The sequence below is a fragment of the Amyelois transitella genome, chromosome 4 (genome assembly GCF_032362555.1).
Source record: "Amyelois transitella isolate CPQ chromosome 4, ilAmyTran1.1, whole genome shotgun sequence".
Taxonomy (NCBI): Eukaryota; Metazoa; Arthropoda; class Insecta; order Lepidoptera; family Pyralidae; genus Amyelois; species Amyelois transitella.
The window spans coordinates 97,770-169,858 of NC_083507.1; the positions used below are offsets into that span (position 1 = coordinate 97,770).

Below are 72,089 nucleotides of genomic sequence, written 5' to 3' on the forward strand. Positions count from 1 at the left end.
GATAAGATTGAAGACCAAAAACATGGGACGAGATAAGAACGAATCGCAATAAAAGGGTTCTTAAATAAACAAGTCGTGACTGTTGCGAGCTTTCATGGACGGTAGGAAACTATAGGTAGCAGTGTAATTCCTTTTTGTCAGAGCCTGAAATGATTTTCTTTTCAGTATATAAAAAAACGCAAACAATTCAATTCGACTGATACAGTGTAAGTATGTTTATAACCACTAAAACGAATTTTCTGTGAAAGCACGACTTCAAACATTATCTAAAATACTGGATTGATAACGTGATATATACAACCAAGTGTACAAAACATAAGCATGTATACATCGATGCGATAGACTGCTTGTAAAACTTTCCTCCTAAATGTTTCAACAGCTCGACTCGCTTCAGCGCTTGAAACTTATAAATCTTTTCCGCTACATTCGCCTCTAATGTTGCAGCGAGCATAAAAAGAGCGCTTAATGCTGTCTGTAGACGCGGCAGGAAACGGTTGAGTAAACTTTTTGTATCCAATTTGCCCGCTGTGAAGGGACACGGGGCGAGCGGGCCGGCCCGCGCGTATACAATGCGCGGTTTATCATGTTCGTGGGCATGTCTTTAGCAACCGGAATTCTATATTAAGCAGAATAAATCAACGATAGTTTCGGTCGCGCCAAAATATTACTCCCGCACTCCACTCCATGGGGAAATTTTTCAGGACAATTTAACCATTCTTTAACTGCAGCTACGTGCATAAATTTTAAGTGTGGAGACGATTCTTTACAGATTCATTCATTCATTCAGCTTTGTTAACATTGCCTTAGATTTCGAAGCAATCGCTTGCCCATACAATTTTAATGAATACAATATATTCATCAAGTCTTTAATATAGAGATCAACCAAGACTATAACAATTACTTTTACTATTTTTATATAAAAATAGTAAAAGTATAACAAAGCAGATTTATTTATTTACTATAAAATCGTATTAAAACTGCTAATAAATCACTGGAATTCACAATTTTGGGTGTAATTGCTCACGGAACCTGAAACTTCACGGATATCGGAGCCGTCATTGGTCAATTCAAAATAAACGTCCAAATTGTTTATCTAAGCACCGAAAACAATGATATTTATAACAAATTTGTCAATTACCCATCAGGCTGCCGTGCCATCCAACTCCAACTATAAAATCCGTCTGTTTAGAATAGATTAAGGTTCTGGTTTTACGCCGCGCTGCAAAACGTTTCCTCTCTGAGTGGAGTTCAGAACATTTCTCACCGCGCTAGTGGTTTATTGCCACTTTGACACTGAGACGCTCGCCTTCGTGCGGTAATTACTGTGGGAGCGGCGGCGGAAGTGAACCGCGCCGCGAAGTGTCAGAAGGTATTGTCTCACGATCTTGCGCCTCACAAATTATACCACTAGGAAAACTGAAAACTGGTTTAAGAAACACCACAAGTTGTTCGTCTATAATGGTGTCACGTATCTCATAAATGGCTGATACTCGTGAACCGGGACATACTTCTTGTTTCATTTCAACTTGGAAATTGCTTATAGAAATGTATAATTGCCGCACGTACGCTCCGGCAGGATTCGCGGTAGCAGCCATTGTTGATGTTTAAGCAAAGTGATTATAAAACTTTAAATACTCAAATGTCTTTTACCTGAATTCATTGTAAGCATTAAAGGCAGCCATTAAACAGTGGCGATAACTCGTCAAATTGTGAAAGTTGGACGTCTGCTGCGACGGTGTCTATCTGTCGGAGTCACCCTTAAATATTTTGTGAAAGTTATTTAATTACTTTGCTAATGCCCTTCGTTAAATTAATTCTCTTAGACATAAAAGATTTTGCACTTATTGTTTCAGGACAATGCCAATACAAGCATATTTTGCGCAAGTCAATCATACATTTTCGGAACTTGGCGATTCAAAAGTATTTTTTCATTATTCCAGTACTTTATATGTGTAGAGAAAAGTAAATATCTCAATTAGAAAAATATATATATTCAGTCATATTATCCCACATCCACATGATTGAAATCTCAGCCGTCAGGGTCGCTGTCGGGAGCATGTCTACGTTGTTTCACGATATTTATATGAGAGCATCAGGTGCTGAAATAGAGTTTACCGATATGTTTTATGAATCAGGAGGAAGTGAGACGCCGCGATTATTTTTATCTAAAGAAATGCATCGCACAAAAACACGATTAGTCGCAGAGTGGGCGGTAAATGGTCGTGACCGCGGAGTGGCGCTCTTCAAACGCGGCAAAAACGCGCGGTCGTTGAAATCTTTTCAGCCGCGCACTCGGAATCACTTGACCACAAGGCGCAGCAAAAAAGAACTACTCGTACAAAGATGCCACAGTATTTTTTACAACTCCACATTATGATCTCAATTTTCTTGAAAGCCAAACTAGCAACGCCCAGCGTATCTGTGGCAGTGACGAATGTCAGCGACTCTACTGTGAGCGTCCCTGATGGGTGCCGGGGAACTTTCGGGAATACAGACTAACTCAGAGCTGTCATCAATCACATTATAACATACCTACCTATACAATTGTACTCAAATACATTTAAATGTGAGTAATGTAATTATTTTAGGAAAATAAATTACATAGTAATCTAATGTGATCGATTGAGTAAAGCTTGTAACATCACTAATGAGAATATAATAGTAAGGAACACGTATTACACACGTAATACAAATCTATGTCACTACAAAATAATTATTAGGAGACTTCCGAGTAACGTTATCATGTGTGACTACTGTGTATATTGATAGCGAAACTAACCGGTGGTCTCGACCGAGTCACCGGCTGTAACAACTATAAAATCACCAATCGCCTTTATCCCGGAGACTTAAGCGAGGACTACATATTAACACTTGCTTCGTCCCGGCAACAGCATCGGTTGCTCTTGTTACAGTACGAGTACTCACGGCCTGACCTCTCGCCGCAAGCACTATGAATATCTAACGCACAAGAAGGAGATTAGGGCTTCAAGTGCGCTCTGTGCGCGACCTTGACCACGACGACTGTCATTTATTCTGGATTACAGTAATCTCCGAAATGATTCATCAAGCGACGTGGAGTTATCGTGCTCGTGCGTTGCGTAAAAAGCCAAAAAAGGGCAGAGGTCGGCGCCGGCGGCGGGAGGGCCGTCACCTGCGAGCCTCTGTTGGATCATACATACATACATACATACATAAAACCACGCCTCTTTCCCGGAGGGGTAGGCAGAGCTACCTCTTTCCACTTGCCACGATCTCTGCATACTTCCTTTGCTTCATCCACATTCATAACTCTCTTCATGCAAGCTCGGCGGTTTCGGGTACGTTGGACTTATGTTTATCAAAAATAGTGTTATTTCAAAGCAGGCGACAGTTGGAGCGGTGCCGGGGACACGGCCGTCAAATTACGTGTTTTATTTTCACCAAAATATAATTTTATCTCTTTTGGCACGCACTTTTGTACAACAAACGTTAAAAGGTGGGTATGTCGCGATGTGTTCGAACTTTTTCAAGGATTAGTGAACAGTAAAAAATATTTACGCCCGGAGCGTTCCATCGGGATCTCAAACTCGATCAACGTCTGCAAATTTACTAATTTTAGGTCCACCAAACAACTAATCGAGACAGTTTAATTCTCTAGATACACCTAATAGCTTCAACCAAATAGGGTTGTTTCATCAGAACCTGATTTATGACTTCAGGATCACTGACGTCATTAATTGAATGTCGGGGTGCTGCTGGATAATATTGATGGTTCTCTACGAGAGACTGCGGTGTCACTCGTATGATATATTAATTCTGCACCTATCCTATTCGAATAAAAATGAATAGTGGCCTGTTTTAATTTGATAAAAGTAAATATTATGTAAGTTGATATTTGTACCCCAGCTATAAAATTAGAGATGCAAAAAAATTATCACTGATTACGTGTCGACTTTTTCAGTTTTTAAGAAACTGAAAGTAGGTATATGTACGAATTAATTAAAATGTTTTTAAAAGTTTCTCAAGAGTTTCAAAGAAATTCCGTAGTTTCAAACTTACCTCAACGACTGAGGACGTCAGCTCGTCCGGCCATCGGGCCCCAGCTCCTGTGTTATAGTTCCTGTACAACAGTTCCACTGTCACTTCAGCACTTCACTGCAAGTCCCCGGCCTCCAGCACAGGCCACACGGCGTCGGGAGCTCGCGAGCGGGCGGCGCGGGCGGGAGCGCGCGCGGACGGCCGGCACGGAATGCCGCGCGGCGAGCGGTCGGCGGTACATTGCGGCCACATATGATAAGTCAGAGCTCTTTTTCAAGAAAATTAATTAAAAGGTTTTCAAACTGATCACTGAGTGTTCGATCTTCACATTTTTCTTTTTGGTTGTATTAATGAAACTCAGGTGGCTACAGTGGGTTCTAATGCTCTATATATTTTTTTATAAACCTTTATACTTATTATTCAACTGAATGCTTGAACCTCAATTCGATTATAATTAACTGGGTTTATTTGAATCTCAATTTTATCTTAAAGCCAAATAGCTGAACGTGGCCTATCAGTCTTTGCAAGACTGTTGGCTCTGTGTACTCCGCAAGGGATATAGCCGTGATTATATGTATATATGTATGTATGAACTTGTTCAAACGGGTATAGTATGTATTTCAGATTTCACTTTCAATTTTAACCCATTTTGACAATCTACTATCTTGTTGGCATATCAAATCACCCTCATGGAGTTACTATTATATTCGCGAACAAAATTGGGAAATAGTAACTTCAGGTACATCAACAACCGAACAAATTACAATCCTAATCCAGGTCTCAATGATGTTCCGACGATTGCTTTGGTACCAGTACAAAAAGTGAGATATTAAATATTCATTCACAATTTGTTTCCAAAACTTTATTTCATACGTTCACGAAACTCACTAGTTGTAAAATTTGGCTCATGTTTTATTTTTCTCAGAATAATAATCACTTTTATTTCCAAGTATCTTGCGTCCTACACAATGTGTTTCGCAATGAAATTAGTCATGTTGGTAAACAAGCTGTTTCTGAACAGGTGTCGGCTCGTACAGAGATCTCGCGCTGTAAGTTTTACAGCAAACGAAATACGAGCACCGCGTAGACTTCACCACCGCGTGTGCTCCGCGCGCGGCTGTTCGTGTACTGTTTGCAACGTCCACGGTTACGTTATATCCCAATGTCAACTAATAATTATAAATACAAAAGTAAGTTTATGTGGTTGTTCATTTGTTCGTTACCTCTTTACGGGTTTTCTACTGAACCAATCGTCTTGAAATTTTGCTAGTAAGGCGAAGCAAGATGATCGTTTCTCAACACTCTTTATATTTCCATTTGATTCAAGAGACAGAACAGTCATAGAAACCATTCTCAACACGCGCTGCCTTTAATTCAATGCGCTGCCCGTTCCAGATTGGTATTGTAAAGGTCGCCCATGACGGCACCACTTTCCGAGTCAATGAGGTGTCCTGCCAGTCCGTTTAATTTGTGTTTCCTGCGCGGGCGCCGCGGCGGAGAAGGCCACCAATACAAGAAAGAGCAGCGGTTCCTGTTGTGATCTTTATAATTGTGTGAAACTGAACCGGCAATATAAATAACATATGTGGGCGGCGCGCGCGCATATCACTCGCGGAGCCACGCACGCGACACAATTAACTAAATAAATGAAAAGGGTCAAGCGTGAGTCTAACTTACCGATGTGAAATTTCAAAATTTGCTGTAAGCCAATATATACCTAATAGACTGTACTCCAATAAACAAACAATCCTAACAAATGGCCTCAAAACTATGCTAAAACATAAAGAACGTCGCCCGTTGCCGCGCTCAGCCGTTTGCTTATTATATTTTTAAAAATGTTAACTTTGCGCCTTAAATAATTTACATCTAGTTTCTAAGACAGTCTCGTCTCGGGGCGCACTACATGCACATTGCACAATCGCTCGCTTCCAGCGCATGAGTGCGGAGACGGGCCTGATTGCCTGACATCCAAATATGTATGTATGCAATCACTGCAATCCATATGTATGCATTGTATTGTTCGAATAAGATTAAGGATGCAGTTAATCTGCGTCACTAAAATAATGACAGCAGAGATAAGTAAATGGCAAATGAGCTCCCTTCTTCCTCCTGACTTTAGTCCCTGTAGGTTTCATATAATATTAATAATAGTATGCTAAATAAATTTAAGATGAAAACAACTTACGTCTAAGACAAAAAAATCAAATTGTGGACACAGGTACATAAAATTCACTTCCGGTCGCAGATTTTTAGACATTTCGTCCCAAGTAATTTAATAAACTAATTTACGAATAAGGTTATTGAAAGACTCCGCGCTTCAAAATGTAAATTTACGCAACATATTGTAAAATTAATAATGTTCTACTTCGACAGCGAGTAACAGATTCACCAAGTGACCATAATGAGTCGATCGGCAGTTGATTTGCTGGCGCGCGTGGTGCGGGCGGTCACGCGGCGACGTCACAGGACTTCCTTCGCTCGTGAGACTGTCCCGGCTGGGAACTACACCAAACCGCAACCCAATCAGTATATGTAGTAGTGGTCACAGCAGTATGGAATAAAGTAATTCGCTACGGTAGTGCTGGAATTAGTTGTTTTACATACATATAAACATACATTCATACCCCTTGCAGGATAGATGGAGCCAAGTCTGGTTAAGTGATAGAATTGAGCTTGAGAGGTTGCTTTTCATGTCAAATTTACGCATGACAGACTCAATTTTTTTTTTAGTATAATAAGTCTATTTGCATAAATATACAAAAAGACACTGACTGCCTGACATATTGACGCAAGACCAAACCATTGAGTTTAGAGATCTGAAATTTTATATGAACATTCCTGAGGAAAATTAAAGAGTTCACAATTTTCGCGGGCAATGGTGCAGGGGTACTCTAATACAATGATAGCTAGCTTGTGCAACAGTTTTTCTCATGAGGGAATTCCCAAAACGGTCAAACTTTTCTACCAGCACCATGCAAGTTTCGATGACCTACATACATCGACGTACTCGTACCTATATACAAAAAGTAGATCCCCGACTCTTTGAATGGACCTCCCATAAAATAAAGACGTCATATTTGATGACAGTAACGTCCCCTTGTCCCTTCACACATTAGCTGACGTGTTCATGTGTCTTCATTAGGCCGGGTGAATGGTGGATGACGAGCCTCACTTTCATTCACCAGATGGGTTATGATTAAGGGTTTGGTACGTAAAAGATCTAAAATTTGATGTACCATACAATTATTATTTTTTTTAGTTTACGCAAAAACATAGATCGTGACGAATAGTTCAAATTCAAAATATTTTTATTATCATTAGGTACTTGATACAAGCGACCGAATAACAAATGTCAGTGTATCGACCTTGAACGAAGAGAGATTGCAATAAACACATTTGCAAAAGTTGAAACTATGCGTATAAAACCCTAACTTTTATCTGTATCAGTTTCGCCACGTGACTATAATAAGCGCCTAAGCAAGTAACAAATAGCAATTGTGCGCTCATTTGAGTGCTAAATCTCGGTTCGTGAGCGGAATGCGTAATGCGATGACCAAAACAATATATAATGTTGTTCGATTGTAATCTGAATGCTTATCTGTCGCGGTGGCGATGGCGGGCGCCATTAGCAAGTGGGTTAACGACGAAGTACAATCAAATAATTAAGCCATTATACCCGGGGCACGTCTCGGGAGCGAGCCCCGCGGCGACTCATAGAAACAAACTGCCATAATTTCCTCGGTATTTCATTAGGTTTATATCGCAGTAAATTGTCGCGAGTCGAGATAATCCGCCGCAGCCGACTGCAGAGATCGCGACGCGACGCGACCGCGCGTCGTGTGTCGCGGCCGCCTGTCGCGTCGTGATAAATCGCTGACGCGACTAACTGCGCTTGCATGGATTACTTATGATATCACTTACACAATAAATTTATCTTTATTTACTTTCCATTTAATAAAAGATTTCATAATTTGACTCTTATTCAATAAGTTACAATTAAGAATATTTCCAAATTATTCTTACATTCCAAGATAGGAATGATAAAGGATGTCGTAAAAGATGATTAAAGTAATAGCTAATATACTTGGGATTCTCCTTGTAGGCGTCTCAGGGGTTAGCTAGAAGGGCTAGCACCCTGTCACTATTTGAATCTCAATTTCATCATTAAGCCCTACATGGCTCTGTCTTCCCCGCAAGTGATTATAAGCATAAAGTACCCTCGACAAATTACGATGATCTCTGACGTCCCTCTATGTTTCGTCAGCAGCTGGAGATGGACGCACATGCGCTATAAAAATACAATTGAGCAGAATTTAAATCATTCCGTTTTATTGGAGAGCAAGGTCGTCTGCAGAGAGCGTGTTGGATTCAATTGTATCCAAATAGTTTGTGCGATTTTTGCGGAACGAAAACAAGTGGAGGTTTAGCCTTGCGGTGCATTAGATGTGGAGTCTGATAGGCTGCGGGCGGGGATCCCAGAGGTGGTGTTCGGGACAGACCACTTGGCGACAGACGAGATGAATTATTCCTACGATGGGGTGCAACTAAATCAAGAACTGAGGTTTAGAGAATTTTGTCAAGAAATCTCGTATACTTTTCCATTGATTGAAAAGTTAACCAATCCTTAGTTTTTATTGCGGCATGACTTATCCAACAAACAAGCGATTCGTTCTTTTTGAAAACTTTTGGACTTGCATTTTCTGGCAGTTTAAGGAAACTCCAATAAAAAAATTGGAATTATTTACTTAATTCTCAAAGGTTGTAGTTTTCGGAAAGAAGCACACCTTACTAAACATTGCCAAATCAATTCCCAGTGCAGTTACAATTTTGATTGAGTAACATTCGCTCACCGCCGTTTTGTCTGTTTCGGCTTCAATAAGGTAGTTTGGAGAGCGGTTGTGACAATGCAGGCGGCGTGAGGCGGCCATCATTATGGCGCGGTAATTATGGCGCGATTTGTACCAAGTGCCGCGACCCTATTGTTTCATTGACACTTTGAAAAGTAATTAAATGTTTATCGTTTAAGTGAACTGCAAAGGCTAATTAATGAATAATTAACATTCATTATAATTAAGTATTTAGTGATTGGCTTAGGTTTAAAATAAAGTAACGTTGTAATCCACAACTCCCAATAGCTTAATCTGTGTAGTTCGTCGCGTCAAACTTATCCTACTGGCTTGAGTCCCTAGAGAGTCATCTCTAGAGAGGAGTCTGGGTTGTCCTATCACAACACTATGATCCTGGATGTGGTAAGTCAGGTTTTTACACGAACCGTTTCATCACGTCTCGCCTCTGCAAATTTTACAGGGCTATCTTACCCATTCCTATTGAATCATAGTTATACAATAAGTGCTCTGAATGTTGAGATTTAAATCAGGATTGGTTGACCTGGTTCAGGTTCATGCCAGTTTTTAGTAAGGTGTTTTACCATTTGATCAACAATATTCTTCCTATTGACCTTTACGATATTTTTATATTAAATAAGGTAATAGTAACGCTTCCGAATCGGAAGACACCTGTTCCGGGCGGAGGGCATCAAAAGTTCGTCCCTCCTTTGTCGTGTGTTTGTTTATTACAGAAATAGTTCAGCCGTGAAAAGGTACACCGAAGTTATTTATACATGTTCAACTAGCTTTTGCTCTCGATCCCGTGTCACCCACACACACATACACACACACACACACATATTATTTTTTTCAAATTGGAGATAAAAGTTGCCTTTGAATTTCTCCTCTCCCTCAGTTCTAAAAAGTTTACGATAAGTTTATTCATTTAGCCCTCATATTACAAAATGTTTCATATACTAAATTAGAAATTACGTTCCAATTTAGATAAATTATACGATGTTAATCACCATAGATTATCACTGATCACAGATTCCCGATCGATTGTTAAACGAATTTAGTAAATTATTGTAGCTGGCTGGAACCTCGCCCACGAATCCATCCGCACGAAACCGCTCGCTACAAAATGAACACTAGAAACCAAATACAATTCCATTTTATGGTTCAATTCTGAACTATTCATAGAATAAAGAGACTTTATTATGTAAGTACCTACGTTTGTATGTTTGTTTTCACATCAATATCAGTGGCCTTTCTGACCGATTGCTGAAAATTTTTAGAGGCTTCACGTATCATTTTTCCTCTCTTAGTTCACCGTCCGGTTGCAAACTGCGACTGCCCGAAAGTCGCATAATTTCAGCATTATAAAATCGACCTAACTATTGATTGACCTTTAACATTCATATAAAAACATCGCATTATAATGAATTAATAACCACGAGAAAACGACATCAATAGCGTTGATAGAGATTAAGACATTATCCTCGTTGTAATTGAGACGTCTGATATCCACTTTTGTGGCCATTGTAATTAGACAGCGCTGAAAGAAGAGATCCATCAAATATATCCGAGAGATTACAGCGCTCCGGCGGCGGGAGGCGTGATGAGCGATGCGTAGGAGCGCTTTGTGAGCGCTGATACAATCATTGGCAAATAGTGACCGGCCAGGGCTGCCACGCGTGCTTTACTTGCATTGTGACACATTGACAATGATAGCATTTACTATTGACAACCTTTCTTTGGACTTGGATGTTTTTCAAATAATTAAGCGATATAAATTTATTAAAAAACACGATTGGAGATTAGGATCTCCGATTAGGGTAGGCCCTACACGTCTAAATTCAAAGTTCAAAAGCCAGTGAACGATAATTTAACGGTTGATCTAAAGTTTCACCAGATTGTCCCCGTTCATCAGATGGTCATAAAAATCTACAACAGTTTCATTTATTTTAAAATCAGTTTAGTAATCTTGAGCTTCGACGGCCGGCGGCACGACGACGGTCTTCGGATTCATGACGCTGTGTGGCCAACTTAGCAGTTACAGAATTTTACCGCTTTGTTTCTTTTAGTTTTGAGGGAAAAAATTAAAGACGTCAAAAAAGGTCCGTTGCGGGAGCAGAATTTATCAAGTGTATAAAAAATATTTACCGCTTTTTTATTTGGCTCTCTCATCAGAGACAGTCGGCAACGCTCGCCGGCGCGGCGCTCGTCGACCAAACAGCTGGCGGTCACAATGGCGCGCGCTCGCCGGCTCGCTGGGGCTTTTTACTTTCGCATCAAATGGAACATGTCTTATTATATTTCAGCTACAGAGGTGGCCAATCTTTCAATGAAAATCAACTAATTTAGTTAATTAACAATGGTACACGTTATAATGGTACACATTGATAAGCGATGAAAATTCCGAGTAGACTTTGTATATCCAATAGCTAGGAATGCAACAGATCAAGATAACTGACACATCTATCAACACAGACAGTTGAAACTGCTCAACTCTGAATAAATTTAGCACGCACTGGTTACGGCGACGTGGAAGTTAGCCACCTGTTGAGGTTTAAATTTTCGGAAATCTCGGCTTGAGAAAAATCTAGCTTTCAGTATGAAAATTTCACAGTCAATACTAATGCCATATTGTACTAAACAGTAATTTTTTATGTGGTCATTTATATTATGAGCAGTTGTGAAGCTGATCTCATAATGAAGATGCGATATGAAAACATTATAGTGTAACAACACAACCATCAATTTCGACGTCAAATTCACCAGATAATATACCGTACTTACAACTTGCATAGTCATATTATTTTGAATTTTATGGATAAACCTCAATTCCATAAGGGCAAAAGAATTGCTGTTCTTGACAAGTTGACACGTTGTCGCCGGGCTGGCACTCTGAGCCGCTGCGCATTGTTTCTGAATGAAAGATGACTTTTATATATTGTGTGAATGAACTGAGGGAATCTTTATGAGAATGAACTTTCATTGTAGGTATACTGTTTTACCGGCTTCATCTGCGCAAATAAGATTATTTTATTTTGTATTAAATAGTTGGATGACCAACAGCAAATTTTGCAATCATTATACATTTAAGAGCCAATAACAGGTCTTCACTAATAAAAGAAGTATATAAAATAAAAATTTCGAGAGCTAAAGTGCACACATACTATTGTGTCATTGAGAAATCTTAGCAGAAAACATATACAAAGTTCTTGAAATTTTAATTGCTCATTAAAATTCTAAAATAGCCGTGGCGTGGTAGCCGAGACGGCGGCGGTGGCTTTCCCCGCTGTGCAGACAGCAATAGCAGGCACGTTGTGCGAGGAAGCTGGTTCTTCAGTTGGCTCACATAGAGAACAGGCCAGGTTGCTTAAATATTTTAATAATACATACATAAAATCACGCCTCTTTCCCGGAGGGGTAGGCAGAGACTACCTCTTTCCACTTGCCACGATCTCTGCATACTTCCTTCGCTTCATCCACATTCATAACTCTCTTCATACAAGTTCGGTGGTTTATATATATTTTAATAATTTAAATAAAATTTCTGATTAAGATCCGCAAGACTCATTCATAATACTATGGTTAACATAGGCACAAAACCACAAAACCGTCCGATCTCCCGAAATCAACCCCTTAGATAGGGAGCCTGAGGTAAGTGTCGGGTGGACATTACGGCGCCCGCACACAGCCGGCCGATATTTTACGACGGCAATATGGCGAGGTGAGGCCCAGAGTTCAACAGGAGATGATAACTACGCGATAGACTCTACGTAAAAGACAACTAACGGTCAAACGGTACTCGATTCAAGACATTTTAGACTGTCAATATCAGTATTAGCCAGTAATTAATTTCGATTCATGTACTTATTTATGTAAAAGACATCATTCATATATTCATCAAATTCGTTAAAATCTTATTTGAAAAAGAGTAGGTAAATAAAAACTTCTTTAAAATAATACTTGGATAAAATGAAAGTTTCGAAAAACTAAATAATTAATTTATATAGTACTTTGAAAGTTGGAATGAAATTCTAGATTTTAGTCCTAATAAGGGTTTTTTGCTGTTCAGCAGTGTTAGTTTTCGAACTAAAGCAATAAGTACAATGCACTCTCTATCTTAATAAATGTCCCGAGAAACAGCGCGACCTTCGCACATTTTATATTTCACCGCAGATTTTATCTATGTCTCGATACCTTTATGACGAGTTTTAAGACATTTTGGTAGTTTTTATTATTTAACTAGCTTCTAGTCGGCGAGTGATCCCACTCGACTATTTTATAAGTTTGTGCAAATATTCAGTGTTTACTCATAATTACAATTATAGACAAATAGGTAATTAATGTACAAATTACTAACATCACCTTTGTAATTCAAGATAATTAAAGACACAGATAAATCTGATCTGGCGACCTGTACAATAGCTGTCGTGTGGGAGGACGCCCAACGATACCACAAAGAGTTTCACAGGCGAGTGGCAATAAAACCAGATGCGGGCCCTTCAGCACTCGCGCACAGTACACCCACCTAGAGGCAAAGCTTTGATTTCTACAATATACTTACATACTTTTACTTAAAATAATTTTTTTATTTTAAATAAGGCTTAAGGTAGTAAGGTGCGTGCGTTGTTGACCTTAAAAGATATAAAGAGTAGCCATTAATGTAAGTAAGCTATTGCTAGATTAGATTTCGTGTCAAAGGTGGGAAAATTAATGAGGTACAGTTTGTAAATAATACAAAAACGCAACCTTATTCTACAAAGTCGGTTAATATTCCCGTAAAATGGCCGCGCTCCAGAATACGGACTCTGTTAGTGTGTGTGTGACGGTAGTCGGCGTGTTTACAACTTGGCGGTAGAGGACCATTCTGCCTGCTGATGGAGCAGTTCCCGCTGATTATCAGTTTCAGACCACGGATCATTGTAACATGACTCGAACGTACTCGACGTACGCGTTCAAAACCTTCATCTACACTAATATTATAAAGAGGAAAACTTTGTTTGTTTGGTTGTAATGAATAGGCTCAAAAACTACTAGCCGATTTTAAAAATTCTTTCACCATTCGAAAGCTACTTTATCCACGAGTAACATAGACTATATTTTATTTTGGAAAAAAATAGGGTTCCGTAATATATTTGGATTTTACGGACACAAACTGAAAAAAATCAACCAAAAAGTTACTTATTTTGCGAACGCTGCCTAAACTGCAAAAGATAGAACCATAAAATGTTTTAATTAATTGTAGATCTTATAAATATCTACAAAAAAGTCCGCGACACACTATACCTATCTATGTCGAGTGAGGCACAACAACCACATTTTTATTTATAAATCTTGAATTTTTTGGGTCTACATTTAAACGCGTTTTTTTACTCATACTATTAATCCTTATCAAAATAAATAATTTCATCAATAAGTACCGTTTTTAGTAGATAATATTTGGTCTTTAAATGATTAAAATTGGACGTTTGGTTTTGAAGTTGTGGTGAAAGTAAAATATTACGATTTCTGCTGCACGTTGCGAAGTGGGCGTCAGTTACATATACATATATAATAATGAATGAAGAGCACCCAAAATCGCTGAGCTCGCATGAAGAGATTTATGAATGTGGATGAAGCGAAGGAAGTGTGCAGAGATCGTGGCAAATGGAAAGAGGTAGTCTCTGCAACATCAAATATTGTTTATAGAGAAGCTCTATAATAATTTTGTTATGTATCCTAAAACAACAGGTTGCACTGCGGGACAGTTTTATCTGGTTATTTAGTATCGGCTGTGCATCCGTGCGAAGCCGGGGCGGGTCGCTAGTTCTCTATAAATAGGATAAAGCAATGCCTGTCGCATTTTTAAAATCATTTGATGGGGTACAGAACGAAGAAACGCCAGATCTATGGATGTTGTTGATAACTTGTGATGTAGTGAGTAGTATTTAAGCAAAGCCTCAATTTCTAATAATGGAAAGAGTTTGTGATGTGTATTTGTCGCAAGCGTATTTCGGTACAAAAACAAATAACAGAATTATGATATTATTAATGGAAACATGACAGTTTGAAACAAGGAAATAACTAATAATACTCTAACTCTAGTTTCGTTATCCGGAGCTTCAAGAGGCTGTCCTTGAAGTACGTAAGCTAATGCATTATAACTATATTTTGCAAAGATTGCAGTCACTATTGAATCCATTACTGAGATTGTGGAAGTCTTTGTCTCCGTATTCTCCTGCTCTGCGCCGACTACTCGAAGTACCAGCATTTCCACATAAATGGTCGACCTCACGCCGTAAGTCACTCGACTTTCAGATGAAATTCTTTTATTTGACACCGAACGCAACATAAAGATAAGTGTTGTCGGCTGTGGGAGCGGCCTGCGACAATACTATTACAGTTCAAGGAAATATGAACCGTATACAAAAAGCACACGAATATTTAATTGACACATAAACCATTCCCGCCTGCTGAATGTAAAAGGGCCGCTGTGAAAATATTGACGATGAGAAAAATGTTTCAACAACAAACAAAACAAAATCATCGAGAACCACTCGCACACAGCGTAAAATTCAATTAAAATCAATCGCGCACACGCCACTTCACACACACACGCACGCGCGCGCGCACACACACAGACATTAGATACATTATTGCTAAACTTGAACTTAGATTTGTTGTAAACTGTGCGCTCGCACGGCTCAGTCGAAGAGAAATATATTGATACAGTTTGTAACAGAAGGCTTGTTTAATTTGTCAAAGTTTTTTCATTAATCTCAAAGTTAGATGTAAAAAGTTGAGTTTGCAAACATGTTCTTTGGCAGATATCTAATACTCGCTTTTGTACCTTTATGTCTCATGTCTGTTAACTGTCTCACCCAGATCCGCAGGGCTGGCAATTACTGGTGCGTATATGAATGAGTATAGTCCGTCGTGTAAACTTTAAAAGTCTTATCTGGAATAGAGGAATGAGATGAGTTAAGATAAACTTCTTCATAATAGACGATAGACTGCTAATATAATCACTTGAAATTGGAGCAAGATGCAATAACGCGTGTGTTTCCATCGTGAGCATAAACATCCACCGCAGAAGATAAACACGTGTAAACAAACTGGCAGATCGCAGCATTGTAAAATTAACTCGACCATTGGAATCTCCGCAAAAACGATAAACGGCTCGAGCAAAAAGGCTAATTGTGTTTATTTCTGGAGAGAACAAAAAGTGGACTTCTCTACGTGACGGTGATGATTCTAGTTGTAGCGACGGCGGTCGTTGACCTCTGGTGTTCTTTGAACGTCATTTTGTACTAAGAGTTTGCCCTACCTTAGTTCTATTCTATAGTATCCACTATCCAAGTATAAAAAAGTTTCTTCATTCTGCATTGTCAGTATGTATGTATATAATCTATAAAATTACATATGTGTTGAAGTAATATTATACAAAGAAGCTTCGCTTCTTGTCTCGCTCGGTCTCTGGTGCCCTGACCACAATTTGTATCAAATTACAATAATAAATAAAACTGCAGCCTTTAACTTACAAATGAGGCTTCTGTAAAATAATCTGCGCCAATTAGTGACGTTATTAATTGTTTCGAAAACAATCCCGGGGAGCAGGGAAGCCCGGCAACCGACTTTCCGAACCTTTTGTTTCGTTGAATATTTTACTTGTTTCATCAGCAGTTAACAGATTTTATCCAATTATTCGTTTTGCGTAAGACTTACATTTACGTAACAATTATAGACAGAATATAGAAACCGGGAAATAATGGCGACTGATCAGGTCAAGAGTACCCTAAACCGATGAGCTTGCTTGAAGAGAGTTATTAATATAGATGAAGATAGAATAAAGAAGAATGCAAGATCTCTTCCTCCCCTCCCGGAAAGAAGCGTGATTTTATGTTTGTATCTAACAGATTTATTAATCAAAATTATTTCATTACATAAATAGTTATATTCTAAAGAGTTTCATTAGAGGAAATCTCGGTGGTTAAACGGTTAAGGTGCCCGAATAAACAAGCGTGATGCTCAGGGTGGGCAGGTTCAAATCCTACTGCGAACAATAACTCTTTTCTGAGTTATATTGTTACCATCCCTGCATACCTCTTTCGCTTCATCCCTATTCATCATTCTCTTCATGCAATGTTTACGCGGTTATTGGTTTAGGTACGAGTAAAAAGGTATATACCCAGTAAATAAAAGGACTGCTTTCCCTTCACGCCGCGTTGGTGTCGCCATGTTGTTGTTTTGGAAAGCCGGCCGACGACCACAATAGAATAAATATGACAGCAAAACACGTGGCTGTTTGTCTGTTTGTGCAACGGCGACAGCGGCCGCCATGTTGTTTGTGTGTCAATCCTGTTGTTGGTTTACGTGCTATGATAAGGCCCACGTACTGATTGTGACTATTTTACTGAGGATACCGTTTGAGGTATTTTGATAGCCGTATAAGTTACACTACGGAATTAAATCACGTCCCATTCACGTCCTTCATAATAACATCAGCCAACTTTTCTTCACAAATCAAAATAGACTAGTTGGCACGATGCGGCGGATTGCCTTCGCACACAATAAATAAAGTTACAGATAACGAACTAAATCGGCATTCCGATAGAATCAATGCGTAAATATACATAATTCAGGCGGTGGGACAGCAACCTGTTACAATATCGGAGTCCCATCTTTACTCCATCCTGCTAAACACGTTAAGAGGATGAGGTCTGCCGTTGAAGTTTTGACTACTGGCTCTGTCTACCTCAAAAGGAATATGTCAGAAAATGTGAGGCGGGAACAGCACAGCGAGTCTAAGGCTGCCTCCTAACTTGGCGGTGCGGCATCGGTATACGGTAATTTATATTTTACCGCGACTTTACTAATGTCGCTCAGATCTCCTCACTAGGCGGTATACTGTCGGTATGCTTTCGGTATAAAACAGTAGGATCTTGGCAGAATCGTTTGTGCCGTCGCGAGAAAATGTCGTCATCAGATGAAAAAGATGCTTTAGTGTGTTACGCGTATTTGCGACTGCTGCTGCGAAAAAAGAAAGAAGTATTGGGTACAACCCTACAGTGTGCTACGCCGTAGCGCCGCAGTGTCGTAGCTTATAGTAGCTCGTAGCGTTCGATGCACTACGATTACAGCTACGGAATACACTGCTAGTCAAATAATTTAACATACTTGGAACAATAAAATAATATACATACAAGAGAACAATTTTATAATGATTGTATTTTATGAAATTTAAACTATACGTAAGTTTTTATTATAAAGATGACTATTTGTTATTTTTGCCTTCAACCTATTTGTATCTTTAATTTTAACTTTATTTCAATATGAATGAATATGCAAATTCATTCATTATCAAAAAAAAATACCAATTCAAAGATATCTACTATCCACTATCCTGTATTTTTCCCTTGCTTCAAAAGAATTTTATATTTTTCAATCTTTCTTTTTACTAAAACAAAGCTTATGAATATTGGCAAAAGACCAACAACGCTAAAACCGATGACCTTCGGGATTGAAGCCGCGACCTCGTGCCCTCGGGAGGATATCTTAGAATTCATAGCGATCCTCATTGCGAAGGGTATTTACAGTCTCCACAAAGGAAACGTCCCTCCTTAGGACAACTACCATTGTACCTCGACTGATCCGACACAGTCAGTTTAGAGAATCAGTTTCAGAATTTTTTACAATTATCTTATGTGTTAGTTCAGGAACATGACTCCTGTGAGTATTTAGAAAAATCGGTGACCACTCTTATTTTACCCCACCCTCGTTCATGAGCATTTATTTAGTGTAAGCTATGCTGAATTTCTAGGAAGGTAAATGAGGTAGGTAGTAGTCATTGAAGGGTTAGGCTAGAATCCTGTCACTTTAAGAATCTCAATTCTATCATAAATATTATTAACCCCGTAAAGGGTTAACCATTGTGTATTCTTATTCTACAATTTCATTCAACAATCGACAAAATGTCACGACGTAAAAGTTCGTACATAAATTTATCAGTTACAAGAGAAATGTACCCGCGACCGAACTTTCAAAGGAAAATCGAATATTTGATCTGAAATCGAGATAGCAGGAGTACGCGCCGTCCCCGAGTGAACTTTACTCATTCAAATGTTATGACGCCTGCAGTCCCCCATTCCATTCTCCCTGATACCTGCCAATGTTCACTGAAGAACAGCATTTACTAATTAAACATACCTGGGCATTTCTCTCAAGAGTTAATCCCGGGAAATCTGGGCGATCCGCTCGCAAACAATACCGCAGCGCTCCGGACACAGGAACCTCGATTCAATATAAATATTTGTAGTTCTAGCAACTCGCTGTGCAACTTCAAGAAACGAGTACATTTAAGTCTTTTAGAACTTCAAGTAAACTTAATTTTTCTCTTCAACTTTGCTATCATTAGTTAAGGCAATTAACCGTGGTCTCAACTGATTGTCTATATAATTTTACTAGTACTCCGGAAACTCGTTAGGATTCCACTCGAAACCGAAGCTTTGTTTGCAGGAAGTACGTAATTTTCCGCCGATAATGAGGACGGCCATCAAAGCTGCTGAACTGGGGATATAATTAATGTTTCAACTTATGACAGCGGCTCGAAGCAGAATTTCAAGTTGTGACATAAAGCAGGGCTCGTTCGGATCGCTGGCGGACGAATGTCGGCCGTAATGAGACTAGCGCCACTTTTATCCGTTAATTAATTGGCTCTGAAATTAATATACAGAGAATTGAGCGTTTTCGCGTGGTCAAAATTTATTATACATATAAGAGAAAGATAAATTTAAATTTAATAATCGGGTTCAGCAGTGATTTAATGTGCCCATTGCTGGCGCTGTGACCCCGAGTCGGGCCCGCGCAGTGGGTTACAAGGTAACGTTTCTTTTGGTCCAGTGCGAAGGTTTCTGAACCTCAACAAGTACGAACCAAGCACTCTTACCATTATGATATATACATACATACATACATACATAAAATCACGCCTCTTTCCCGGAGGGGTAGGCAGAGACTACCTCTTTCCACTTGCCACGATCTCTGCATACTTCTTTCGCTTCGTCCACATTCATAACTCTCTTCATACAAGCTCGGCGGTTTCGGGTACTTTTGACCTGACCCTTTACCAGGACGTCCTTAATTTGATCAAGATACGTTCGTCTAGGTCTTCCCACTCCGACCTTTCCCTCCACACTCTCCTTGTATATCTGCTTAGTCAACCTGCTTTCATTCATCCTCTCCACATGACCGAACCATCTTAACATACCCTTTTCTATTCCTGTAACTACATCTTCTTTCACATCACAACATTCCCTTATCACGCTGTTCCTTATCCGGTCACTCAATTTCACACCCATCATACTCCTTAACGCTCTCATTTCCACTGCATTTATTCTGCTTTCATGTTTCTTTTGCCATACCCAACTTTTACTCCCATACATTAATGTCGGGACCAACACGCCCCTGTGCACAGCCAGTCGAGCCTTTTTGGATAGTTTCTGACTGCTCATAAAGGCATGCAAAGCTCCATTCACCATGTTCCCCGCGTTCACTCTCCTTTCAATATCACTATCATACTTGCCATCTGATGTAAACTTTGATCCTAGATATACAAACTCTTTCACTTGCTCCACTTTTTCTCCTCCAATCAAAATATTACATGCTGTCATTTCTTTCTCCATTTCAAAAACCAGTGTTTTAGTTTTACTTACGTTCACTTTCATTCCTTTCTCTTTTAAAGCTTCATGCATACAGTTTACCATCTCCTGTAACTCCTCCGCTGATGACGCCAGTATAACCTGATCGTCGGCATAGAGCAGACATTTGACGAGTAACTCATTCATCCTTAATCCACTTTTAGACTCTTTCAAATCTGTCAAACAGCTATCCATAAATAGGTTGAACAGCCACGGTGACGCAACACATCCTTGCCTAACGCCTTTCTCAATCTTAAACCACTCAGTGTGCGCTCCGTTTATCCTGACACAAGCACTCGAATCCTCATATAAGGATTTCAGTGCTCGTATTAAGAGACTGCTCACCCCATGCATAGAAAGTACTGACCACAATTCATTCCTCTCAACTCTGTCATAGGCCTTTTCCAGATCTACGAATGTGCAATAGACTTTTTGACTCTTGGCCAAAAACTTTTCGGCTATGCACCGCAAGGAAAAGACCTGATCAGTACATCCCATTTCCTTTCGAAATCCCGCTTAAGCATCCCATATTTTGTCATCAGTTTCATTCCTGACTCTATTAATCAATACCTTAGCATACAATTTGCCGACGACGCTAAGCAGGCTTATACCACGATAATTTTTGCAGTCCAGCTGTGACCCTTTTCCTTTGTAAAGTGGCACGATAACAGCCTTACACCAATCTTTTGGTACTCGGCCGCTTCTCCAACACAAATTGAAAAGGCAGTACAACTGACTAGCTACTACGCCTTTTCCTGCTTTAAGCATCTCGACCGACACTCTATCACACCCAGCAGCCTTTCCCGCTTTCATACTCTTAAGTGCTTCCACAATTTCGAACATTTCAATTTCGCCTTCCATCTCATTCTCTTTTCCTTCGCTATAGCAGAAATCTTTCTTATTTCCTTCCTTTTTTTCAAATAAACTTTCAAAATAGTCCTTCCATATCTTTAGTACACATTCTTCTCCTTTCACAACGCTACCATCCTGGCATCTGATCCTAGTCAGCTCTCTGGCTATAGTATTTCCTCGGGCTGACCTTACGGATTTCCAGAATACTTTCAGATTTGACTGAAAGTCTTCTGATAGCCTTTTATCAAAATCCTCTTTATACTCTTCTTTCTTTCTAATCACAGCTTTCTTAACCAAATCTTTCATTTTCTTATATTCCTTACGTGCTTCATTCACATCTTCATCTATAACCTCTTGCATTCTTAAGTTAGCTTTTGCTGCTAACAAATCCAGCCATGCTTTCTTCTTTAATCGCACAAGTTCTTGCACATCTTTACTCATCCACGCATTTTTGTGATTTTTTCCTTTCCTTCTTCTACTTACACCACACACTTCAACAGCTACTTTCACAATTCTTTCTTTAAATTCCTTCCATCCATCTTCAATATCGCTCATTTCATCTAAATCTTCAAATTCATAAATATATACATACATACATAAAATCACGCCTTTTTCCCGGAGGGGTGACTACATCTTTCCACTTGCCACGAACCTTACTTCTTTCGCTTCATCCACATTCACAACGGTCTTCATGCAAGCTCGGCTTCGGTTTCTGGTACTTTTGACCTGACCTTTTGCCAGGTCCTTAATTTTATCAAGGTTCGTTCATTTAGGTCTTTTATTACCTCTGACCATTATGATACTTAGTTTTATTACGTAAATAGGCATATTTTATTTCAGGAACCAATTTCTAGAAGTAATTTAATTGTAGAACAGTATTTAGGGTGATACTTTATTTATATAATCACTTTCTTTTTTTCTTAATTTAATAAATTAGTTCGTAGTCAATGACAATAATTAAAATTTATATTATTTAAACAGACCAAAATAGGCCAATTTAGTTTCTATTACCGAGACAACAAGGTTCCCGTGGGATGTTGCACACCCGTTAGTTGACACAGGATAAGCCGGCGTGACATCGGCCGCGCACAACGGGAAGAACCGGGATCGTGTTTATCGAGGAACGCAATACGTCGTTATTTATTTACACCGGGCCCTCGGGACGCCACACACAAATCTTACACGAGATTTTTCATCCGGAACATATAAAAATATGTATTGCTGAATTTTGTGAAAGGTGTTTCAGTATTGTGCTGAACGTGACCCATCAGTCTATTCAAAGCTTGGCTCTGTCCACCCCGTAAGGTATAAAGACGGAATGAAATGTTTGCATATTTCAAAATCAATCTGTGAAAATACATCATCAAATTAAAATATTCCGATACATTTTCAGAAATAAGAATTTCAAATTCTAAAAAGCGTTCTTTTTTTCTTCTGTAATAGTTACGGGACTAAACGGAACGCTTTTGCGCGTGTTTAAATTTTCGCGCGCATTTTGAACTCTCAAAGTGCAAGTGACAGCAAGATATAACTCTGTGAGCGGCGGCTCCAAAACTTCATGACGACTTACGGACGACGCTCCATGAAAATTAATTCTGAATTAAAGCGGACTAACATTGTAGTGCCAGTGAACGCGCTAGTGTTGGTGTCCTGTAGCTTCGCAGGGAACACTCAGGGACGAGATCTGCAGCCGGCCGCAGTACCGGGACAGTGATACTGCACAAGCTTACTCCCGTACAGTGATTCAGAATTCCCGTACCCTTTCCTTATCCCGGTGGGCCAGACATTGAATCTCTTTTAAACTAGGGAACGGGTCTAACAGGCAGGATTTAAACTGCGAATCCCTTTTTTATTGGCGACTGACTCGAACCGCAAAGTTCAAAAGTTAGTTATCTGTTAAATATAGACTTCTACTATATAATAAAGGAAGAAATAAAGATATTTATTATTATTAATGGAGTGTGTAGGTGGTGAGACAGACATCTAGACTATATTCTCAAACAGTACTTAGTGTCGCTAGAAATCTTAAACTTTCATGAACTCAATCACGACTTGGCAAAAAGCTTATAAATACAAGAAGAAGTCATGCATAATCTCGTGAACACTGTCGGGATTTATTATTCAATAACATTTATTTCTTACTCGTTCTTGACTCTTGTTGACGTAAAACAACTTAAAATAAATATTACATGAAGAGAGTAATGAATGTGGATGAAACGAAGAAAGTTTCCAGAGATCGTGGCAAGTGGAAAGAGGTAGTCTCTGCCTATCCCTCCGGGAAAGAGGCGCGATTTTATGTATGTATGTTTATGATTTTAGTTGATAGGTTTATAATCATACTCAAGTTATGTTGATGTAACTTTGCATATTTGTTTGATGTTAATAAGATTAGAATACTCGTTAATCAAAACTCTTATTATAATTGCTTTTGATTCGTCGACTTTGGCTGCAAAGCATCACAAAGTACACACCGGAATATAAATTGCTTTAAAGACTCCCTCGATATTAATTACCTCACCACTTTACCCAAATTAAAGAACGACATCGCAGACCGCGGCGTCCGCAGTTTTATTATCTCCGACAATATTTAGAGATGAAGGGGGCGGGGTGAGGCGGCTTGTGACGGCGCCGCGCGGCGAGTGGCTCGCGAGATAAACTGTCGGCCGCGGCCCGGACGCTTCTCGTTTCATTTTTAAAATGGAATTTTCAAAAATCTGGAATAACGCTCTAAGCTAGGCATCAGCAAGCATTAAATATTTGTTTTGTGTCCTTTATCTTTTCACATGTCTCTCTTGATCTTTCGTCATAATGTTCCTCCGATTATATTTTTCCGTTTATGTCCGTCCCGATAGAGCGTTTTTAATGAAATTAAGTAGGTTTTTTTGCAATGAGTATAATCCTGGGGTGTATCCATTATGATAAATAATATACTAGGTACTGTGGCACCTAGTTTATTATTTCAAACAAAAATAACATACTTATCAAAATCCATTAATGATTTGTCATAAGCAATATACACAATGAACCCAGCGTACCTTCTCCTTATAAGTGGGTTAAAAACCAAATGAACACTCTTCTGAAAAATGTAATTAAGTGAATCTTTTATTCCTTGTACAATAAGATAATCCCCGCTTTATCCTATGCTTTCTTTGTATATCTATTATTTACTCCGCGTCACTCAGGGCTGGAGGAAAATCTTTGTTTCGGGGACGCGAGGGCAAACAATACTCGTATGTCGGCGCGGGGCGGAGGTCGCGCGGGTGAAGTAGCGATCCTTATTCTTATTGCATACATAAAATCACGCCGCCTTCTTAGAGGGGTAGACAGGGACTATATCCTTCCACTTACTACTTTTACTTTCACGCGTGCAATAGCTATTGAAAATTAAAATGCAGAAATCTGCACGTTATGTTTGTAGTGATTTCACTCATAAATTTGTTCTGTTCAGAAATATAGCTAAAACATCAGACCTAAATAAGGTATTATTTACAAGGAATCTACATAAACGAGTTCCACTTTTACATACTGTCGAATTTCATGTTCAAAACAATGAAATGTGCAATTAAATGCGAGCCTCGTTTGAAACTCTTCAACTGGAGCAGCGCCCGCGGGCGTTAAACATGAATGTATGTAGCGCTGCATGTCCGGGGAACCCCGCAGTTAGGGGGGGAGTGATTGTTAAACAATTTACCAGAAAACAACAGTTGTTTGGGATGTTTGTTTATGACTTAGTTTGGAAAAAAGGAGAAAATAATTTTTTGTAATGCAACTATGGTTCATTGGAAAATGGTCCCGGTTTGATGCCCGTTCGAGTCACGATTCAAAAAATTTTTTCATATTAGCATAATTTACCTTTATATGTAATTATTAAATTAAATTGCTGACGTTGATTTGTATATAATGGTGCTTAATCAAAACTTAGTTGAAAAAAAAAGTAATCGAATACTTAGTAAAGAATTTTATGTAAAATAAATGACAATATTATAAACTGTATTAACACTAAAGAGAAAATCCTGGCATCAGTGTAGACACTAAATATCCTTAAAAGCCTTTATCACTCGTACTAGCTATACGAGTAGCAGTTAAACATTATGCAAGTAAGATCAAAACATTAAACTTGTATAAATTGGATTGGAAGGAACATTTAAATATATTAGTAACTCATGTATCTAGTTTATTCGAGTGGAATTATATGGTAACGAGCAACTCGGGGCTAGCGGCGATTGTACATCGATTTAAAGGTTTCTGTCTGTTCTGAAGCTGTATTTGCTTACGCGAACTACATATTTCTTTTTGTAATATTATGGTATCTCATTCCTAGTTTATCTAAGCTAAAGATTTGTAAAACATAAACTGAAACAATTTTTCAATATTAACTTTCCCCCAGAATTATTGCTTTACATTACGTCTTCTTCTATTACGGAATAGACAGAGCAAATAGCCGCAAAGATCGAAAGGAACTTTTAACAGAATGGCTTAATTACGTTATAAGTCGAGTCGGTACACACAAAAAATAATAAAAAAATCTTATTGTTATATATGTAGTATAGACTACGTCACCACTGAAAAGAATAGTCATCAACAAATACGGCTAATTCCCATACAATACATTTAATCGAGGATATTGTTCCGATAGAGGCGGCCTATCAGCTTATCTTAATTGACGCCTCTCCAACGTCATCCGCCAATTTTCTGCGCCCACGCTCATCTATTGTCATTGTTAGACCTATTCCACCTTCGCATAAGCAAATATCAGTTTCTACATAAACATCTTGTCTCGTCTTTACGCTTCTCTCTTGCGGGTAAGATAGAGTAATTATTTATAACTCAGACCGAAAGGTCATATTTAGCTAGTTAAACGATGGAAATGGGATTCAGAATAGTGTCATATTATAAATGCAAAGTTCTATCTGTAACATATGATTACAGATTTAAATGAATGGAATGCAAACAAACTAGGCCAGAAGTGAACATTTCGCGGGCAAAACCGCGGTTAAAAGCTAAAGAGGTGACGTAACAGTGAATTGTGATTGCAGCATCCTCCATCACACCCTCTCGCGCCGGGCGGCGACAAAGGGCACTCCGGGCTAGTGCAGCCAGTGTTTCATCGAATAAATGCCGTGCACTGGCTTGCTTTTTTTAGTCTCTCCTCTCTGAGTAATGCAATTACTGGAAAATCTGCAACCTTTAATTGGATTGACTCGATATTTTCAGGTCATCGCTTGAAAAGTCATGGAGTAAATATTTAAATATCCCTACTTCCCTACTCATATTATAAACTTGGTCTGTCTGTTTCTTAGTATGCTTTCACGCCTAAACCACTGAACTGATTTTGATAAAAATTGGTAGGTATAAAGATAGAGTTGACCCCGAAGAAGAACATAGGCTACTGTTTTACAAGCTTTTATTGGGAAAAGGGGTAAAAAGAAAGATTGTCGGTGAATTTTTACAGCGACGGCGAACGAAGTCGCTGGCAACAGCTAGTATTTAAATAACATATATACAAAATACACAGATTATGAGACCAAACTAAGTTCGATACTTTTTCTATAATTGTAGACTGGAGACGTTCGATATTTTATTCAAAGTACTGAAGCTTTTGAAATAACAGGTTTCAGATTAATATTAAAAAGTCTGACATCGTGACTAGTTGATAGATGTAATTGTTACCGTAGTTTCTTTAATTAAACGTGTTATCTTTGCAAAACATTTGTAAGGAATCCTGAAGTTTCCCCGCCATTCGTCTCCAGCTTATCCGGGCGTTCGCGCTGCGATCCCGAGCGAGCCCGGCCGGGCGGCGGGAGCAGTCGCGGGAACACGTCCACTTGTCGCTTGTTTTGATCACTGTCACTGCTGGCTGGGCTTGTAGCGATGAGCTTCTGCATGAAGTTAACAAATGATTGAGCAAACATGAGGTTGAATGATATTTTACTCGTCCGAGTTATACAAAAGTTAAACATGGCATTTGTGTTTACCAAAAGTTCTGGCTTCCTCATCGAAATAAGGACAAAAGACATGAAATTATGACTGTTTGATCTTATAAAAATAAATACATTAAGTGATAGTGCTGATGAATTAAATATTATAACCAAGGCGGTTCCCTATGTTTATCTTGTGCCTTTTTTGTAACGATCTAAGTATATATCTAATAACATACTTTACCCAAAGCATTATTAAGTTGGCATTTTCCCGGATAGACAGGCAATGAGTTCATTCCTTTCAGAAGATATTTAGAGCTCAAAATTAGATTTTCCCTGTACTTCCTCGTTTCTCAGAAAATTATTTATCGTGTTAACGTACTTAGGGGAATTAGTATGGACAGCGCGGCTCGAGTCCGAAATTGAAATCTGTAATTCAGAGAATCCAGCGATCGCCGCCCCCGACACGCTGACGTCCGCCCCCAATCAACACTTAATGGCTCATTAACAATTCTGGAAGTTTATCACATTTTTGTAAGTACTTCAAAAGTTATTCCAAGGAAGTCTGTAACATTTTATTTGGTTGTATAATTTTCAATGGCAAAGTAAATTTTGTCGAGCCTTTGTTAGTTTTCCTTTTACTTAACTGGTTTCCTACTTTTTCAAGCAAAGACATTACAAAGTGGCATTTTCAATCTCGAAACCTTATATACATGTAATGTATTTTTCTTTGTCAAATCTTTAAATGGGGTTAAATGTATCTTTGAATTCTTTTTCAAGATATCTGGGATAAGGAGAAGGATAAAATAAACATTGAAGTGCATTAGGACATTCCGCCACGTCGGCGGCTGAGAGGCCATTCGTTCGTGTCACAGCGACCGGCGGTGACGCAGACCAAGCGGGACACACTCGAGCGTGACCTCTGGTGACGTCATGACGCCGGCTTCATAGACTAACACTAGAATCCAAGCTAAAACAGAGTATAGTGGACCAAATATCGCCTTCGTCTCGTTAATGGCTTTTCTATGTGGCCTTTTTAGTTTTCACTGTACGGATTAGAGAGCCTCCGTGGTCAAGCCGTAAAACAATATTTATGCAGTACGCTTTCCGCAGTATCCAACCTGAGGGTAGCGGCCGAGAGTAACACGACGTCAACGGGTTCAATCAATGCGGAAAGTGTGTTTTTTAAAAAATTGTTCACGTTTTCTATTTATATATATACAGCTGCAGTTTGGGTCTCAGCGAGCGCGGTTGACAAGATTAGCCGCCAGGTGGAGTGAGTACGGCCGGGTCCACGATAATTGGGGGCTTGCTACTGAGCCGATACAGTCTTACGTCACTAATGTACCGCTCATTCCATTACAAATGGGCTAAAGCTTTATTTTTACACAAAATTCACAGACAGAAACAATAAAAGTGAGTTCGACTTTTGGGAAATAGGTACATTTGTCACGTACCTATGTGAAACATAAAACTAGCAAGCCTGACGAGTATGAATGTTCAGCAGCAGTCAGAGAGCATGTGTGTCGGTCAAGTATCCCCACTTAGCGGTCAGTGTGGCGGAGACAGCAGACAGCAGTTAGCTCATCACTTCACGAACTTCATACGTGGCTTATAACACTGCTATACATTACTTCCTTTCTTTCTTATTTAGTATATGAGTCGTATAGAATCAAAAACAGCAATCTGTCATTTTAACGAAAATTAAGTTATATATAGGGCAACACTGTTCCATTAGAATATTCTTTCCTTATTTAATAACATTGTATCAAAAACAGCAATTTACAACCAAAAATTGAACTTCAAAAACTATGTTAGTATCAAATACAGCAATATACTGACGATAAGTTTCAAAAACAGTAATCTGTGAGTGACAACCAATCACAAGCGTTACTTCGGTTGTGCGTCAAAATGGCGCCCGCGTTGTTTTTGTTGTGAGTTTTATGCATGTATTTTCTTGTTTTATTATAAAAATAACGCTGGAAAGTTAGTTTTAGCATTAAAAAACTGGCCATGGAGGTGCACCCCACGCGTGTTAATAATAAGTTTGCACGAAAGAAGAAAAAAGATCCCACAAAATGGAAAACAAATATTGCAAAATGTCTGAGGTATGTACTAACATTGTTTTAACGTAGGCCTGTTACAAACCAGTTTAAGGTTTACACATAATGAATGTTGAGTTTAATTATTATGAAATTATTAAAATAAATTTTAATTGAAATGAATTATTTCAAATCAGTTTTGGATTTCTTTATTTTATACACTATTTTTTAATTTAGTTTAAATAAACACATGTTAAAACGCTTTGTTTTTTTAGATATTCGCCAAAAGGCATGCCAACTCGAGTATGCGAACATAATACGAGAGCATTGAAATGTGCAACATTGACAATGAATGATCTATCAAAAATACATCGGGATTTTTATAAGAACTCGACAAAGCATGACCAAAATATAATTCTTTTCAAACTGTGTTCACTAAAAGAAACCCAAAAAAGACCTAACTTTAAAGGCAAAAAGAAATTTAAAACTAACTATTCCGTATTCATTAACAAGAAGAGAGTGCCAATCTGGCAAAAATTTTTTTTGAGTATTTTTGGCATTAAAAAGTATAGAGTGGAGTACTTGATGAAAAAGTTTTATGAAACGGGAGAATTTCCTCGTGAAGCTCGTGGAGGTGATCGGAAGACTGAAAAGTATGCAGAGAAAAAAGAATCTGTTCATCGTTTTATTCAAAATCTTAAATGTATAGAGTCTCGTTACTGCCGAAAAAGCAAGGAAGCTGAAAGAAAATACTTGCCATGTGAATTGAATATTAAAAAACTTTATGTAATGTATAATACTGACCAGCGTAATGCACAACTTGGGGTAAAATTATCATACTTTCGGCATATTTTCAACACTGAATATAATTTAGGCTTCGGCACACCACAAACGGATGTTTGTTCAAAATGTCTAGAACTAAAAGAAAAGATCAAAATGGAAAAAGACGAAAATAAAAAAATATATTTTATGACAGAGAAGAGGGTTCATTTTTTGAGAGCGAAATCATTTTTTGAAAACTTGAGAGACACTACACCTGGCTTGAAAATAATATCTTTTGATTTCCAAAAAAATTTACCGTTACCAAAGGTGCCTGACCAATCTTGTTATTATAGCCGACAATTATATTTCTACAATTTAGCCGTAGTTGAAGGCCATTCAAATTTGCCTCTAAATAAAGAGCGTGTATTCTCTTACTATTGTACAGAAGACGAATTTAGCAAAAATGCGAATTTGGTGGCATCTGCAGTTTATGACCGGCTTTGTAAAACTGATAAAACGGGCATATCAAGAATTCGTTTGGTTGCAGACGGATGCGGCGGGCAAAACAAAAATTGTATTTTAATTAGTATGTGCGGCAAATGGCTATTACAAAATGGAAACATTAAGAGTTTAGAAGTCATTTTTCCTGTCACCGGTCATTCCTTTATGCCTGCTGATCGCTTTTTTGGAGTCATAGAAAAAAAGCTGCGTAAAATGGAGGTAGTACTTCATCCCAAAGAAATCATAGATATTGTGTCTGAAAACGCAACATTAGTAAAATTTGGTGAAGATTGCACGGTTTTTGACTGGAAGACATCTATCAAAGATATCGTAAAACCCACCACAACTTGGAATATTCAATTCAACCAGTGTAAAAGATTTATTCTGCGTCGTTCAAAAAAACCTGGTAACGTGCTTGTGAGGGGCGAAATATATTATAAAAGTGATCTAGCTACCGCTCAAAATATTTGCAGACCACGAAAACTTATAAACATGATAAATCCGATTATACTGCCCAGCTTAGTTGCTGTTAATAAAAGCAAATTAAGTGATGTGAATAAATTACTGAGCAAACATTTTGGTACTGAATGGCAAGGCTTAACTGAATTAAGTTTTTATAAAGAAATATTATTAAAACAGGAGGCCTTACAAGAAACGCCTTCTGAAGATATATATTGTGGTGAAGAAGTTCAGGAATCTGAGGAACTTAGAATTTAATTTTGTGAAAACAATAAAAATGTTTGTGAAATAAATAAAAGTTAATAATCTTTGTGAACTTTAATTTGAGTGACAACCCTAAATTACGTGTTGCGTTATTATAATCAAAGACAGCAATCTTTGACATAGCTATTAACAAAAGCAGCAATCTGGTGTTTGTTTAGAATCAAATCCAGCAATATTTAAATTTAAGTATCAAAAGCAGCAATCTGAAAAAAATATTAAAATTTTATTAATTTCTTCTAAATGCAATCTACCCAATGTAATATTTAATTAAAATGCAAACCTTTAATTTACCAAATTAAATCATAAATGATAAATTTATCAAATATATTAAAGAATGACACGTTTTTTTTTATTTACCACTAATTAGTGAAATGTCAGATTGCTGTTTTTGTTTCTATACGACTCATATAACCTAACTAACATCCGTGCATAATGAAGTTCATATGTACATTACGAGCTAGGCATAGTCAATAGTCATTGCTGCCGAATGGCTAAGTGATGACATTTAGTTTCGGAGATGGTGACAGACGGCTAACCCCTCGCTGAAGAGACTGACTGAGACGTTTGTAAGCTTGATTGACTTTTACAAGCAGCGCGAGGAGAGAAACAGCTAGCACAAACTATGCGTTTTTTGACCTGCATGAAAGGAACAAGGATCTTTAAGATTTTTTACATCCAGCCTATCCCTTGATCGCCTTTTACGACATCCATGGGAAAGAAATGGAGTGGTCCTATTCATTATTCTATTGGTGCCGGGAACCACACGGCAGAATAGATTTTTTATTTAAACAACATCAACATCAGCATTACTAACAAGGCTCCTATCTGCTAATGTATTTAATCCTTTATGGATTAACGGTTGTCTTGACTGGCAAGTTCAGGTTAAAAGCCTATAAGAACATAATCGGGTTAGTCGTATCGAAGGCAACATAAGCCTCGCCTACGTCCTCTCTGCCCAAATCTGGTCAGTAGGAGTTGTTTTTCCTGAGGTAGAAACAGAAATATTATAGTAATAAGATATTATTTTGTCTTTTTTTATTAAAAAGGCAACAAAACAGACGCTAAGTTATGATTACATGGTTTTATAATTAATTAATAATATTCTAACTTAGCATTCTAAGGATGTATGCATAAAGTATGAAAATAGATTGATAAGATGATTTGATCACGAGGAGACTTCGATCAAGCGTAGAAAGACTGAATCAAGCATGTTGAATGTGGATGAAACGAAATCATTTGATGTGTGGATTTTCATCTGCATCTATATAAAAATAATAAATAAATAAATAACAAATAAAATTCTTTATTTATTTAAAGAATTTGTACAACATGTAACCAAATAATGAGTATAAAAAAGTTACCCTAAATAAGGAATTAACAATTATGTTAGCAATAGATGATGTGATACCTAACTAGCACGGTACGCTCACAGTGCATTACAAACTTAATTCTAATGCGTTTTATAACACGAATTGAGTCGATTTTGATAAATAGATAATCTCTTTTACATTCTTTGTATCATGTACATTTTTACATTCGGTTACATCCTCACCTTGCTAAAGAGGAGTCCGGGGCGCGAATTAAGTAATACAGGGTTTACAAGAAGCGCGCGTCTGACCTCCCAACTTTGCGGGGAACATAACCCAACGACGGATCTTAAAACAATGACAATGAGGAATAATCTCCCTAGATCAGCTTTTAACCTTATTGTTGATTTAAACACAAATCAAAAGACTGTATTCCGATGCATCCAATACTTGAGTGTACTTATAATTATGTCACTTCATAAACCTACATATATATTATTAATGTATGTTTAGTACTCATATTATAACTTTATAACGTATCCTCAATTATTTTAATGTGGCTTCCTGTGGATTATGGATTGTCCTTTTTATTTTGGTTAACTGGAAGAAATCCCATTTTTATGTGCAATGAGTTTAAAAACAACATCTGGCTCGAGCTTGGCACAGGAACCTCGTAATTAATTGTAGTTTAATTTGAACTTAAATCAAAATTTCAGTACACTCTGTACATAAATCTTTTTAAAATTGGCAATCCATAATATATATATATATATATATATATATATATATATATATATATATATATATATATATATTTCTTTTTTCAATATTAAATCTCATAAATATATAAATCTCCCGTGAACAATGTATTCTCCCGTCCATATTCTATTCTAAGTATAATTTAATATTGTGAAGTTGACGTTGTTGAAGAAAATGCTGCAGTGCAGTTTGTTACCGCTTCTTCTGCACTGACGCCTTGGAAGCGGCAGTAAACTTAGTTTTTAAGTAATTTATTTGACGTCAACCAAGTTGTAAAACCATACGACAATTATTAAGCGATATAATAGTATCCTATAATAATGAATAAAAAATTTTGAATTTTGAATTTGAATTTTTGAATTTTGAAACAAAATAGGCTTGTTATTCAATAATCTATATGAAATTATCCTACAAGCTAATTTCAGCCCGCGTTCGTATATTAGGGATACAGTCGTGATGCCTAGAATACACGTATTTCATCAACAATTACGCGATCGTAATTAGTTAAGTCGCGCGCCGCTCGCTCCGACAACAATCTAGATGTTTGAGTTGGTGCGAGCGCGAAATAATGTAATTTGTGTCATCTCTCAGACACGTGGATGAGGTCCAGGGCTGCCACTCAATGGATTGATCATTTCTGGATCAATTTATATTTTTACTTACTTTTTACGTCGTAAAACGACAGAATGCATACTCGTAGGAATATGTAGAAGTATAAAATAGGACTGTGTCAACTAACATAGCTAAAACAAGAAAAAATGTCTTTTCGAGGGTCAAAGACGCTTTTTTAACTTTTCTGAAATTGGGTTTTGTATACCCATTCAACTGACGAAGTCACTTGCAGGTTAAAATGATGGTCGAAAGAGCAAGTGCACAGTCGTTTTCTCCAGTGTGTTGTTCATTAGACAATGATTGGCTGCAATCAACGGGCGCGGAGGTCCCGCGGGACGTCGCCGGTGCGGTAATGCGCAATATCCGGCGCTGTAATTACCGAGCGCCAGCCCTGCCGCGCCCCCCGCACTCCGCCCCACGCCGCCCCGCGCCCCGCAGCGCCGTAAGTGTCTGAATTATCTCAATTATAATTGGTCAATATAGATTCATTAATGCGTCAATATTTGGCCGGCGCGAATCTTCTTGAGAAAGTAATAAATTAAAGAAAGTTATTATCTAAACATTCAGCAACTTTTATTTAAGTTAGCAGCAAACTGTAATCTTGTCTGTGGGCTAATTAGTTACCTTATTGTTATAAGGATTTTGTTCCAAAGGTTTGTAGGTAAACTGAGTTTGATGTCCGAGCAAGTTTTCGCCGACGACGAGCCGCAGTGTCAGCATCAAGCAAGTATGAAATAAATTAAATGAGCAATCAACGCGGCGGAGCTTGTTTCAGTGAAATAGCGAAGTCCCTGATAATTAACTAATGAGAAGACAAACAGTTCCCGAGGGTCAGGTCCTGGGATTAAAGACCGGATTGATTACACCGACTGCTTTAAAAACGCTGATGATAAAGAATAAATGTTAACATATTTTTTTACCTTATACATAGCTTTAGCATGTGTCGTCATTCCAGAATAACAGTCAGAATGTGAGAAAGCAAAATGTAAATACGAGTCCTACTCACTGCTGAGAATCGAACCCACGTGGTAGCGAAACTAACACACTTTCTACTACTTACTACTACTACACTTTCTGCAAAGTAATATTGATAAGAATATTTACTAGGAAATTATATAATCATCGACCTGATTATGTTTTTTTTTTCAAAAACTCGATATTGCGTAAGTACTCGCATTATATTGTGTGTTAATCCCGTATTTGGTAAAGGCGGGAGTTTCCCAATACCGCGGGAAAATAACGTTAAACGAGTGTCAGCCTGGTGATGGATGGATTCCCGCCACGTGGTATCGTGCGCGCTGCATGAATAATAAATAACGTCTTAATAAATTATCAGAACTTGCTCTTGTGTCGACTGCTCCGGTAATGTACTGATGTATGTTATGGTAATGAGTCCGGAATTAAGTGTCTTATCTCGTCATGCTTCCCTCCATCCAGAATTCCTAAATCCGGTAATGATTTAAAGTGTTTCACGCCAAGCCTGGGCGGAAGACACGTTAAGTTATTGGTATGATTTGAACCAAGTTTCGCTTTCAATCATGAGCGGACTCGATCCCGGGATCTACTTCATAGTTAAAAACATGACTAATGTAACACAAAAGCCCTCACCTTTGAATAAAGGAGACACATCACATGAAAATAAACACCTTAACAATTTGTTCCGTAATGACAGCACAACGCTTCAGGGCCTGGGGTGCGCTAAAATATGGAAATTCTTTTATACAAATACTTAATTAGAATATTTTGTAGGAGAATCCTTCATTCATTAAATTTTGATTCACAGTGAATGCTGCACCCAAATTCCGTTGTATGAGAAACTTAGCTGTATAGACAGAAGCGTAGGGTGGCTCGGTTCTACACTATATAGCGAAAGTGATTGATGCAAACCATTTTCCGCTGATCAATCTTTTCCTTAAGTGTTATTTTTTTATCCCTTTTCAATTATCTAAGGCGGGAAAATAGACACAATTTTTGCGAGTAAATAATTTCAAATTGTCAAATCTGGAGATAATACATTTGTATCAGAGCATTCAATCTCCGCGACTGGCAGATAACTCGTTTTTGTCAGGCGAGTGAGTCTGAGCGCTTTGATCCCGCTCCTTATTTGCCGAGGCGGCGACGGTGCACTGTACTCACCCGCATGCCACGTTATCCTGCACTAAACTCTAACGCGCGGTAATAGAGGCGAATTCAAAATGAATTTGGGGAGGTTCATATGCTATTGACGGTATGGCAAACGAGGATTTCCACTGCTGGGAGTCAAATGATACTCGTAACGTATTACCTGCAATCCGAGTACACAGTCCGCCTCGGCGGGCGCTACCTTGTACAGCGCACTCAGCTGGTAAATACAGTTCTGATGGGTTTTTCTTTGAGCAGTTGCAATTGCGTCAATTTTTTTAGTCAACACATTGTAAAAGGAATACATTCATTATGATGACCAATTTTGAGTTACATCCTATCGTTATCAATTTTTAATGAGCATCTTGAGTCTTGAAAAAATTGATAGGCACCTAGATTGAGAGAAGAAGATGTTAAAGAGACCTCAAGTCAACTGACAAGATGGACGGACATGTCCAAGACACACAAATCTCCAGAAGTTTTGGATTAGATGCAAAAGCCCAGCCTGAAAGGCTTTCTTGAAGAGAGAGATTTTGAAGTGTGTTGGACTTATGAACATACACTCTGGAACAATGGTTGCACACTATTTTTTACGGAAGGTAGAATAATATTTTATTTTAGATATTTCATTCTAGTAAAAAGGCCTTACATACCTTTTATTCAAGGCAATCGATCCAATAGTTCTAATATAAGCCGCCATTTTGTTTCCATTATCACTTCGCAGCTGATCGACCCGCCACACGTGGAGTTTCAAACTGCTGCTATCAAACTATTAGCAGTAGTTACGAACGCGGCGGAAACTTTTATAAGCGCTGTTATGCAAAGCAGGATACATTGCTGTAGACCGCGGTGCATGGCGCCCGGCTCCTCCCTGGGGTAGACAGGGTCGTTTGAGAGTTCCCGCTGTGTGTGATGGTCGTGACTTCATGTATTTGCTTATAGACCTGTTAAATTAATCCGGGTGTAAACACGATAAGGGAAATCTTAACAAAACTTTGTAATCTCTTGCAACTTAAATACATATATACATTTATGAAATCATGCCTCTTTCCCGGTGAGGTAGAGCTACATCTTTTCACTTGCAACAATACCTGCATATTTATTTTGCTCCATCTATATTCATCATGCAAACTCGTCGGTTTACGGTATATTTGACCCAAGTGTATATATAGAAACTTACAAACTCTTTTCTATAAATGTACAGGGGCAACTGACTAAGACACGGGGAGATGATGTACCGTATACCTATAGAAACACAGGAAATTGAGCTGCCCACCGCTTGAGAGCATTTTCTATTTGTTGAAAATAACAATACGTGTAACGGTATAGAGTTACGGATTTTATTTCGAACAACAATGTCTAACACGCAGACAATGTTATGTCACTTAAATCCTACATCGTAAACAAATATTTCTGAGATCAGGAATACGACGATATCCGCCGACCTTGAAGATCAAAGGCTTAATAAAAATACGATTCCAACGAAATCTGTCGGCCGCGACCCAGCACGACCCTAGCACTTTATTGCGTTCCGGTGGCCGGCAACTGCGTTTCTTTCATTGGATTACTGAAGTTTTATATTATTTAAAAGGGGTCATTAACGAAAACAAATATTGTTAACCTATAGTTAGTACGTAGCGATCGTGAACGTACGTATTCGTTAAACGTGTGGTCTCTGTGAGAGAAAGAGACGTGATTTTTTTGTATGTATGTATGATTTATAATAAAATAAATAGATTAAGATAGTTATCGTTTTTGAAATTTTCAGCACAGTTCGACTAGGATCGTGCTGCAAAGTCAATGTATCCTTCTATCTACTATCTATCAGAAGTCTAATCTAAATTTAATCTGCTAATTACTGAGGACAATAAAAAAAAATCTTTGTTTCATTCTTTAGAAGGAAAATAGTCCACAAAATATAATTCCACTGTGATATAAAACAGAAAGTTAATTAACTCTCGTTTATTTCGAACTCCAAGAGCGGACGTACACGGCAGCGCTGGCTGTGAGTCGTGAGGTTCGGGCTCGAGCACGGTCGGCGCAGCATTACAATAATTATAAAACCTCTCGTGCATGATGATTGATGACAATTTTGCAGCGTATTGATACAATATGATAAATTTTTGCTACCTCTTCGCGTCTTCTCGAGACTATTAGCTCTGTCAAACCCGAAAGTGATAAATGCTTGAAAGGATATGAATAGTGAAAGTATTTTGTAAATTTTGTTATTCAAATTCATACATTAACGTGTTAACGTCTATATACCTTACGGTTTAGACAGAGCCAATACTCTTGAAAATTCTAATAACTAACTTATCTTACAGATCTTGTTCAACTGTATGGCCTAATAAGGAATTGAGATTCAAATACTATTTCACTTCATTTCTTTTTTCTTTTCCTTTGTATTTTAATGACAAAAATATGTCTCATCGCCACAGCAAAATAATTTACGCAAATTTGCGCTTAAATATTAAATATCTTGTGACCATCCCCGAGTTTCCTTCGAATTATCTTCAGGAAGTAACATCTGCCGATTCCTTCTTCAAACTCGCTTCCCGAACTAATTATGATTATATAATTATCTGCTGAATTCATAAGTACTAAAATGAACGCCGTCACTAATTCCCTTGATAATTTTCCGGAGCCGCCGTCTTTAAGACGAAGTATTCATTTTACCACCTACAGCTTCGGTAGCCCATCGTTGTTTTATTTTTTAATCCGAACAAATTGCCGTGTGGCTCCCGGCACCAATACAAAAAAGAATAGGACCACTCCATCTCTTTCTCATGGATGTCGTAAAAGGCGACTAAGGGATAGGCTAACAAACTTGTGATTCTTTTTAAGCCAATAGGCTAGCAACCTGTCACTAGTTGAATCTCAATTCTATTGTTAAGCCAAATAGCTGAACGGCCATTCAGTCTTTTCAAGACTGTTGGCTCTGTCTACCCCGCAAGGGATATAGACGTGACCATATGTATGTAGGTGTGCATGTATGTATGTACAAATACTAACAAGGGAAATTTTGCTTAAATTTGACATACATAAATACAATAGTAGATGAAAGTAGCAACTCGCAATACGCAAATGTGAGAGAGATAGTGATGACGAGGAAGGCGTCCGTGTAGGATGGATTTTTTGGTTCTTTTTCCATTCCCACGGAACTTCAGCCCCGGACAAGAAGTATGCTCAAATTTTCAATTTATGAATTGAATAAAATCATACTCCTTTTCCCGGATCATCGAAAACGACGCAAATGTTACATAAATATCCCGTAATGTCTGCAGCTACAGGGTGATGCCGGTCGCCAGTCACACAGAAGAATCACACGCACTCACAAAGATTTATAACGCAAACATTACTCTCTAATGCGAGTTAGTATTACCATATAGACGCACTGAGTGTTCAATCCATGAGTTATAGACGCTTTACTTATAAAGATGCCATTCTTTATAAATGGCAATCGTTTTGTTATTAAGTTGAAATAATATTGAATCTCTAAACAGATCATTGTAATTTTTATAGGCAATGTTGCCCAATGACACTGTTACCCAGTTTTTAGTACTGAATAAAATTTAAAAAGTACATTAAAGATGAGCTTTGTAGGAAAGCCTATTACAGCACGGAGGATTATATTAATGATAAACATGTGTGGCCCGAGCTTGACATAATGGCCTCTTAAATGCTTGTGCATTTTTGACATGGTGTTGTCATAATTTGTACAGTGTGTAAATATTTTATTTTATCTTTATTTATTTGACGTAATATCGAATTCGTATTGAAATAACTAGTTCTACATTCATTCATGTTTTTTTAATGTAGACAATGTGTATTCGTCCATGATTTAGATTTAAGAGATCTATATTTGTACATTGACGTCCGATGAAAATGCTGCAGTGTAGTTTGTTCCGCCGTTTCTTCTACACATGCGCTTTGGAAGCGGTAGTAGTTATAATTAGATTTAAGTGATGTGACGTCAATAAGTGATACCTTGTATCCAATTTTGAAAATAAATCTATTCTATTCTAATAAAACACAGTACCTGAATGAACGCTAGAACAAACTACTTTTAAGTGGTGTATAGGTGAATTCCTGCGGGAACGGAAAATGAGTCGAAAATAAACACATTTTAATATTTTGCATGCGACGACCTCGCCTATTCAGCCTAATTGTTGTCCCAAGGGGCCATATCTGTACTGTGTTATATTTTATTGTCAGCATGTAAACTTTTAGAATGCAATAAATGTTTAAGTATTGAGTATGAATGGATACTGTGGACCAGTAGAACGATAAAAGTATTTAACAATTGGTAACACTGCGTATAACTTACTAGTATGTAGCGTCCTGCAGAGCAATTAATAAGGAAAGTTTGGGAAGATCCCCTGGGATTCGAACTTGTGAACTTCGCTGTCGTAAGTTGTCGCTGGAACGCTGCACCCTGCGGAGCGGGGCGGAGCCCTAAAGCGCTCCACGGGACAACAAAAAGGCGGACACTAATTTATGACATTTATTTCTACTTTGACTCCTTTTACCAGTACTTCTATTTACATACTTTGTTTTGAATTAAAATTTTAACTTAACTAAACAAATCTATGTTATAACTAAGAATGTGTAATAATTAGAAAAAATGGGTTAGAAATGTGGCAATACAGGTTATTTGTAACGAGCTTAACAAAGGATATAAGAATTGATTCGGGAAATGCTATCGGATCAAAGTACCAGGAAATCTGGAAATAATTTGTCCGTATTTCTTAAAATCTATTAAAGAATTCATATAAATACTTCACCGTCTACGAAATGCAATGACATACCAACATGGTATAATTACGAGGTACCTACATGGCATACCTACATTGTATATATAGCTCATACTACGAGCTTGCTATGAGGTCACGATTATGATCCCAAAAGACCTGTCAAAACAATTTTGTTTTTAAATACAATTTCGTTTTTGCATATACACAAATAGTCGCGTCTATATCCCTTACGGGGTAGACAGAGCCAATAGTCCCAAAATTACAGAATGGCCACTTTCATCTGGTCGGCTTGATGATGGAATTGAGATCCAAATAGTGACAGGTTGCTAGCCCATCGCCTAAAAAAAGGATCGCAATTTTATAAGCCTATCCCTTAGTCGCCTTTTACGACGTCCATGGGAAAGAGATGAAGTGGTCTTATTCTTTTTTGTATTGGTGCCGGAACCACACGGCACGTTTTTGCAACAGTACATAATGTTAGACCGGGCTCCTCACTACTCACTCGCTTCAGCCGACTTGCAGCAATGAATCACACACTGATTGCCATGACGAAACACGCGGAGTCTGAACATTAGTTGCTAACTAGCAACGAAACAAACTAATGTCGATTTACCTCAAAACCTGACCCTGTATTGTATGCTTACGGAAAAACCGATACCCTATATGTATAGATCTTACAATTAGAAAATTACTACGCTTTTATTAGCTTGGGTTGTATGTATGTATGTATGTATGTATGTATGTATGTAACGGAATCTTTGAGCTTAATTTTCACTGATTTCTAAACGTCTGATCAACTTGGAACTTTGCACACGTATCAAGGACCGATGACAATGCAATATTTTGATAAGAGTTTCTCATTATCCTTATTAAAACTGCCAGGATTAATAAATTCATTTTTAGATCCTTCGTATGAGAGTAAGAGAGACAGAGATAGCACCAGTGCCAGTAATCTCCATACAAGAAACCAAGAAGTTCTGACGTATAATGAGTCAAAAAGAGATGTAATATATTTCCATTAATGTTACTATTAACCTGAGGCTTCTTTATTTCATCGCATTGCTCCATTTAGAATTACCATTAGAAGCAATAGTAGAATTAGTAGAATATTTTAAAACAATAAAAAATATATAAGTAATAAAACAAAAGTAATAAATGAAAATTGAACAACTAAATTTACAATAATACAAGAATAAAGTTACTACCTACAGAACTTTGCGATATTTAATACGTATTTAACATATTAATGCAATTCTTGAATTAACATTAGGTATCTTTTGCCTATTTATAATAGCAACACTGTAATACTCGTTTGGAAAATGAGTGACAGTTCAGTTTATTTATGTCAAATAAGTTTTGCAGTAAGTTTTGATTGAATTCGATTCGAACACCTGTAAACTTTCTTTCTGTTGTTTTTTACCGGTGCCTGTGTATTTACCTATTGGCACTTTGTTTTGTGCTGATAACTTGTCGTTATTTGGAGTTTGGAATCTTCCGTTGAGTCGAGCTTTGTTCTTCCGGATATTCGTGTGATTTTATCATCTGAGATTGGACTCTGACTGTGTTGTGCAGATATTTTGAGATAGGACTCCTGTAAAAAGTACCTTATTATTTGAGATAGGAGTCCCAAGTTTGTGTTTGTTTTTGTGAAAGACAGATTTTACAACAAAAGTGCCACGATGTCTTCAGATAAACTTTGTTGCGTTCCTGGTTGTAAAGGCAGTAGAGTTATGTTTGAAATATTTTTGTTCCTGTATCAATCTGCCTCTTAATCTTGTGGTTTGATTCCTGGCAAGGCCACAATCGAAAATTATTACGTTTGCTGGATAGTCAAAAATATTATCAACAGTGATTTATCACTATAAAATTCTTTTCAACTGGGTTTAACAATCATCATACATATAATATCATCATCATCATCACATATAATCACGTCTATATCCCTTGCGGCGTAGACAGAGCCAACAGTCTTGTAAAGACTGATAGGCCACCTTCAGCTATTTGGCTTTAAGATAGAATTGAGATTCAAATAGTGACAGGTTGCAAGCCCATCGCCTTAAAAAGAATCATGATGATGAGAATATTATGAGATTTAATCCAATCAGGCCACATATAACTTTAAGAAAGTTAGTTGTGAAAACCTCCGGCGATGGGCGCATGGTTGCGAAAGTCTTTTCTAGTAAGATAGTTATACCAGAAGTGTTAACTTCCAAAAAATAATTGTATAAAAAAACTAAAAAACTACCCGTTTTATTGCAAATCGAACTAAAAAATAGAAAATAAATAATAGTTTAAAAAAAACTAAAAAACTACGCTTTTATTGCTAATCAAACTAAAAAATAGAAAATAAAAATTAATGACAAAGGAATTCAGTAGTAGCAAGTCGAATAATCAGTTATAGTCAGTTGTAGTAGTAATTACCTCGGATTAAAATTATAACAAAATAAAATTTATAAACAAAACAATTTAAATCAGAGTAAAAAGCGTGGGGTGCATTTTACTTCATTTTCATAACTCTCTTGTCATAAATATATGCTAATAGAATGATTTTAATATTTACTACATCAGGCACCCCACGCTTTTTACTCTGATTTAAATTGTTTTGTTTATAAATTTTATTTTGTTATAATTTTAATCCGAGGTAATTACTACTACAACTGACTATAACTGATTATTCGACTTGCTACTACTGAATTCCTTTGTCATTAATTTTTATTTTCTATTTTTTAGTTTGATTAGCAATAAAAGCGTAGTTTTTTAGTTTTTTTTAAACTATTATTTATTATAGTTGGACTTTTGATCACATTTTTAGCTCTTTTAGCAATACCAATTTTATTTGAGTTTTCATTCATGTTTTAATTTTCATGTTCGATGCTGGAGGGATTACTTACAAACCTTCGCTATGGTTCCACATAATGAATTATAACTTTGAACACTCAAAATTACAATATTCCAGTTAAACTACTTTTAGTTATAACTTATAGTTTTCGAACAATGTAATAGACTTTTCATTTGTTATAAGTATTGTTACAAAAAGTAATTAAAACGTAATCATACGTGGATAGTGTGTAATAATATAGAACCTTTGTTTTGTATTATATGTAATAATAAGAGTAAAAGTTTCAGAGGTAACCCGTTAAATTGTAACGAAAAACTTAGAAACTTACAAAATTATAATATTAAACAGATGGACTTGAGAAGTAAATGTATTTAGCAATAAATAGATTTTCGTTGTAAAGGATCTAATTTGATTATGTTCGGAAACCTAAGTAGTCTTAAAAGCTTTGCGATTTCCATAGCAAGTGGCTGTCATGTCGGTAAACAGCCGCCGGAAATAGACATGAAAGACGTAATCCGGTCGCAGGAGGCAGGACAATTTGTTGTAAGTTGATGCTTTGATAACATTTAATGAAAGATTCTAAATCGAAACACGATGTGTGAAAATTTGTATGGAATAGTATTGTTCGACCAATTTCTTTTACCTTTTTCATTTCGACTTGTTAATGTGTATAATTATAACTTAAAATGAGTAAAGATACCAGGAACACAGGAAGACAGATAGTTCCGTGCCTGGTCTGTCATTTCCTCTCCAGAATTACGGTCCAAGTCCGAGCAGGCAAACAAGTAAATACTTTTTTCAACAGTCAGCAAAAATCGTACAACTTGCCGTTTCAAGTCACTGTATTCTCAAGCGACACTTAAAATTGTAACAAAGGATTACTCTTACTTTGAGCGCAAATGTAGAGGTACACAGAGCAATCTCAGCAGCCTTGCAATCCCCACACGGCACTCCGGGTGTCGCCCGCTTTCCTCGAGTTCACCGCCGGAACTCTCCGACGAGGCGGGGACACAAAAACGTCTGAACCGCTAAGAGGAACAAATGAACTTTGCTACTACAGCGTTCCTTCGTGTCACAGTTGCTGACTATACCGTTTTTCTAGGTATACAAAGAAACAACCGGGAGTAACTTATCAAGCATTTAAAATTAAAATGAAAGAAGAGTTATTTCAAAGCTTTTTGATTTTTATTATTTTTTATGCTGATGAAATTAGTCCTGCCCTTACAGTAAATCTCTTCCCCGAAAGCTTGTTTTGAGCGTAAAATATATTTGTTTATCAGTATCTAAAATGATCGTGAAATTGAACTCTGCCTGACACTAATAGATAGAAACATATTATTTTATCCTTTGGCAACTATGTCAAACAAAACATTTTTATGGCCAGAATATGTTCGAAGTGAACAATGTTTCTGTGAGACATTGCTCGCTCAAACTAAGGCAGTGGACCAAAGTTTAGCTGGACCGATTCGTTACAATAGAAACAAGCCGCCCGCGCTCCCGCGGGAACCGTTAGCGAGTCGCCGTGAACTACCTGCGTGCTGAGATTCCCCGGAATTAATGGTTTTATTATCCGATTCGCACCACATTTGTTAGCATTACTACCGCTCCTTTTCACGTTTTCTTTTTTCTTTGGTTTCGTAGTAACGTTTAAGTTGTCACACATGCCGATCGCCACATATTTCAGATCTTTAGGACTATAGAAATCGTAGGAGTTATAGTATTATCAGAAAAGATGTAATATAAATTTGAATAATAGGTATTCAGATTGTTATCTTAGATCAAACTTGGCACTGGAAATCGCGAAGACATATATGTCTTTGCGATTTCCAGTCCGAAGTCTGTGGATCCGCTACATACATCTATAATTCAAAATGCTGCTGGTTAAAAAATTCGATTTGGCTGTCGTCTTCTCATAATTATCTTTTACCCCAACCGTTCTTGGTAAGAATCACATCAATGTTATTTATTGAGATTTTTGTGACATTCACTTACAATCGTCTGCAAAGAAACAAGCACGCTTCATACAAATCAAAGCCATAGGTGGGTCAAGTGTCTATGCAGGTGCCTGTACAGTACATTATTAACAACCTTAAAATTAGAATTGGAAACAATAACGAAATGAAAACAAAAGCCATAAAACAACGAACCTCGTATTTACTTAACCTTTGTGCAATCAGCCGAGTTTGCGGTCCAATAACCGGCTCATTAGTGAACCAGATTTAAATATTAATTCCTTTATAAATGTTTAAACAAACAAATTCCGTGTTTCCCGGCACTAAAAGGTCCACTCCATATCTTTCCCATGAATGTCGTAAAAGACGACCAATAGATAGGCTAATAAACTCCGGACTCTTCTTGGTCTTGGCTCTTTTGGTCTAACAATTACATAATATTTGGTATAGAATTGAGATTCGAATAGAGTCTACCTGTTACTATTTGAATCTCAGTTTTATTATTAATCCATATAGCTTAACGTGGCCTTAGACTTTTCAAAACTGTCGTTTCTCTGTTTTGTCTGCTCCGCAAGGGATAAAGACGTGATTATATGTACAGACATATGTAAAAAGGTTGGGAGTAGGAAAGATTATCACATTTTTATTTTAATCTATACTTAATAAAGTTACATAAGTTTTCATCTCTAAGAAAAACAGAATAATATTACTGAGCTTGCATTGAGAACATCCCTCTACTATTTATATGATCAGGTGTCTGGGGTTGAGTCTAGCTAGAGTTAAGATAAGACTATGACTAATCACTAGACTTATTAAGATTTATACGATATTACATTCCTGTATATGTACAAGGTAGTACCTTATTCATATACAGTTCATTTTTATTCGTCATGGAAATAATCACAATATATTTAGACAATGCTATATGCATACGACATGGTTTTCATAAAAAATAATAAAAGAAATGTGAAAAATAAAATTCTCTCTCGTATAAAGTGATTAATCGGCCGGATGAGTCTTTGTAGGGAGAGTACAAAATAATAATTTTGGGTGAAAATCATTTTAAACGACCATTGTCACAAAAATGAAACAAAAATGAAATCATAACAAAAATGAAAATCGTAACAAAAAATAACAAAAATGAAATTATTAGGGTCTCTTCACAATTCGCATAAATAATACGGACATACTATAGGTACCTAAATAATTATTTTCATTGATTGATAAAGTATAATAATACTAAAACACCTTACTTTTTATAATTCGTTTAATCAATAATCAATAATTCAAATAAAAAATGATTTTCTGTTTTTTTATTAAACTTGTTGTTAATTTTTTTTTATTCAATTAAAATTTTTTAATCTTAATTCTTTGTGGATCCTGGTCTTTCAATCGTTGTCTGTATAGTCGTTGACATTCAGCTGCTGACATCGGCATTCTAAAAAGATAAAAAAAATCAGGAACAAAGTTTATAGGTTAATAGGTTTTTAGGTTAATATAACTTACCGCCATTTTAAAAATAAAAAAATACAAAAATCAGCTTCTTATTGCTGTGTGGATGCGGCTTTCTTTCATTTTTGTTATATCATTTTTGTGACGTTACAAAAAAAAGTAACGAAACATAACAAAAATGAAAAGATATTGTGCTTAGAATATAACATCAAATATTTTTAATGAAACAGGAGTTGCAATAAGTTAAAGCACCTTCAACCTTAATAATAGTCGACAATGGTTGTCTATAAATCAATAACTAAAATTATGTATTCGCTTAGGTACCTGTATTGTTTGTTGAAAACAACAAAGCTGATCAATTTAAATTGGAATTTTCACGAAGAGTAAGGAAACACGCCTGCACACACTTTTACATACGATGACAAAATGGCCGATCCAAGTAGCTTCTAGCGTCCGCGTTGGCTACTCGTAGAGCAGGTGTTGTCAATTACAAATATCAAATATTACCAAAATTTCGTTGTGACAAAAATGAATAATAAAATGGAAGATAATTATAGACATCAATTTATAAACTAATATTTATTATAAAAATATATACAAATGTAATTAGCTTTACCTGATATCAATTACAAATCATAATATATACCGAAAAAAAAACCAATTGTTTTAATATCGTTACTAGAATTTTTATTCGGTTGTATTTTGTAACGCAAGTCGTGAATAGGACAAAATATTTTGTATGGAGAAAATTCCGGTTCGGTGTGAAAAAAGAAGGATATTATTAAATACTGGTACAAAAAAACAATACATTATATTTATTTAGCTAGGCAAGGTATAATTCTATAGTTGTATGTATTCGTTGCAGTAGAATTGATAATATTTTTTTAAATATAGCATGAGGACAAATTTTTATGTCGAAATGGTCGTTTAAAATGATTTTCACCCTTTTACTTCTAACAAATTCAGATCTCCTATTTTATCTTCCATACTGCATCGGGAACAGTTCTTCCCACACTTTAAACCTGTCTTCGAAGAGGTTCTCGTGTATGGAGAATTGTTTATCGACCTTAAGGTAATTCCTGGAGGTCGGGGTCATGGCGGACCACTGCGGAGACAGTTCCGACTGCTTTCCATTTGGATCCCTGAGCACATTCAAACATGTTAACTTGTGTATTTAGGAAATTTGTTTGCAAAATCTATCAATGTCTAAATTTCTTGAACTCCGAAGTAAACTTCTGCTCATGGTTATAACATTGCTTTATTTCAGTGGTTTTATTAACGGTGTAAGCAGCAGTCGTTTGTTATTTATCCCGTATGTACCAACTAGCATCAAAGATGCGAAAGGAAGTTTGTTCGTTCATCGGTTCAGTGGTTCCACTACGAAGAAATAACAATGTTCGCAGTATTATATCTATTTATTATCTACAGAACAAAATATCTATTTGACTGCATTTAAAATTCGTGTTTATCGACGTGGCACGATAATTAATTCTTTAGGTTGCCATACAAGACTGATTATAGCGAAACTTTAATAAGTAAAATAAACGACTCCCATACCCATTTTTAGCGAAGTTGTAGACGATCGTGGTCATCTTGTCCACCATCTTGGAGTCCTCGCCGTCGGTGACGTTGATGAGGGGGAACGAGGCCGGCAAAGAGAACAGGTAGATCAGGTCGTCGTGGTGGGCCGCCTCTGAGGAAATGATATAATATGACATGAGCATTGTTGAATACCATAAACGCATTCTTTCGTATTTCGACCACACAGTTCGAGGCGACGGGTCCTTGAAAACCTGATTGTAGTTAGGAACACCGAAGGCAAAAGATCGCGCTGTTGTTCCCCAAAGAGATGGAGCGATCAAGGGACTCGTCCTCAAAATTCTAGAGACGCGCTCGACAGAGGCTGCTGGAAGTAGATCATCTGTTCAAATGCAATCCTGATGCTGACCACGACTCTCAGATACGAGGGAATGACCACAGAGAGAGAGAGAGAGTTATATAATGGCAATCAATAGCAATGGGAGACAGGCATGATGGTATGTATGTAAAATGGAAAAGATGGAGCAGATAGAGAATATGAAAATATGGAAATGATTGAGAAGGTGGATAAGATGAAGAAGTACCTGAACAATGCAAACTTATGACTGGTAAAACTTACTTTCAGGTTTTCCATTAGAATCTTCGTAGTGGCTGCGGTTGCCGACGTAGCTGAACTCATAGTACCACACCTTGTGCGGGGAGTGGCGGCACATCAGGTTTGCCATTCTGTTAAATCAACATTTTTGAATTGACATACATACATACATAAAATCACGCCTCTTTCCCGGAGGGGTAGCCAGAGACTACCTCTTTCCACTTGCCACGATCTCTGCATACTTCCTTCGCTTCATCCACATTCATAACTCTCTTTATGCAAGCTCGGCGATTTCGGGTACTTTTGACCTGACCCTTTACTAGGACGTACTTAATTTGATCAAGATACGTTTGTCTAGGTCTTCCCACTCCGACCTTTCCCTCCACACTCTCCTTGTATATCTGCTTAGTCAACCTGTTTTTGAATTGAATCTGAAATTATAAAAGTTTATCCGCCAAGTGGCCTTAATTCTGCAATTATTTTAACTAACAAACCTGTGAACTCCAAACCCAATGAGCGAGTCTGCGTACAGCTTCCCTAATCCGTCAGCGGCCACAGCGCTGTTCTCCAATTTGTGGCCATTCAAATAAACTTGCTTCAAGCGGTCTGCAGCGCTGGAGTGGTTGCCAAGTAAAAAGGCTACGGACGCGAGGCGATGCCAGTCGGCATTGAAGGAGTCTAGGATGGTTTTGTTTCGAAGAACGGCTGAAAATAAGGTATCTTATGTAATAATAGGAATAAAAAGTAAAGGTAAGGAACTAGTCAAAGAAGGTAATCGTTAGAAAGTTGGCAAACATGGTTAGATTATAGAAAATAAGATATCTCAAAGTAATTTCCCTTTTGCCCGGTGTGCACCTTTGTCCATGACACTGACTACTCCAATATGTCAATGAAATGTACTTACTGTAGGCCTTCCAAAAGAACTCGCCCTCTGTCTGGCTGATAATGAAGGGGACGGAGTGCATCTTGCCTTGTTTGACAACTTCCTCAGGAGCCATGGTGAGGAAACGTTCCTGGCCGAAGTCCAGCTCTACCACCGGAGACCAAACTAACACTGGGTCGTAACCTGGGAGCTAAAATTGGAATACGGTTTTTTCAAACTTATTTACTTTATGATTTTTTTATTAATAATATTAAAAAAATAAACATTGTAAAAATAAACTTACGAAAAATCCATCCAGTGAATTGCCTAGCTCCCTAAAGGTCTTGGTCTTCAAGCAGTCGATGATGGCCTTGGAGTTGGTGGTGGGGCAGCCGAGCAGCCGCGCCTGATTCTCCGCCAGGGAGTACATGTCGTGACGGTTTGCCACTTGGGAGATCGGGGAACCGCTGATGGATATCGCACGGTGGAAGAGACCTGATGAAAAATATAGGTATATATACATACATAAAACCTTTTTTCTGGAGTGCTGGGCAAAGCCAAACCTTGAAAAGACAGAAAAGTCACGTTCACAAATTAACTTAGAATACTGCATTTAGCAACCCATCACTTTTTCAATCTGTAGTACCTGACTGTGCACTTTATAATAACGAGTTTAAAAACTTTATAATTGTAGCGGAAGCGATGATTCGGCTCGACCGCCACCAAAGGGAAGATCTTCCGCCAGGCTAGGTGTTATGCCTGGGGAACCGCGCGACAGACGATGTTGTGTCGGAGGTTCTATATATAGCTCCAATCCGTGAAATCTTTGAAATCGCGATTTAGTTTCTTCGCTGCTATTGGTTGAGCGCGTCAATTTCTTCGCGATGATTGACAGTTGTTGTGTGATTTGATGTTGTGACGAGTGGCGTAGAGATGTCTCCACATAATTATAACAATAGGATCAATGAGTACCTCTGGACATCGGGGATATCATATGCAACATGACGCTGAAGGCTCCAGCACTGCAACCGCTAATGGTGACCTTTGCGGGGTCTCCGCCGAACGCCCGGATGTTCCTCTGCACCCAGCGCAGCGCCACCACCTGGTCCTTGAAGCCATTGTTCCCGGGAGCGAGGGCGTCTCCCGTGCTGAGGAAACCTAAGCAAATAATGTAGAGTACGTTTTAATCATGAAAAAGGACATATCAGGCGTGTGTGTTTTTTTTGACAGAATACACAATAGGAACACGTTATCCCTTCCTTGTAAGATATTAAGAATAAAATCACAAATAAGTTCAATGTTATATATTATTAAAGATTGAAGAACAAAGTGCTGGATACCCGTGCATATCGCGGTGCTGGCATTGACTCGGACCATTTACTGGTGATATCCCGGATAAGGGGTATCTTCAATCGCTGGCGGCACAGGGTAAGGGAGCAAACCAGCGCTTTGGAAAGAGTAAAAGTAGAAAATTTGCAAGATATGGATGTAGGTAAGAAGTATATTAATAGACTGAAGGATGAATTTGAAGATTTAGAGGAAATGAGCGATATTGAAGATGGATGGAAGGAATTTAAAGAAAGAATTGTGAAAGTAGCTGTTGAAGTGTGTGGTGTAAGTAGAAGAAGGAAAGGAAAAAATCACAAAAATGCGTGGATGAGTAAAGATGTGCAAGAACTTGTGCGATTAAAGAAGAAAGCATGGCTGGATTTGTTAGCAGCAAAAGCTAACTTAAGAATGCAAGAGGTTATAGATGAAGATGTGAATGAAGCACGTAAGGAATATAAGAAAATGAAAGATTTGGTTAAGAAAGCTGTGATTAGAAAGAAAGAAGAGTATAAAGAGGATTTTGATAAAAGGCTATCAGAAGACTTTCAGTCAAATCTGAAAGTATTCTGGAAATCCGTAAGGTCAGCCCGAGGAAATACTATAACCAGAGAGCTGACTAGGATCAGATGCCAGGATGGTAGCGTTGTGAAAGGAGAAGAATGTGTACTAAAGATATGGAAGGACTATTTTGAAAGTTTATTTGAAAAAAGGAAGGAAATAAGAAAGATTTCTGCTATAGCGAAGAAAAAGAGAATGAGATGGAAGGCGAAATTGAAATGTTCGAAATTGTGGAAGCACTTAAGAGTATGAAAGCGGGAAAGGCTGCTGGGTGTGATAGAGTGTCGGTCGAGATGCTTAAAGCAGGAAAAGGCGTAGTAGCTAGTCAGTTGTACTGCCTTTTCAATTTGTGTTGGAGAAGCGGCCGAGTACCAAAAGATTGGTGTAAGGCTGTTATCGTGCCACTTTACAAAGGAAAAGGGTCACAGCTGGACTGCAAAAATTATCGTGGTATAAGCCTGCTTAGCGTCGTCGGCAAATTGTATGCTAAGGTATTGATTAATAGAGTCAGGAATGAAACTGATGACAAAATATGGGATGCTCAAGCGGGATTTCGAAAGGGAATGGGATGTACTGATCAGGTCTTTTCCTTGCGGTGCATAGCCGAAAAGTTTTTGGCCAAGAGTCAAAAAGTCTATTGCACATTCGTAGATCTGGAAAAGGCCTATGACAGAGTTGAGAGGAATGAATTGTGGTCAGCACTTTCTATGCATGGGGTGAGCAGTCTCTTAATACGAGCACTGAAATCCTTATATGAGGATTCGAGTGCTTGTGTCAGGATAAACGGAGCGCACACTGAGTGGTTTAAGATTGAGAAAGGCGTTAGGCAAGGATGTGTTGCGTCACCGTGGCTGTTCAACCTATTTATGGATAGCTGTTTGACAGATTTGAAAGAGTCTAAAAGTGGATTAAGGATGAATGAGTTACTCGTCAAATGTCTGCTCTATGCCGACGATCAGGTTATACTGGCGTCATCAGCGGAGGAGTTACAGGAGATGGTAAACTGTATGCATGAAGCTTTAAAAGAGAAAGGAATGAAAGTGAACGTAAGTAAAACTAAAACACTGGTTTTTGAAATGGAGAAAGAAATGACAGCATGTAATATTTTGATTGGAGGAGAAAAAGTGGAGCAAGTGAAAGAGTTTGTATATCTAGGATCAAAGTTTACATCAGATGGCAAGTATGATAGTGATATTGAAAGGAGAGTGAACGCGGGGAACATGGTGAATGGAGCTTTGCATGCCTTTATGAGCAGTCAGAAACTATCCAAAAAGGCTCGACTGGCTGTGCACAGGGGCGTGTTGGTCCCGACATTAATGTATGGGAGTGAAAGTTGGGTATGGCAAAAGAAGCATGAAAGCAGAATAAATGCAGTGGAAATGAGAGCGTTAAGGAGTATGATGGGTGTGAAATTGAGTGACAGGATAAGGAACAGCGTGATAAGGGAATGTTGTGATGTGAAAGAAGATGTAGTTACAGGAATAGAAAAGGGTATGTTAAGATGGTTCGGTCATGTGGAGAGGATGAATGAAAGCAGGTTGACTAAGCAGATATACAAGGAGAGTGTGGAGGGAAAGGTCGGAGTGGGAAGACCTAGACGAACGTATCTTGATCAAATTAAGGACGTCCTGGTAAAGGGTCAGGTCAAAAGTACCCGAAACCGCCGAGCTTGTATGAAGAGAGTTATGAATGTGGACGAAGCGAAAGAAGTATGCAGAGATCGTGGCAAGTGGAAAGAGGTAGTCTCTGCCTACCCCTCCGGGAAAGAGGCGTGATTTTATGTATGTATGTATGTATGTATGTTATATATTATTTTACTTTATATTTTGTATTCTCATCCCCTTGACGCTTGTTCCGACTACGCCTTAGGAGATCCCAAAGTCCGCCTTCTACGCATTGAGACAATTATATGGGTAGACTCGCGTCTATGTTCAAATATTTATAACATACTAGCTGTCTTCGTTCGTACCCGCGACTTCGTCCGCGTGGAATAGTTATTTTGGGCATCATTGAAGCCCTAAAGAATAATTTTTCCCGGTTTTTTCAAATTTTCCATTATTTCTTTGCTCCTTATAGATGTAATGTGATGTTATATAGCCTTAAGCCTTCCTTGACAAATGGTCTACTCAACGCAAAAATAATTTTTGAATACGAACCAGTAGTTTCTGAGATTAGCGCGTTCAAGAAACAAACAGCAAAGGTTTTCTCAAATGAAACTTCTATCAAACATTTACCGAGAGACGCCAGGCGGTAGTTGATGGTGACGAGCACGACGTCCAGGTCCAGCAGGTAGCGCGGCCCGGCCACGTCGCTCCGCCCCGAGATCGAGTAGAACCCTCCCGAGTGCATGTAGAATACCACCGGCAGCGGCTTCTTACTGCCAAGTTATACAAATACTGTAACTACGGACATAAACTGTAGAAATCTTGAGAACACGCAGTTAAATCAGGGCGTGAGACCAATGAACAAAAATATAATTCTTGGTACGAAGTAGAAGAATATAATTATTGGCACTAAAACTCAAATTTTAATTATTATTTCTGATATTTTCGTTGAGTTTAATATTGTTTTGATTTAAAAGATTATCAAAATATACAACGTATAAATTAAAGGTAGCTGAAGAAAGATTTTTATTTGAAATACCCTAATAAAAATTTGATTTCTAATTAATTTTAAGTGTTATGAAAGGATCAAACGAGCACCGATTTATTTCACTTTGATCGCCGGAGAGTAATCTGGGGAATAGCTTCAAATATATTTTTCATTTCTAGTAATTGGAAAGAAGTGTTCCTTGGTCTGAGAGGCGGACGGAAACCGTTATATCCTGCCTTGTATATTTTAAAAGGAACTGCTATTTATTATTTTCCTTATAGAAAGATATCTTATATTTGAACAAGCTTTCACCTGCGAAGTTTATTATAACTTTTGATCCAACATACAGACAGATGAATCCAATTCAAAAAATAAGCGTATTAATCATAAAAAGCCTTATACTTTGACTTAAAAATTATCTCTTATGTACAACAAAGTCTTCATTATGTTTTTTATATGTTGTGTGCAAACTTCGGGTCAAAGAACAATCCGGCACTCGAACTATCGTCAATTTCCACGCTCGTGCGCCGACTCGCCCTCTCGTGCGGAAACAGGTTACCTTCGACCCTTGTAAACAACTATTTTGTATCAGTTTGGTAAAGGACTTGACATAATTGGTACAATATTAACATCACTTATAATAATGTCAAACTTGAATAAACGCAATGTCTACCTCTGATCTAGTGGGGGCAGGACTAGCCTCGTTTAAAAACCAGTAGAGTAAACTAAAAAAGGAGAAGTGGCTCATAGAGAAATGTTTTTACACTATTGATGAGTTTTTCCAATGGCGCCAACGGTGATATTATTGTAGTTAACATTGATATTAAGATGACATTTTAAATTATTTAACTTATTTGTAACATAATTAATTAAGCGCTGATTGTAAATTAGGATTTAGATAACTGACATCCAAATATTTGTACGCCTGATTATAAGGCAGAATGCATGTACCTACTTAATTATATCGTGACCATCTGATTGTAAAAAAATGTATTCTAACAAATAAATGATTTGATTTGATTTGATTTGATTTGAAGAGCCTAAGGTAAAACCTTAGGCTCTTCTCCGGAGAGATGTGGTTGGAATCGGGACTCATATCAAGAGGAAGAGGGTAATTTAGCCAAATCTGGACTTTATAGTATTTTCGAGGTTGTTGGCTCTGTTTACCCTCTGTCTCTGTCTTACTGTAAGGGGTAAAGTCGTATCTTACCCGTTGTTATCAGGCGTGTAGACGTTGATCCTCAGACAGTCCTCGTCGATGTAGTAGTCGCCCACCGTGGGCTGCGGACACGCCGGCCCTTCCTCGCTCGCGTCCACTTGGTTCTCATACTTCAAGATTGGTTTCGGAGGCTGTAAGATGAACAATCAGTCAGAGACTTTACTTTATTTTCTTCACATAAAAATATACACAAAAAGGTGTATCCTCTGATGGCGGTACTATTGTGAACATTTTTTGATGACTACAAAAATCTTCATCTATTCCTGTAAACTTTTAACTGAACCCATTATTGTTGGTACAGCCAGCCTGACCCGTGGTTTGGGCGTCATGTTTCTATGCCCTTGTCTCAATGATGCTGTCTTATTGGAAATGTAAATATGTTCATGAATGGCCAGCAGGCTATTTATAGTGGAGGTAATGATAGACGAATTGCTTTGCTGTAGAGATGTGATTCGTACGCGAGAGGGAGCGGGTTCGCATTTTATCGTAAGCTTGGAGCGCGACGTTTCTTCTCTTGGATCATCATAGTAGAAGGACACCGTCGGACATAAATTCGAGGATGATGGCTATCTACTCATTCTTCTTCTTCTTTACTTCTTTTTATATATACAGGACAGGACAGGGCAGGACAAGGACAGGACAAATTACACAGATTGAGTTAGCTTCGAAATAAGTTCGAGACTTGTGTTACGAGATACTAACTCAACGATACTATATTTTATAATAAATACTTATACAGATAAACATCCAAGACCCAGGCCAATCAGAAAAAGTTATTTTCTCATCATGCCCTGGCCGGGATTCGAACCCGGGACCTTCGGTGTCACAGACAAGCGTACTAACGCTGCACCACAGAGGCCGTCAAATTTTATCAGATCAACTTAACTGCCCACGACCACGTACCTGAAACCTGAGTTCCCCGACAGGCGGCTCCGCGTATCGGATGCCGCGGTAGGCCTGGACCGGCCGGCCGCGCCTGGTCTCCATCCACGAGCCACGGATAGAGCCTGAAGGGGTCACCGTCACAGGGCCATCTTTGGACGGTGACGCTGCTACTGCTGCAATACACGATGTAGATTAATATAAATTAAATTAGAGCATTCCCGCAAAAAATACCGCTTATTTCCAATTATGTGTATTTTTAGTCAATAAGTGCTCTCTTTAATAAATTAAACTAAAAATTACCTAAGTGAACAACATGTCAATGCATCATTAGCAGCCATTATTTATCAATTTTTGGGTCTGCGATATCGACGATCGGAACGCTGTACAAAATTAGTGGGCACTACTATAATTAATCGAGTATGTGAAACCCCAGATAAGCATATTAATCAGTTTTCTGTAAACATGTGTCATAACACCGATGACCGATAACTGATAAAAACAATAACAAGATAACGTTATAATAAAAACAGTAATAAACGTGTTTACAAATAGTTAGTGAAATTAACCACAAAAACCAAGGTTGCAGTCGTTGCAATAAACTTTCAACAGCTAACATGACAATATTTTCATAATTCAAAGTTCTCAAAAAGAAGTTATAACATATTGCGGGGTAGACAGAGCCAACAATCTAAAAAAGACTGAATAGCCACGTTCAGCTGTATGGCTTAATGATGGGATTGAAATAATGACAGTAGCCGCCGCATCCCCTAAAAGGAATCGCCTTGATTGACTTAGCACGGGATTAGAAGCAGGCGCACACTGTATTTCCTTTGGTACCATTTCAACATGGAAGATGACAGAGATACTTGATTATACACACGTTACGTTAAGGAATGTCAACAAACTAACCGTACACACAGCCCACGAGAACAAACGCTGTCAACAACATGTTGCTGCGGCGACACTCGCACTGAGCGTCCTGAAGCAAGGTCTCGCTTATATCAGTCGGAGAAGGATAATTTAACACAATATAAAAACCAGTGCATGTGTGTTTGCAAATATATTTTTTATTAAGTCATGACTCTGACTTTTTTACAATCTTCCATTAAACTAGTAGTTTATACAAATGGTTTTCGCGTAATATCCCGAAAGTTATGGCTTCAAAGCCCGCATTGTGCATTATTTATTTAATCCAATTCCTAGAAGGAATTTTTAGCCATAAATTATCAATCACTCAGTTGATTAAATTCTAACATTCAAGATCAAATGATCCAGTAACTAATTAAACAAAGAAGCAACATCCTTAAAGTTACTTAACTCTTTCTTTTAAAAGGAATTCGGTGCACATTTCTATAAATACCCATTTAATAATTTCTTTCTAACCATTTGCATTATTAATTTTTTCCAAAAAGTGTATTAAAATTTTTGATTTTAAAAGGATTTAGGTTGAAAATACGCAAAAATATGAAATTAAAAAAGAGTATAACAATATTTGGACACGCAATTTAAAACACATTATACAGTTCAATTCACAAGCTGATTGATTGATAGTCACGCCAAATGTATTCAAAGTAAACAAAGGGAAAACCGAGAACAATCACTAGTGTGTTATGTACGTCGTTGCAGTCTGAATAAGGAAAATTGATTTACTCTAGTTGGGAAGACCCACTCACTAGAATGTTGACTCGTCCGGCTTGTCATTACCTTAAGAGTTTGAACCCTATTCGCACTGTATGAGATTACAAAGGTGATTTGTATTAGAAATCCCAAGATCACAAATGCTATCAAACCTTTGACTCAAATTCTCTAAGGAAACTAATCCGATCATTTTGATAAACCAATAAGTTTTATACCAATTAAGTTTGAGTATAACCAACCAGATATCTATAGACGTTTTGTCTATTCAAAAACTAATATTTCTTATTAGACTAATCTTCAGCTAATATTAATTTTAGCTGTAGATTTCACATATTTTATCATCAGAAATAAGTACATAATTTGTAAAAATTTTAATTTTCTAGCTATCGCGGTTTATGAAATACAACCTGGTTACAGACAGAAGGACGGGCCAACAGCGGAGGTACAGTTAAAGTGTCCCGCTTTTACCTTTTAGGTACGGAACCCTAGGTTGTTCTACATACAATCACACCATTGTCATTGAAGGTAAGTCATAGATTACACCTTTCCACTCGCCACGATCATACATACTTTTGCTTCAACCACATACATCAATCTTTTCATGCAGTCTCATCGGTCCATGACGATAAGAAATAATACACGAAACGAAACTCAAACCGGGCGCTTCATCAAGTGCCGATTGTCTTCTGAGAGTCACATGCAGAGGCTAAGATCTGAATACTTATTTATTATTTCTATGATTCTGAGATGAAATTTGGCAAATTTCAGGTCGGTTTGCTTTGAGAGTGCAGTGGAACAATAAAATAAGATTTCTTTAAATTTTCACAGGAAATGTAAATAAACGAGATTGTTCGTTGTACTTTATAAATGAATACCTCGATACAAGCTGAGTGGACGTCGGATCAGTATCACAAAAAGCCAACTGTTGTTTTTACTTTAACTAAGTACTTCAGTGTAAGTACATATAATTTTGTGATGTTAATAAACTTTTATTCATTCATTCAAACTTCTTGTAGACAATAGGCTAGCAACGTGCAACTGTTAGAATCCCAATGCCAATAGTAAGCCGTCCAGCTCAACGTGATAAACGAATCTTTTCAAGATTGTTCGTCCCTTCTGAACTGTCGTGTATTTTTTGTTTGTAAGTTCACGCGGGCGGAGCTGCGGTTATTATCCAGTTGACTTATTCCAAAACCTTCTTGTGAAACAAACCATTCACTATTTTTACTATCACCAGACGGTTAAACAAGAACGTGAAGAATACCAATCTCCCAAAAGTCATTACATTTTGATTGCCAGACACGGGGACCTGCAGCACCGCAATACTAAAACATTTTATTGCGAACAAATAAGGAGTGTTATGTTTGAGTACCGAAAGGTTTATTGCGCATGATTCTACGCCCACACCTCGCTACCTGAACATCAATTTGAGGCTCATTGGGTGCTTTTATAGGGCTAAGCTGCAAAATATATCACCTATAGAAAGATATCATCTTTATTTTGTACTCAAGCTTTTGGCGTACGTCTCGCTTGCTTACGCTCGTCTCTAGAATGGAGCCAGATTCAAGCGATCATTATAAATAAATATAAATATAAACGGGACAAATAAATACAGAACTAAAGAACAATTATTAGGAAATAAGAACGCAAACGCAAGGCAGCGAACTCCTCTTATTATTTGGCTTGAAGCTGAATGTTGGGTGAGCCATGAGTGGCATGCTGATGGGTTACTGTACATAAATCTATAAATATAATAATATTTTCTTCGCACCCACTTTTTGTAAGAAGTGTGTAACTTCTGACCTGGTGCCCTCGTCAATTTGCGACACTATCAGCCGCCGCCTGACCGCGCTCGCATGAATCGCGTCCCAGCGCGGCGCGGGCGGACAAAATGGCCGATAACGCTAAACAGTTTGCGGACGACCGCACACAGATATACTTCATTAATTTAGATCATATTACACACTTCCCTAACTTTATGTTGATGTCAACAAACTGTAATATTTATTATCTAAAAATAATTTATGTATGTTAATCGAATAATGTTAAGGTGCACCTTATAAGGTGTGGTGCACACGGCACAAAAACAAATGTGCAGGTATAGTAAGTGAAAAGATGCAGTTTTTGCCTTTCCCTCCGTAATATGTGTGCATTATCCCCTTCGGGAACTTTTCTTATATAATATTATAAACATAATGACTGTATTTTGTTGTCTAGAATACTATTCATGTTTAAAGAAAAGATTAAGTGAAAAGAAACGAAGTGATTAAGACTTTAGTGAAAATAATGACTTAAACTTTCTAAACTAACTTATTGTTTATAATTGAATTAACTAAAAACAAAGTTCAGGCTGATCTTGTCGCAACTCTGGCTGCTTTCCCTGGAATTTAGCTACCTGATAATGTTTTTACCAATCGTTTCAGAACTCAAATTATTAGGCAGTGAATTCGTTGGCAGGTGTGTCTGGAAGTAAAGTTAGGAATCGTAAAATTCAACTACGAAACTATTTACTATATTACAACATAGTCAAGTACTCATTTGTAATAAAAATCAACTTTCGAGACTCGCGGCGACAAAAGTCTTGGTAATTAGAAAGGGTTTTATTTCCATACGGTGTACGAGAACGGTGTCGTACGCAAAACGAGTAGTTGCTATGACTGTCATTATTCGCGCTACCGACATATATTCATAGAAAATATATATTTTCGCCCCAACTCGATTAGCACTAAATACAAGCGCACACATGAAACAGTAAATATCGCTTGTAGTAGTAACATTCGCGACTGTCCGATATTTAAATGTCTGCAGCAGAACCAACTTCTAGCTCGTAACTCCAACTTCCTCGAACATTGAGTCTCTTAGCAAACGTACTTTAGTTTTATGTCCACACCAGCTCTCATTTACAGCTTTGTTTGTTTATTAATTTTATATTTCTCGTTGCCGCAATAAAGTACGAATGGATTATGAGAGAGTTTTTACCAAGATCCAATATTGATAAGGTGCATGCAAATGGTTTCGGAAGTCAGAAGGGAGTCGCTTCGTATAAAAAATTGACTTACCCAACCGGGTAATGGTCAAAAGGCGCACCAAAGGGAGAGGAACTCGACGCCTCGAGAGGGAAAGATGTTACCCAGTTTAACGCCGGGAGGAAAAAGAAGATGAGCAACTTCATTAAAATAGACAAACGCAATATACCACGCGACATACGACGTAGACAACATGGTATCAAGGGTCAATATAGAATAAAATTATATGACACTTGTACAACTTTACAGGCATTCGTTCGGGAATTTTATGCTGTCGGAGTTTCCCGACTCATACTTTCTACATCCACGTCAGGGCATTCATACGTAATCATCTCTTGGGAGGGTTAGTATGCTAGTGTTCTACACTTGTTTAAGCAAACATGACAGCCAAACAGTCAGTTGGATCGGTCCGGGGGGAAATGGAAATTATAAACAAAATACATTCCTATGTCATGTTTTTATGCTATACGGACCAGACGGAACCAATAGTCTCGAAGGCTACGTTCAGGTATTTATTGTGATCAAACTCTTTACAAAAACACTTTCATTGGATCTTAAGAAGACATTCAAAGCACAGGGGATTTTTAAGCTGCGTCTTAAGAAAGATTTTAGACTAAGATTGGAGACTTCTAAAGCAAAAGCAAAAAGCAAGAATGTAAATCTTAATATAATAAGTACGCGCATGTTTCATTTTCTACTAATATGGTATACCTTACTATAAGGTATAAACTCTTCAATATTATATGATTTCATTCCTAAGCCGATATAAAAAGAATACGATACAAATACTTTATTTATGTAATTTATATTGCAAAAGCTTAAGCCAAGAAGTTAACTCGCAAAAGTTCCTGGCAGCCCGCTATCAGACTGCTAACTTTCTGTGACTTATTTATTGATAAGCTTAGTTCGACTTACTGTTGGAGGTAATAAAGTTGAAGTTTCAGCTCTATTTTTGTTTAAATTTTATTGCACCAAGAATAACGTATGCAATAGGTGAAATTTATGTCATGAGGCAGACTCTATCAATTGAACCTAAAGACTAAGCCAAGCTTGTATTCCGGGTATTTCTGATAATAAATACAATATCATCAAAACAAGTTAATGAATCTTTTTATAAAAAAGATACTGACAGAAGATCTGACAGTCTGACATAGCAAAACAGCACAACCGCAGGATTAAAAGATTTGAATTTCGTCACGCTGGTTCCCTATGACTAGATCTAATAACACTTAGACACGACGATGTCTTAAAAATTTCCACGGGAATGGAAATAAGGGTAATACTTTCACGCGGGCGAATTCTAGTTTATTAGAAAAACTTAATTAGTGGTGATCGCTGTAACCACAGTTACGAAAATATTGTTCCAATTCATCCCTCTCGCCACATATGGGCCATCATGAATACCCATGAGAAGCCATGCTGATGTGCACATCAACATTAATTAACAAATGCGGATAATTCCTGCTCAGTTCTCTCCTGACGCTTAATGAGCAATACATGTCATCGTAATTTAAACCCGCGGGCGCTACCGGGGATTATGAAAACCAGAGAACGTGGATACAGTAAGTATCATTTCTAAATCAAAAAGTATTACGGTTTTAGTAAGATTTGAAAGAAACCTTCCTTTACATAAAATTACGCCTCTCTCCTAGTGAGGGAGCCAGTGACTACTTGCTCCAGTTGCCACACTGCCTGGAACGGTTTTTTCGCTCAATCCATATTCAATTTCATTCCATATAAACTCACCAGTTTAGTGTACTCTTGACCTACATTTATACTACTTACGTTTATTTCATTTAAAAATAGACAAAACAAATATTGACAAAGGAAGGTCCACAATCCATGAAAAGGGTTGCTCCATTGGAGAATTTTGAAGAGAAATGGTTCCTGGCACCAAAAAAAAAAAGGAATAGGACCACTCCATCTCCTTTCTATGGATATCGTAAAAGAGGGATAGGTTTATTAACTTCGGATTCTTCTTTAAAGCGATGGGCTAACAACCTGTCACTATTTGAATCTCAATGTTATCATTAAGCCAAACAACTGAACGCCTATCAGTCTTTTCAAGACTATTGGTTCTGACTACCCTGCAAGGAATATAGACGTGAATATATGTAAATTTCCTTATAACAAAGCAGACTGGATGATATAACCATGTCCTGCCCATCACTGAAACCCAAAAGCTGTTCTTGACATTGTCTTAGAAGTACAAACAAGGTTTGGAAGACTAAACTTTATGAAGCGAGGTAAACTACAGCTTGGAACTAACTTACAATTTACCAAGCATAGTGCAAAACCAAAGACATGTCAGTGAGAAGCTTCTACGTAAGCGGGCCGAAGTACACGCGGCTCAAGAGATACCTAGGCTACTTCATGTACTTATCAAGGCGAAGTGTCACAGCTATCTCCTGAGGACTTTACAGGACTCCAATAAGAAATGGTCACAAGAAGAGTGGACGGCATCTCTCCAATCTATGTAGAACAAAACACGTTTGAATTGATAACCGCCTTTCTTAAAGTCGGTTAAAAAGGAGAGCCTTTTCCCAGCAGAAGGTTAAATAATAAACAAAATAAGTCTCAAATCTAATATCTAAAATTTCAAGTATTGATCAATCACCATTCCATCCCATTATTTCTGCGCAAATGCCGCAGATTTATTTTGTGCGAAATAATAAGCTTTTTACGTCTTATAGAATAAGATCCGATTAGTAGAGTTATTTTGGATTGTGTTTATCTCCTAGTGTCTTGAGATTACCGGCACTTTTGGACCACTCCGTATCTTTCACTTGTGCCGTAAAAGGCGACTAAGGAAAAGGCTAGACTAAGGAAAAATTTGAATCTTCTTGTAGGCGATGGGCAAGCAACCTGTCACTTTTTGAATCTCAATTCCAAGTCATACAGCTGAGCGTGACCTTCTAATTTTTTCAACAATGTTGGCTCTATGTACCTCGCAATGGATATAGACATGTTTTATGTATGTGTTAATCTCATTTACCAGTATCTGATCGTTGTACCGGACGTTAGTGCTGGTTCAATTGGTTTCGCGTGGCAGTACATGTCTGGTCAACATTAGCATCGCACTGCAAACATTCCGCCATTGCTGCTCACTCTGCTGAACTGAATATGCAAAATGATGTTTATTATTTACTAGCTATTGTGAGTGACTTCGTTCGCCGTTAAAGTTCACTTACAATCTTTCACCTCCACTTTTAATCCCTTCCCCCACTTTTATTGAAATAAAATAGCTTATTTATTAATTGATGTACACAAAAGCAAACCATATTCTTTCTCAGAGTCAACTCTATTTTGTACCAGTTTCATCAAAATCAGTTTAGTGGTATAGGCGTGAAAGTGTAACAGACAGATTGCGTAACTTTCGCATTTATATAAGGGAAGTAGGAAGTAAACAAAACAATGCTATGAGTAAATTCAGCCCCGCATTATAAGACCTACGCACATGTTAAGTGTGGCATGAGTAAGATGGTTATCTTATCATCTTAGGGCTTGTATTGAACTGCTATACACTAGCATCAGATTCTGTACTAAGGAGCAAGAAGATATATATAAAATATACAGAATAACATCTATTGAGAAGTGGCTGTAGTTCTCCAGCAACTGTGATCAAGTGTGACATCAAGTGTCGCAGGGCACAGGCACTTCTTTAACATGCCCTTCTAAACGGGGTTATAAAAAGTTTAGGTTAAAGACAAAAGCCCCAAAATTAATGAAGATTAGGATGTTTTTTTTGGTTAAACTTTATAAACGTGACAATATACAAGACCGAGCGTAAAAGCTGAAGTTGTAACTAGTAACGCGTAAAAATGAGAATGTCAAAGCCAGGCTTTCCTTTGCGGAAGTGAAAGTTACATGCGTTTTCTTCTCAATGACTTTACGCCTTGTGTTTTGTTGTTGTTCCCGTTGTTATCCCAGCAATCAATTATGTCTCGCGGCTCAACAGGCGAGTCGCAGGCTCGTTAGCTCGACAAACTGTGATTGAGCACTGAGCGCCGCGATCACAACTTCGCTCGTTAAAGCAAACTTCAGATAAACTTCCCGGCTCGCTTCACGTGCCATTTTGAATCGCCCGCATTTTCTTAACGGTTGCCTAGACTTCTACTGTGTTTAAACACTTTAAGAGAACACGACGACTGGGTATTAAGTTTGACGTGTCAGCTGTCCGTCTGTGGCATCTAAGCTCCTGAACAGTTAAACCGATTTTTATTTTATTTTTTGAAGAAGTGTTCTTAGCTTTGTTTGGTGATCACCAGATCAAGATGGCCGCCGTCACAAAATTACAGGTTCTTATTTTGTGAAGTCATGATATTCAAAACAGGAATGAAAAAAAAATTAGTAATAGAAAACTTTATACTATGAAAAAGGTATGTAGCGGGAGCGATGATTCGGCTCGTCCGCCACCAAAGGGAAGATCTTCCGCCAGGCTGGGTGTTATACCTGGGAAACCGCGCGACAGACGATGTTATGTCGGAGGTTTTATATAATGCTCTAATCCGTGAAATCTTTGCTTGCGCGATATAGGGTTTTCGCTGTTTTGACTGATAGCGTCGCGTGATTTTATTTTTTATTTTTTTTAGTTGTGGCGTATAGATTTCGCCACAGGTATGGTTTTGTAGGCAGTCCAGTAAAAGGTTGCTGGAGAAAAACGCGAGAGAAGCGCCCTTCTCCCGTGATGCCGCCCGTACGACCGGAAGGTGGGCGAGCCGTGGCTGGTGGGGTAGTTAATACTATGAAATTTTTCTTATTTAATACCCTAATGTATTTTGTATATATTTTATTTATCTTGTATGTATTTATGTATTTTGTCTGTAATTAATGTATTTTGTCTGTAATGTATGTTTTTTGCAGTATGCATGTGCACTTTGTCGCACCACCAACTTAAACTTTTTCTGTTCGGTCAGCTGGTTGACTGGTAGAGAATGCCAAGCAGCAGTAAGTCCGCCCTTGCACATTTTTTTTTGTGCAATTAAGTTTTTAATAAATTATAATATTCGTAGAACTCCAGTTAGTCGTATTTTGCATTATTTTTATGACTGACGACGTCTCCCGATGTCTAATCCGAGCAAGCAGATATGTGAGGTGTACAGTTACTAACTTAAAATTTACAGACAGACTGAATATTCTCATAAGTACATATATATTGCAAGGAGTTGAAAGGCTCTTAGGAGGATTACGTACTGACAGTACGTCGACTAAAGACTAAGAACGTAATGCGAAATACTCACATCAGCTATTCGACGAGGTTATTGATATTAGAATTTAGTATTTATTTAATTAATTACAATTATACATAGGACATAGAATTAAGAATATTATTTAAATTATTTTAGTTCTGCAACATAGATTAAACCCCACATTATCCAAGTAGATGTGAGCCTGTGGATCACCCAAGGATTATCGTTTACCTCACACAACACAATTCTCTATCATATTGCTGACTATAATTGAAGGCTCAGGGTGTAATTGCTTTCAAAGTAGTAACCTTACCGTAGTAGGTATAACTTGTTTTAATCCTAACATACCTAGACACATATAATAACATCTGTATCCCTTACGGGGTAGACAATACGAACAGTCTTGAAAAGACTGATAGGTTAAAGTGGATTTAAGTAAAGTTAATATCCTAATTCAGCCATACATTCTGATGTCTTTTGGATCTGCACATGAATGAAAATCATTTTTAATGTAAGATTCTACACTTACTAAAAAAATTCCACAAAGTGGTGGCAAAAATATTGAAAAACCGAACGCCAGCCCATGCTGAGCTATATTCATTAACTTCAGCCAATAAACTTGGGATTGTATAATATGCTCTAATAAATTTGAATGTTAGCCATTTCAGTTGTTGGAGACTGTTGACACTGTAATAGATAAAGACGTGATTATACACTTATATATGTATGTATTTAGTATCAATATTTTAGAAAACCGAGATACATTAATCCGTTCAACAAGAGACGGCGCGTCTCGTCAGATATTAATTGAGACGTCGTTGTATTACCTTGTCATATTAATTCCAGAATGTTATCCGCAGCACGCTGTCGGTGGCTGACGTTAATTGCTTTAAACACAGAGCAAATTAACTGAAATAGTCAATTTCATACGTATTGTCACTCCTCCATCCCTAACAGAATGAACAGAGCTAATAGTCAGAAAAAAATTGACACGTTAATGAAATGGCTTAATAGCTTATTTGGGGAAATTGAATACAAACAACTGAATATTCCGGAATAAAATATATACACACTTTACCGTAGCTAAATCATCATCACCATCGATAATCATTGATGAAATTGTGCGACCATCACTGGTAGTCCAGCACTTCCTTCTTCACACAGATGCCGGCGACCCTCACCATCCCTATAGGACACGCGTGTTTCTTGATGAAGTTCCTAAAGGTTGCTTGGTAGGCAAGTCCAGGGTGGTATGACATGATCCTGCGGCTGCCTTGTGGGGCGCCCCACCACTGCTGACGGCTCATTTGCTGCTGCGGACTCCAGAGGCTGTCGAGATATTGTTGAAAATCTTGCGCTTGGATAAGGACAATCAACGATATCAAAAGAAGTGACAGTTTCAACATGATTCTCCAATGACCGAGATTCGTAGGCTGATGAGGATGACCACGCGGGAGATAGCCAAGGTATGGTTGCCTGAAAATTGCGTCGGGTATTTATACAACAAATGGTCACGGGTAAATTTATTTTTTCAATTTATTTAAACACCGTGATATGTAACGAAAACTATTTCACGGTAAATAACATTTTATTTATTCCCGTTAGAAACAAAAATGCATTTACTTAACAGTTTAAAATGTAAGAGATTTTTGTAATTTCTTAAATGTACCTAATATTTTTATTATAAATGTTTTCAACGTGTTCATTCATTCATGATACAATAAATATTATAAATTGAAAATAACAATATTTGTCCTGCAAAGGTTACTTTTCAAATGTTAGTCGTGGAAAAACCTGACTGATGTAATCAAGAATCATGTTCAAAAGGCGATCCCGGGGCTCCTCTCTAGAGGTGAGGGTGACCCCGCATCTCACGCCAGGAGGACGAAGAATCTTTGTTTTGCCACAAAAAAAAACTTTTACATCAAAAAGTGAGTGAGTTTTTGCGTTAAATCATATTTTTTGTGTCGTCATTTACTCAGACAGTTTCTCATTTCCGGAACCCTTAAGCGTAACCGGATTTTAATGTAACATTATAAGATATTATCTTTATATTATCCGTTTATATTATACCGTGTGGTTCCCGGCACCAATATAAAAAAGAATAGAACCACTCCAACTCTTTCCCATGGATGTCGTAAAAAGCGACTAAGGGAGAGGCTTATAAACTTGGTATTCTTCTTTTAGGCGATGGGCTAGCAACCTGTCACTATTTGAATCTCAATTCTATCTTAAACCCAAACAGCTGAACGTGGCCTATCAGTCTTTTCAAAACTGTTGGCTCTGTCTATCCCGCAAGGAATATAGACGAGATTATATATATGTATGTATCTTTATATTAAAATATGCAGGTATCCCATATTCTAATGCTGTATAAATATTTCGTTGACGATAAATAACTCATGTTATTTTCATTTAATACACCATGAAATATTATAATATGTTGTCACGGAAGCGGAAAAAATAATGAGTCTGTACAGCTACTAGGAGCACTCTTACCACGCGCATTGTAATGGTGAATCGAGGCAACGGCTTACAAACATTGGATTCATCTTTCATACCATTTATCTAATAAGGGAAAGAGATGTGATATGTACGTCTATTCATTAATTATTATTTTGTTTTAATTCCTGACAGTAACTACCGTGGAAACATTTAATCATGTCATGTGGCCCTTGAAGTATATTGCTTTACTTTACTACAAACATGTTTCACAATGGATGGATGGTTGCACAGGATAGCTGAACCTAATTACTTCTTAAACCTACATTACCCTAAAATATTGAGATGAAACTCTCGAAAGGAATTGAAACGAAAACAAAACAGTCTTAATAACGTTTATTGCGCTTTAAATTTGCATTAGGTACTCGTAAACTCGACAATAAACCCAGGGTGTTGAGGGAAAATTGATTTCTTCAGTGAAATGTATCCGAACGGTTTCGGAATCCCGTCTGCAGGCGTCTGTAGCCCGGCCAATCTGCGGGAATTAGCCCAGTAAACATGTCGGGATTGGGGCTACAAAGTAGGAGCTACAGAAGTGACTATCTTTACAAAGTATGGATATACTCTGCGCTGTACTTTGCCGATCGTTTTGAATTAAGTAATTAGGAACGTTTTAGATGCTGGAGAATTCGATCGTTATTAAAGAAAAAACATTGTTCTGACCTTTTTTAACTATAATGTGACCTTCAAGTTTAAAAACTTAGGGTAATCGACCTCGTAAGCTATGATTAGATTAATGTATTTTTAAACCATTTTCTAGTAAGATGTAGATTAACTGATTGGGATTTAATTCCTGTCAAAACCTGCTTTACCCCAAAAGCTCTTCTCCCAAAAGGTGCGGATATAACAAAGACTATATATAAGTAAGAAGACAGATCTGTGTTTTGGTGAACTAGCTTTTTCTTGAACACATTATTATTTGTTCGAGTTATAATTTACTAAAATAAAAGATTCATCACATCATCATCTTCTTCCTCTTTAGCAGAGTCCGCCGAAGAACACAAGTTACCTATCCGTACTTACCTTAATGGTTATAACAACGAATCAATTAACCGGCCTGCCAGCCCAGCGCCTGTCTCGGAGGGCTGGAATGACCTGGCAATTAATTGAGGTGTTCCTAGTGAACATGAGCTAGTGCCAAGGTAGGGGATTACACGGCTTTGTTCGGAGAATGGATATGTTACATGAAAGCACGCAGATAGCAGAGCTAATAAACTTAACCCTCAAAGGCCACGGTATACTTTTCAATGTCGTCCACTGTACAGTAATGTGGCTTGAACTAAATGTTGTCTTCCAGCGACTCAATCAGTAAATAATGGAACATTTCAGGAATATTAATACGAAGATCGATGATTGATCATGTATTGTATAGCTGCACGTATTTACAGCCTCGATATTCTATCAAGTTACACCTAAATGAAAACATCTACTCATATTCATCACAAATAACCCAGGCTACGGATAAACCTATATATATTTAAACAGTGTATTACTTTAAGGTCTCGTGAAAGGTCATACACTAAACAGGCTATCTTTCATGAAAAGATTGAGGAAACAATGAAAAAATTAAGTTCGCAGGTTCGTGAGAAGCGGGAACATGTATTCTCTGCCTACCCCTTCGGGAAAGACATTTAATAGGACTCGCTTTGTAAATACCGCACTCTTTCTAACTGGCCTAGGTCTTGGAAGTTCATCTACTCATTTGTTCTTATTATAAAAATAAATTATTATTGATATTGTTTCAATAAAACTAAACAAAATAGATTTGGGTACATGTAACGGTTATCAACACTAATATCAGGTTATACAAACGCGTTAAGAATACATTCTTCTTAACCATTGCGGAGTCTGTCATATTTCCCCATCTGTAGGCTCTGTAATTTGTCAATATTGAGGGTCCGCGGCCATCAATCTCTGTCAGTCAATACACTAGATAATGGTTTTATTGCTTCTTTTTCTGGAGAAGCTGAACTGTCATCTCGGGGAACAGACACGACGCTGTTCTGTTGCAAACTTTAGCTAAACACACGATCTGTTTCATTTGAAAACCAACGTAATTTTTAAACTACTTGATGAAACGTTTTCTTAGTATAAGTATCTATTAAATGTACAATTACATCACAATCTCATTTTGGTAATGAGAACACTTCATGTACCACCAAGATAAACTTCATAAGCAAAGGTCGCGGGACCAGCTAATTTGACAAACTAGCTGACTTTAACAAAACAAGAACTAACATTCTTACACAATATCAATATTTTATTTAGAAAATACCTACGCCTACGCCGGCCCTTTAAACGTCATTTTAAATTACAATAAATAATTTTTTTGTTATACCTAACATATTAATATTACTTTAAAAGCTACAAACCCCCCAGCACGTAACCCCCTTGGGGCTAGCGCTAAACAGAAAGGAACGCTCTTCTAAACGGACACATTAACCGCTGAAGCACAACTTGTAGTGAAGCCAACCGACGACCGACGTAAATTTTACTCGTTTTCATTCACATAAGTAAGAAAGTACATTAATATAGTGCACATTCCAATCAAATTCCTTCGTTGAACATTCCAGCAAACACATTACAATGACATTACCATCCGCACTTGTACACTCAGCTGTGTATAATCGACTGCAAATTGCTTTTCAATCAAACATACAGCATTTCAATATTAGAGAATTGGCTAAGTTAAGTTTTTGTATTTTTAACCGCCTTCAAAAAAAAAAAAGGTTCTCTTCTCATTCATTTCCTGTTTGTTTGTATGTACGTATATATTTGTCTATGTCCGCGATTACCTCGCATTTCTCTGAACCGATTTTTTTTGTTTGTCACCCTTAGAAAAAGGTTTTCAATATTTAACCGACTTCAGAAAAGGAGGATATCGATTGGAGGCGATTCTCTTTTTACAAAAGTTATCTCAGCAGGCATGTGGACTGATTAACTTATAAAATATTTAGAAAGATGTAATCAATTAAAGTTTAGAAATAGAAGTAATTCTATTTATAGAATTGACAGTAGCTGTATCCTA

At 37.7% G+C, this 72,089-nt stretch overlaps 2 protein-coding genes and 1 long non-coding RNA gene across 4 annotated transcripts in view; 1 reads left to right on the forward strand and 2 right to left on the reverse strand.

Annotated features, from left to right (window-relative positions):
- The window catches only part of LOC106132955 (FMRFamide receptor), a 36,017-nt gene extending 31,746 nt beyond the window's left edge, over positions 1–4,271 (reverse strand). The window contains exon 1 of the mRNA XM_013332534.2: positions 4,039–4,271. The gene's annotated coding sequence lies outside the window, so the exon portion shown is untranslated. The remainder of the gene's footprint in view (positions 1–4,038) is intronic.
- Positions 4,272–29,084: 24,813 nt separating this feature from the next.
- On the forward strand, positions 29,085–30,059 carry LOC132904387 (uncharacterized). The gene is made up of 2 exons (XR_009657569.1): positions 29,085–29,411; positions 29,621–30,059. It is a non-coding gene; the product is annotated as an uncharacterized LOC132904387 (long non-coding RNA).
- Positions 30,060–45,749: 15,690 nt separating this feature from the next.
- LOC106132950 (carboxylic ester hydrolase-like) lies at positions 45,750–57,685 on the reverse strand. 2 transcript variants are annotated; one of them, XM_013332525.2, is made up of 11 exons: positions 57,007–57,077; positions 56,725–56,879; positions 55,813–55,952; positions 54,245–54,387; positions 51,096–51,281; positions 50,428–50,618; positions 50,166–50,334; positions 49,756–49,966; positions 49,286–49,392; positions 48,685–48,820; positions 45,750–48,269 (listed from the first exon to the last, which is right to left on the reverse strand). In XM_013332525.2, the coding sequence occupies exons 2-11, from the start codon at positions 56,806–56,808 to the stop codon at positions 48,104–48,106; spliced, it is 1,533 nt and encodes a 510-aa protein (XP_013187979.1). In that variant the 5' UTR covers positions 56,809–56,879; positions 57,007–57,077; the 3' UTR covers positions 45,750–48,103. The 2 variants fall into 2 exon arrangements, with proteins under 2 accessions (XP_013187979.1, XP_013187978.1); XM_013332524.2 differs by lacking the exon at positions 57,007–57,077 and adding an exon at positions 57,616–57,685 and having other exon boundaries at positions 45,751–48,269.
- Positions 57,686–72,089: the final 14,404 nt, after the last annotated feature.

What these genes read in the sequence shown, in the direction of transcription:
- LOC106132950 (XM_013332524.2), bottom strand. Translation starts at nt 57,655, where the DNA reads ATGTTGTTGACAGCGTTTGTTCTCGTGGGCTGTGTGTACG. An exon ending in TCTCGTGGGCTGTGTGTACG is followed by an intron (nt 56,880 to 57,615) that starts GTTAGTTTGTTG and finishes CGTGTATTGCAG; the next exon opens with CAGTAGCAGCGTCACCGTCC. An exon ending in TACAACTTCGCTAAAAATGG is followed by an intron (nt 48,270 to 48,684) that starts GTATGGGAGTCG and finishes GAATGTGCTCAG; the next exon opens with GGATCCAAATGGAAAGCAGT.